The sequence below is a fragment of the Tympanuchus pallidicinctus genome, unplaced genomic scaffold (assembly GCF_026119805.1).
Source record: "Tympanuchus pallidicinctus isolate F22 unplaced genomic scaffold, pur_lepc_1.0 scaffold15, whole genome shotgun sequence".
NCBI lineage: Eukaryota > Metazoa > Chordata > Aves > Galliformes > Phasianidae > Tympanuchus > Tympanuchus pallidicinctus.
This window is the reverse complement of record NW_026294669.1, coordinates 15,659,586-15,731,674: the sequence shown is the minus strand read 5'-3', so window position 1 is coordinate 15,731,674 and position 72,089 is coordinate 15,659,586. Positions and strand designations below refer to the sequence as shown.

General features: G+C 38.7%; 1 protein-coding gene and 1 long non-coding RNA gene across 7 annotated transcripts in view; one reads left to right on the top strand and one right to left on the bottom strand.

The window, feature by feature from the left end:
* Nucleotides 1-21,647: 21,647 nt before the first annotated feature.
* Nucleotides 21,648-48,806, bottom strand: TANK (TRAF family member associated NFKB activator). Of its 6 annotated transcripts, XM_052675490.1 has the most exons (10): nt 48,086-48,506; nt 46,631-46,704; nt 44,595-44,741; nt 41,951-42,059; nt 41,006-41,118; nt 33,241-33,420; nt 31,888-31,964; nt 29,218-29,336; nt 27,156-27,739; nt 21,648-22,938 (listed from the first exon to the last, which is right to left on the bottom strand). In XM_052675490.1, exons 3-10 carry the CDS (start codon nt 44,691-44,693, stop codon nt 22,771-22,773), a joined length of 1,449 nt encoding a protein of 482 aa, XP_052531450.1. In that variant the 5' UTR covers nt 44,694-44,741; nt 46,631-46,704; nt 48,086-48,506; the 3' UTR covers nt 21,648-22,770. The 6 variants fall into 6 exon arrangements, with proteins under 6 accessions (XP_052531450.1, XP_052531449.1, XP_052531451.1 ...); XM_052675489.1 differs by lacking the exons at nt 46,631-46,704; nt 48,086-48,506 and adding an exon at nt 48,674-48,806; XM_052675491.1 differs by lacking the exon at nt 46,631-46,704 and having other exon boundaries at nt 48,078-48,506.
* Nucleotides 48,807-67,329: 18,523 nt separating this feature from the next.
* The window catches only part of LOC128076946 (uncharacterized), an 8,546-nt gene continuing 3,786 nt past the window's right edge, over nt 67,330-72,089 (top strand). Inside the window, exons 1-3 of the long non-coding RNA XR_008204737.1 lie at nt 67,330-67,459; nt 69,871-70,031; nt 71,933-72,089. The exon at nt 71,933-72,089 is cut by the window's right edge and continues 3,786 nt beyond it. This is a non-coding gene — a long non-coding RNA (uncharacterized LOC128076946). The remainder of the gene's footprint in view (nt 67,460-69,870; nt 70,032-71,932) is intronic.

Here is a 72,089-nt window from a genome sequence, read left to right as displayed (position 1 = left end):
TAATCTAGCTCCATTCTTTTTTAATGGAAGACAGCACAGTGTACTGTTAATGGTATATATGTAAGCAGTGACATTAGGGGTCTTCATCCCACCAAAGAAATATCAAAGCCAGCTCATTCAGATTTTATCCATACATTGTTTTGGTTTTGTTTCTCAAGCAAGTAAGAGAAAATGATTCTCACTGCCAATCATCACATGTGCCTACCAAGTAGTCTTTTAAAATAATCAATTCTGAATGTAAAGCCCAGGTCTTCTAAACCACTTTACATACTGACAGTATGCCAGGTGTGCAATCCTCTTCCTTACATTCCTGTAAAAAATATTTTTATATACACAAACGCTTAAGTAACCAAGAATTTTATAAATGCAAGCCTTCCTTGCTGTCTTGAAAGATAAGAATAGACTGCCTGCTGTGTGAAAATAATCACACTTCTCATTATTTGAAAGTACTCTTAATATTGCAGTTAATTTTCTAACAGCTGTTAGATTTATAGTTGTGAACTATTTACAATGTTATATGGTTTAGGCTTTTTAATTTGTATAGTACTTCTTTCAGCTCTTCCTGAACTTTTCTAGTTCTTCCTTTCATTTCCCAAACATATGATAAATTTTATTCATTTCTCACCAGTAAAATTCTAACTAGTCTTGTTATGTCCCTTGTAATTTAAAATTGGCTTCAGATAGATTTGATTGATGTGGATCATATTTATGTCACAAATGACTTAGAATAAGATAATTTTACTTTAATGCAATATTGTGGTGTAGGTAAGTTTTGTTCCTTGTTGATTCTTGGATTATATCTCACTATATAAATTGAAAAAAATAATAATATCAAGTATTTCTTATCACAGAGAAAGGAGCTATCTCACATATTTAAATGAAGTGGTATTTTTAAGGAGGAAGAATCTCCTCTGCCTAAATTTGGGCATACAGTCTCTATTGCCTTTTGAGGTATTTGTCATTTTGCCAGTTAAATAAGTGGGATGGGCATTTTTTTAATTATTTTTTATTATTTTTATTTTTTTTTTTAGAAGAAGCTAAGAATGCTAAATGCCATTTCATAAAGCTTACTAAGGAATGCTGGCTTTATTTAATTTCACAGTGACTGATATCCGTAGGAGGCGAAGGCACGTAATATTATGTAGTGTTGCACACATTTATTTCGTGCTTGCATGGAGTATATATTTATATTTCTTTAGGAAAAGATAGGCCTTCAAACATAGAAAAATACTGTATGTTTTGACATTCTCTCATGAGAGTTACAAATATTCTATATGACTCAAGCCATCTCTTAATAAAACCTTCTTAAATGTCCGAGGGATTAAACCAATATTTGGTCTTATTCATTATATTTGATCTGTTTTGGCTTTTAAAGATCAGAAATTCCAGAGTTTCATTATCAGCTCAGCTGCCAGTCCTCTTATTTTGAACCAGAAGTGCCAATACGTGCCAGAGCACAACAGAGCACACAACAGAGGTCCTGACTACAAATGGTCATTCAAATTTGTCAGTATTCTGTGTATTAGCTGGATGCTAAATTCTCCTTTAGTTAATTCTTTATCTAATTTGTGATCCTGCATTCAATAGGTATCCTATTACTATTTTACTATTATCAACTGATAGCAAGGCCTTTTTGGGTACAACATTTTCCTTTTTGGACGTTAAAACGTTGCAAGTAATGGCTACTGAACAGCTGTATATCAGACAGGCAAAACACAAAGTGTGCCATGTAAAAAAAGTGATTAACTTTATAACTGATTCTGATGAAAAAAAGATTAGATTCCAGGTACATTATTGTTTATTACCGTATGTATTAAGTATCTACGAAAGCTGCAAGCACTTATTCTGCAAATGGTGGTGGAAAATAAGGCCATGCATATTCCTACAACAAAGCTGTTCATTGTATAATTTAGTTTTCAGCTGAGTCTGAACTTACTGCAGGTGAAAATAAGATGATCCAGATCTGTCAGCACTGATATACATGTAGGTGGTTCCATTATTATAATTTGTGAAATGCTCACAAGCTGTCTTTGTGAGGGTGCTTATATAGAGTAATGTATTAAAAAGAAGCAAGATGTTCTACCTTATGATGGCATTGCAGTTGTGCAGTTTGTGTAAAGCAATCAAATGTTTCTAATATACACACAGAAAAAATTTTGAGCAGAAAAAATGAGTGTTATTGTTTTGTGATTTTGCATGTAAGGTAATATCACAAAATTGAAGAAGGAATTTCCTACTTTTGATGTGAGAGATATGTTTATAGCATATGGGACTGATAAGTATTTATAAACCAGATGCTCTTTTCATGAGCTCTGAGTTAGTTTAAGAATAATACTGATTTTCTTACGTAGAACATTAGTATAGCAAGTCTGTCCCTCTTCCTTGAATCTAGAGCTGTTGTGCCAGTACCAGTAGGTCTTCTGGACTTTTTTCCACTATTTCAAGAAGACTGCTCTGCTTCTTCCAGTCTTTTCTTAAACTGTACTTTTGGCTGTTGTTTAAATCAAATATTCAGGGATGAGTACGAACAGTAAGCTCAATTGGTGCTGAAAGTGTCTGCAAGTCTGATTAAATTGATGATCAAACAAAATAAAATTCCTACTTCAAATATCTAATTTTAATAAGCTTATTTAACATTTTAAAATATGACATGATAAAACACCAAATATAATCTAGTACCTCATAAGTAGAATTTCAGTTTTTCAGTTCCCCTTTCCCTCCACCTCATAGTTAAGAAATGTAGTAAAACAATGTTTGCATGAAGAGGTCACTCATTTTATCAAGACTGACAGATATACCCAGAAAATAAAGGACAAGGTTTGGGACTCCTGGTCTTTTCATCAAGTCATTTTGTTTCATTTACTTTATTCTTCATTATGCGAAATTGAGGGCAAAGTGTGTACTACCTGTCCCTCAAAACAAAATGCCTGCACTGAAGTGTAGTTGAAGATTTGGAAAATAAGTGTTGAAAAACAGCTTCAAATTCTATTGCCCTTTTTTCACCTACCTGAAATACGAATACCGGAACCATCAAAGTTTCCAACAAATAGCAGTTCTGCTTTTCTTTTTAGTTCTGGCCAGTGTGCCATTTTTGAAATATTCTAACAAAGAAACCACAAACCGCTAGTCACACCACAATACCAGCTTGTGTTTACATTTTCAGCTCTCCAGATCATGATCCTATTGAGTGTGCATAGAGCGAGTGCGTGTACATGCGCCCATCCACCATCAGGAGAAATGAAACTGTAAACACAAGCTGGTATTTTGGTGGGGGCACACTAATATGGCGGTTGGTAGGGTCGGAAGGTGGAGGGTGAATTATGGATCCAGAATTTCCTTGTATTTTTCTTTTTAAGTGAGGCTGCTTGTACAGTAACTGCTATTCAAACCTAAATGTTCACTTTTAGAGCAGTAGAACCCAGCCTCATTGATTTTAAGCTGTGTATTCAGTCTTGAACAAAAATGAATGAAAGCACTACTTCTTAACATACTTAAACTAGGCAATGAAATACAAACTATTTTACAGGGAGTTCTTGTATCAGAGGACAGTGGGCAAGAGTAATCTCACAGTCTTTATCATTTATGGTAAATCACCTTGTTTAGTACTACGTAAACACTAACAAAATCACTAACAATTGTAACATGGTGAGAGAAAACTGACTGCCTTTAAACTTGAAGAATCTAAGACTCGTACTTGAAAGTAAACTGTTCAAATAGGAAGCACCTGATGCATAGACAGAAGAGATATCTCTAAAATCTCTTCTATGTCATCTACTGCTTAATTTAAATATATTTGCAAGTTCCTAGTCCTTCTCTATTACTGAATTAAAGTTACAATGCTTGAAAAAATCTTTCATCTGGAGAAAATTTGTGATTGCTGTTTACAGAACAGATGTTGCCATGAGTCTGTATGGAAATCTCATTAAAAATTAAGATCTTTTTGCCACTGTCTGAATTTGATAACATTTTTGTATTGGCCATTTGTAGCTGTTTTACCCTGCTTTCTCCAAATAGAAGGAGAAAGAGGAATATTGCTGAAAGAACATTGTCATTTTGAGAGAACATAACACTTAAATGCATGATGAGGCCCTAGCTTCAAGAAACAAAACAGATGCAAGTGACAAAAGAAAGGCTGTTATCTTCAGAAGAAAAACACAGTTTCCCTTCAAAACCTAACTTTTCTGATAGCTTCTTCTAGGATGACAACATACCCTAACTTTCAGTCCTGCTATCATGTTAATGTGTCAACATCAGCATTTCTGAGCTTACTCTTTCGTAAGCTATCTGCCGTACTCTGTGCCACAGTAGAAATTTTAAAGCCTTGTGAAAGAGATGAGATTACATACTAAAGCAACTAAATTAATTAAAAAATAAATCATCTTAAAAACAGTAAAATAAGATCTTTTTTTTTTTTCAAAAGCTGTAAATGCATGTTATTAGTGACACCAGTAGTGCATAACGCCTGCCTTTATGTGACCTTTAAAACAAATTTATGTTAAAGGCATGCAAGTCTCAATACACAAAATCATATTCTCCATAGTTAGCTCTGTACGCTTCATGGAAATAACGTAGCATCATAGCTCCTAGTACATGGCTGGTTAAATACAGTGCAAAAAGCTGATTGTGTGCTATACAGGACCTGTGAAATTTGATATGTATATACTTTGAGCATTTGGGATTGCTCTCTAGAACATATTAAACATAATAAATTCCTGTATTTAAAAGCATTTTGATCTTTTGGGAACAATAATATTCAGAAGACAAAAATTCAGAATCTCATCCTGAAAATTACAATGAAGTTTTAAAGTATAAGATCAGCCTGATTAAGATAATTAGGTTAGTCTAACCTCAAGATACCTTCAGCCACACTTTTATGGACTCCATTTACTACGAGAGGTATTACAGAGGGTGACCAAAAGAGATATATTTTCATTCCTAGTACCCTCAGGCTTTTGACACAAACTCATTAATATTTTTTAAAGGTAAGCTTTAAGTTATTTGTGTGAAAATCATGTTCTGGTTTGATTTAATGGAAGCTGAGATTCTCAGTATTACCCATTACACAATATTGGGTAATTGTACAAGAAATCCTTGTTGGGTAATAATGTAGGAGTTAGCAAACTACTTGAATCTTTATAGACTAGAATTGAATGAGTTGGTAGATACCTTTGTATTAGTAAGTTTCTGGATTTTTTTGTTTGTTTGTTTGTTATGTTGCTTTGGTTTTATTTTTATATTTAGATCTTTCACTCTGTTAGTCAACATGATGTACCTATTTTGGGGGGGATTTCACCATTCTATCCATCTAGACTTGCTACCTGTTTCTGTGAATCTTTCATTCTGATCATTCTGATCTCTCTATGTGTGGTCAGGGACGCCACAGAACAGCAGCAAGGAGCTGTTTAAGCTGTTTACCTTTTTAAGACTGGCCTAATGTAAAGATAGAACATTTCTGTTCTGGCAGGGCAGAGCAATAGCAATTCATTTTGCAACCCATCAGCAATGCAGAAAGATGTTGGTGGAAGAGAGATCTGCTCGGTGCTTTTCCCAGACCTTAGGAAAAGAGCAGTTAGCTCGGCGGCATCAGAACTGATGACTCTGAATCCTGACAATGTTTCTCCTGTATCCATGTTTTCTACTTGCAGCTTTAAAGAATAACTTTTCTACAAGATCTGGTCCATCCAATCCTTAATCTCATTTGCAGCATCGTATCTTTTTCTTGGAGTTATTACAATAACATACAAATGACCATTAGACTAATGATAGAAAATACTTTAGCAACAATAATAGCTATAGCAGCATAAATATTAGTCATATAAAACCACTCTCCTGTTTCTGATGTAAATTCTTTCTTTTATATAAAGCAGAACAAAAGAAAATTGGGAACATCAATATATTTGCATGCTACGGCTGATAGAATTAGCAGAGAATTGTCAGTCTTTAATTCCTGCTAGGAAATTCACTGACGTTTAAAAGCAAATAAACAAATCAAATAAATTAATTTGAATAATAAGAAGAAAATTCCCAGATCTGATACACAATTGAATGACCGTAGTGAGGAGAAACAGTGTAGCCAAATCCCACCTGCATAAGCTTTTATCTTCTGCCAACATACTGCTATGATAATTTTGATTTATTTGTTAATAAATATTATAATAACATATAACCACATATAATAACTGTGAAATTATGTGGATTGTCTCTTTCGTATTTACTAGGCATATATTGCATGTGTTTGTATGCAGTACATAAAAAAAACACTGTTTTGAAGTCATATGTCTTTACATAATTTCAGATTTTATATTCAAATGTAGAAGTAGTAGTAAAAACATTCAGAGGATACAGATACAATGTAGTAAACAGTTTCATAATCTAAAAACTGCAGTGCTTAACACATAGCAGACACCAAAAGATTACATTCAATATTATTTGAATGGAAAATTTCTTCCACAAGAGTTATTCTTTCAAAAGACTTTTACTGACATTTCAAATAGAGTGATGTATATCTGCAAATAGTAACAAGAAAATGCTTTTAAAAATACACTGCATTGAACTTGAAATTATTTGTTTTTAAAATATTTTTTCTGGGGCCAGATTAAATCTTACATGGTAAGGCTTAGTTAAGCACCAAGTGTAGTTAGCTGGTAGACTCACATGTTGTATGCCAAGTGACTGAAAACACTTTAGGTGAAATAAGTTACTATTACTATTACTGTAATTGATTTTTCTTTGGGGAAGGAGTATGGAATGACTTGCCTTATGTTTGTTTTGAAGAAGTTCCTTCAGAATTAGATCTTATTTACAGTAAATCTAAGGCTGTGGTTCCACTGGAGCTGAAGCCAATCTAAATGTTGATTGCTGCAAACCCTACTTTTGGCCATATGTTACCACTGCTTTCCCTTGAGCTTTCTTTGCTGTGCTCTTCTCCAGCATTTCTACTGGCACCTTCATTCATCTGACTTTAAAGTGAATCTATTGCAACTCAGTGGCCTGCTGCTAACCCAGAAAAAGTGTATTTTGTAAGACTGGCTTCCCCACAGGATCAGATTAATACCAATATCAGGGAAGTGTGCAACCAGTTTGCGGAACCAAAAAAAAAAAAAAAAAAAAAAAAAAAAAGCAGCAAGATTATCTCTTTAGATATGGGATTCCTCTTCTCTCTCTCTCTCTCTTTTTTTTTTTTTTTTTTGACCAACCTAGCTGTATTGTCACACTGCAGCTATTCTGCCATGAAACAGCTCACCTCTGTGGGGAGATGGGAGAGAATGGCATCATCCAAACACTACTGCTGGTGCAAGGGTGTAGGCTGAAACACTTGGCAGAAAACAGCCTAGCAGCTCTGATTTGGAGCAGTTCAAAGTATCATGAAACCACAGCTTTACCTAATGAAATGAGATAGTTGGTCAGGTATTGATAGGGATTATTAGAAAATATTAGTTTTTATTTAAGACAGTGTGTTTATATTTAAACAGAAATGGTGTATTAAGCAGTTAAATGACTCGTTCTTATTATTCTTGGATGGCATAATGGAACAGTCTGAAATGAGACTGCTAACATTATTTAATTATTGTATGGTAATTATTGTATGTTTATTATAGTTCGTATTTTTAAATATTAAGAGTGCTGATTTCTTCCCCATCCCTGAAAATTCTGTTTCTCAGTTCAGGGTTAGACATTCTCTCAAATTCCCTAGAATTCACAAATGATAGGTGAGTTGTGTTACAGCTATGTGTTAGAGCAGTACAACCTGGCAGATTTTAAACATTTAGATCTCCCTGTCATCAAGGCTTCCTCCTCGTGTAAGAATGTCCTCTTATTGCATCAATTATTCTAAGATAAATGGTTCTTCTAAATTTATATACAAGGCTTTTTAAAAATACAATAAATAAGGCATTATTTCCAAAGTATTTACAAAATTATGAATAGTGTCAAATTAGTGTATCAAATTAGATACACAGTATTGCATCATCTTAATTATCCCAAAGTCTTGTATCTAAATAGTATTAATGAGGTTAATATCCATAAGAGGACAGATTTAGAATCTCATTGCTAAAACCGGTCAAATAATTCATAATGAATTATTCACCTTGGGTTTTTTTTTTGGTTTTTTTTTTTTTTCTTCATGAACTCTCAGTGAACAGATTGTGGTTTGCTCAGAAGAATTAATTATTCAAAGTTATTCACCAAAAAACTTAATAATTCTCGGGCTCAGTTTCTTGGTGAGCAATATATTGTGAACATCTGACTGGCCCCAGTAGCGCAGATCTTGCAAAAGTCTCCTCCCCCACCCCCACCCCCATAGTAACCCACCCTTAGAAAGCTCAGGTCTCTGAGACAAAATGTTTCTAAAACTTTTTTTTTTTCCTATCTTGTCCAGGGAACTCTCCCTCTCACTGTGACAGAGGCATACAGTAGCAGTCCTAAAACTAATGCAATATTGTCTCTGCCTTTTGGTTACCACATATTGTGTGCCGTATTACGCTTGTACTTAGTTCCCCATTTCTTGTACTTCAAGAGATGACTCACTGTCAGTTACATATGGATGATGTGGTTTAATGTGTTGAATTACACTTACAAATTTTTTTGTAGAATTATTGCTAAAAATGTTTCTGAATAGGTGTATAATATTTAGATCATTTATCTAAATCAAGTGACTTAATTTCAAAACATATTACTATTATCTAATCTATGTAATATTCAGGATAAGATTTTTTCTTCCATACAGTAGTGTTTTTCTATAGACATGCTCTTTCTCCAGCTCGCAGACAAGGAAGTTCTCTAAAATGTCTCCATTAGAACAACTACAGTTGCTGGAATAAGCCATGGAATAGCCAAACTTGTTATGGTTTTGTCAATACTGTGTGGAAAAGACGGTTCAGTCCCAGCTTATATTACTTTTCTGTATGACTTTTCTTTCTTGAGGAAACCCCACTTCCAAAGCTGACTCCCCCTCACTGAGGAGAAGCTCTGTCTTCCAAGGCAGCGGTATTCTAGATAATCTTCCTGTGACTCTTTTCTCTTCTTTTTCTTTTTCTTTTTCTTTTCTCTTTTTCCCCTGGACTTTTTCCTTTATTTTTAAATTTCATAAGTACTTTGGTCTGTAGTGTTCAATTCTTGTCCTTCAAATGCAACAAAACAGCATCACCTCTTTGCACTAGAAGACTGTATCATTAAAATGTTTGAATAGCATCAGGAAAACAAAAGTAAGGAAACAAAGTCTTTTGCTTCTGTTCCCATGAACCAAATGTCAGCAGCCTGTTGGCTCTGTGACTCTTTATTAACATCATACTTTACTGACCTGTTTTCCTCTTCATCCTCTGCTTTTCACAGCTTCTCTTTAGTAACAAGTCAGGAAAATGTACTGGTAAAAGTCCATCCAATTATCTTCTGCCCTAATGTATTGGTGTAAAATTTGAAGGATTGCTTTCTATAATACAGAAATTTATAATGAAAAGGCAGACAAAATTCTGGAATTCACTGTGAGTGATTTGTCATTCTCATCTGTTGTCCCAGGACCATACAAATGTGTTCAGTGATGAAACAGCAGATACCCAGAGGATAGAGCTGTTCAATTAACAGTAAAATCAATTAATTACACTTCTGTTTCCTATATCCTCCTATACCCTTTACTTGTTCCTGCTCCCATCCTCTCTGTGTCTCAAGTAATCCATAGATCACATCTATATATATTACAGAAAGTATTTCTGAAGGGCATCCTCTGTCCCCTTAATGGGATATTCTCAGAATATTTCTAGCTTTTCCCTTAACCTGTACTTTTGGGTTCTGTCCACATTAGAGACATTATGAGGGGAGATTTGTATTTATTTATTTATTTACTGGTTCACTAACTTCTGGCAAATAATGCTTGGAACCATTTCTTCTGTTCCTTACTATTACAGGCTTATTCTTCTACCCATCAAAGAATAATAATATAAAAAGCAATATCTTCACATCAACTTCTGAAATGTGGTTGAAATTTGCCAATAGAACTACAAATGGTTGGGCCACAGGCCACAACCTAACATCTTTTTTTTCCATACTGTCTTTGGGAAACAGTGTTACAGAAATCAGAAAGCCACCAAGCACATTTTTTCCCTAAATCTGGGCAAACAATACCTTATGAATGTCTGAGTGGCAGTGCTTGGCGAATGAAAAGAATCTTTCTACTGCTTGCAGTTATGTATACACCTCTTTCTGGTGAATGGTTCCTAGCTAACAGTCAGATGGAAACCATACCCAAAGCAGTGAGAGACATTATATTCTGAAACCCCAGGTGCTCCAGAGCTGTCCAAGCAATGCAGTTCCAATGCACTGCACACTTTGCAGTGTGCTCTTGTAATCAAGTGAACTAAGGATGAAGGCCCAAATGCTGTTTTCCTTAATCTTGATTAAGGAGATTGCTGGAGATTTTATGTTCAATGTCACTTAAGCCCATTTCTTAAACTGAGCTGTCTGAGGAGATTTATGTCATCAATAGAGCAGAAGCAAAGGAGTTGTGTGAATGCATTAAATTCTTTAATGGGAATAATAATCAGGCGCCATGACATTTGATATTAACGTTGGGATGCTGATGTGAGTAAGTAACACAAAATTTTACACCATATTTGCACTACAGCGCTTTTAGAGACCCGTTGTATTTGGTATATGTTTGTGAAGCACTGGGAAAAAGACCAGAGTGGCTCAACAAAGATGCTGAGGAAGCGTTTGCAGTCCGGAGAAAGGCATCGCAAATAATAGCTAACACAAAGGCGGCTTTCAGCTCCAGCTCAGAGCGTGTGGGATCTGTTTCTGTCTCCACTTTTCTCCAACTTCTGTGCAGTATCGATTCAGCTGCGGAACAGAGTAGCGAGGACTTGCGTTCTTAGCCTGAAGATCTTTTCTTTGTCTGACTGAGCTGCTGGGTGCCGGCTGCAGACCTGCCGTTGGGCTCGGGGAGGAAGGGCCGTTCGGAAGCCGGAGGGCAAGCGGGCTCCAGGCCCGGCGTGCCGAGGAGGCAGAAGGCGGCGGAGCGCGGCGCGATGCCTCTGCCCGCCCCGCGGGGGCTGCTGCGTTCCGCGCCGCTCTGCCCGCGGGCGCCATGGGTGTCGCGTGTGCTCGTCGGTACCCCTCCGAAACGGCTCTCCTTGTGGCTGAAACACGGCTGAAGCACCGCAACGCGAAGGTGTTTCGACTACAAATGCAGTTACTGAGAAATATAATGGAAATGAATTCGTAAGAGAGCGCACGTGAGAGCGAAAAAGGACGGCAGAAGTGTCGAGTCCTGCCGCCCGGCGAGCCGCAGCACGGCTGCGCCGAGTCGCTCCTCCAGGCACCTGCCCCGGGAGCAGCGCTCCCCGGCCTGCTGCCTCCCGCAGCCAAGCCGCCGGCGTCTTTCTTCCTGAAAATAAGGCCGGGAAGAATTCGCAGATTAAGGCAAACGTCGGCTAATCACCCCACGCCTGTCCTAGAAGAGGCAGACGGACAGACACCGAGGAAAGCGCTGGGGACAAGCTGGTGTGAAATGCAGTAGCCCTGGAGAGACTTCCCAGCTCTAGTCTGCTGTTACAAGAAAAGGATCATGTGAGGATCCTTTGAAAGGAAATGTTCTAACTAGAGCAAGCAACTGCATTAATTGGGAGGCTTGTATTCATACATGCTGAGCTAAATAAAGCAGGCTGCTTTGCTGCAGCAGGCTGGGGAAAATGTACAAAACTAATCCTTTCAATGACTTTGCCGTTGATTAGAGTATCCGTAACAAACGCGCAGCTCTAAGAGTTTCACTTAGCACGAACTTTTTTTTTTTCTTTTTCTTTTTTTTTTCCTCAGAAGCATCTTAAAGCTAAACAAACAAATAAACTGGGGGGAAGGGGAGGTATGGCCACGATTCTCGAGCTCGTAGAGCCGAAGCGACAAATTATTCCCCTTCTTACGGCATGAAGTTAACTTTCCTGATGGAGAGAAACTCGGCAAGACAACAAGCTTTGATCTTTGTGTGAAGGAGGAAAGTAATAGAGTGACAACCTCTTCAGAGCGTAATTATTCTTTGGCCGCTCAGACAAGAAGTTTCCTGTCACTGTTAAGGTTAATATTAAGGTAGCTCCGCTATACTTTCCCATATAAAAAAAAAAAAAAAATTCCTTCCCAGAATGTTATACTATTAATTGCCAATTTGCATATGTGTGCAGCTGCTGTTTTGGCTCCGATCTTCCATCCGATAAGCTTGCTGGAGGTATCACAGAGCACTTGGCAGCTTTCCTATTTGAAAAGAAAGCCTTCCTAACTACAGAACAGCTGATAGTCTATCAGTGATAGACCCTGATGGCGTGAATTACAATTACACTACTTTTCACACTAAATCTGGGTGATAGCTACTTGGAAAGAAGTTTCATCATTTTTTACCACAAACTGGAAAAAGAATTACATGGTCATGCTGTGCTTTTAAAGGCAGTTTGGTTCACTTTTGTCTATTTAACACCTAATTCCGAGGAGTCCATAGGCATCTGGAGATCTGAACGTCGCGTAATGAATTCACTGTTTAGATGGGAGATTTTTTAAATCTACCTCAAATTACATTTATTAACAAGGCGAGCGGGAAGTGTTAGAGTTGTTAGACGCTTCATTTATTAAATAATTTGTGGGTATTTTCAGTTGTCATATCCAGAGTCATGGGGGTTTACTTATTTTTTAATTAGCAATTCCAAAACAATGCTACTGCAATTTAACAATTCATCACGTAATCTGGGGCTGTTCAGTTCAGCCACTAATGCTAGATAATTCAGATTGTTATTTTGATCTGTTTATAACTCATTTTGTTGTGATAAGAGAACTGCTGCCTTGAAATGAAGAGGCACGATTTTCTATGGACCTTGTTGCGACTTAGAAGCTAACTATATCGCCTTTATCTACCTATTCCTAACAATAAACGTGCTATACCGAAGCAATAGGTATTTAAAAAATGTAAAAAAATCTCTTGTTCTCCCATTTCACAATCGGACTGTATTTCGCCTAAGTATGTTCTCATGTACGACTGCGGAGGAGGGCTGGGGGAAATGCAAGTGTCAAAGTAAATTGAATTGGAAGAGTGAGTCACCCACATTGCTGCCGAGGTCACGGTGCCTAAACTTTTTCCTTTATATGTCAGCAAGTTAATTTAGCGAGGTGCTGCCCTGATACTTAAATGTAGCTGCTCAAATATATTTAAAAGGCACGGTGGAAAGCCTGACTCCTGACGTAGCTAACCTAACAGAAAATAGACGTTGTTTTCCTTTTTTAGTTGCTTGCTTTATTAGATTTCTCACTCTCGCAGATTATCCAAAAACTACCCATTGATTGATCGCCCGTAGAGCTGCATTTGGTGTAAAGAAAAACTTCACAGCTTTATTGGCTCCCAAGAGACAAAACAAACATAACAAGATATTCGTATTAATACAAACAATGCAGCAAATGAGAAAAATCATCACATTTAAATAAGACGGTAGAGTCAGTCCAGTGTACACCCCATCCTCTGATGCACCACACATGGCAGATCAGCTCCTCACCAGCGCTCTGAGGCACGAGTCCCCACGGGAGTTACGTTATTGCTCACAGCATCTCAACACAGTGAACACAGTCAACCTAAGAAAATGCCACCAACTAAAAATTTAAGAACCCAGTTTAACGGTATTTCACTGCAAGCTTGCGGCTCTAAACAAGAAGGTTGAGATTAATCTGTTTCTTCAAAAACATTTTGAATGGTTATTTGAGCAGACTTGGACCTGGAAGCTGTTGCTCTTTTTTTAATTATTATTATTTTTTCTTTCTTTTTTTTCCTCCCTCCCCCCCCCCCCCCCCCCCGATCTCTCTACATACAACTATTCGTAACAACGCATTTATTTGGGGAAGAGAAAGCAAAAAGGTTCGAACTTTCTGCTATTCCTTCTGAAGACAAAGAAAGGAACGTGTTCCTTTAACCTTGGTAAAAGAGTTGGAGGAATTAGTTTTATTTAAAAAAAATCTTCCCCTCCCAACACCCCTCCCCCAAACACACACGCGCACACCTACACATGGCACGAACTTTCTTGAAAAGAAAGCTAATGCCCTCTTAGCTTCATCTCGGCAAAACATCTAACTTGATACATGGTTAGGAAGAAAGGGATCCGATTTAGAGGACAGCGAGTCAAGTCGGGATTACTTCCTGCAAACTATTTATTAAAAGATGCGACCTGGCTATTTATTACACAGTAGCATTTTCTCCACCGACATTTTCCTATAATAGCCCTTTTCTTCACCCTATAATGGAAAAGGCACTTAGACCCGGTGGGAAATATGGACCTTCTGGAACGCTGTGAAGGTCTTAGCATCCTTGTGGTCGTGTTACCCCCACGCAAAGTGCGAGGTAATTAATTGCTTTTCTGTCATTCTAGTAATCTCTTCTCTTTGATAACCTGGGTAAAACCAAAATGAAACTGGATTTGTTGGCCATACGATTCCCTTGCAGTCCATAAAAGATTTGACACTTCTGAGATTCGTATCACGTTCCAGGTCTTGCATCCATTTTCTACCGTATGATGGGGTTGAAAAAAAAGCAGAAACCCTCTATTTTTATGCTTGTAGCGTGTTTGGGCTCGACGAGCATTTCTTGGCAACCCCGGTATTCTCTAGGGACTAAAAAGCAAGGCACGCTTAAAAACGCTTACTGCATTTAAGGCCCATTGATGTTAATGGGCTTGTGGACTTGAATGAATGACTGCAGACTCCCTGCTAATAACGTTCACGAGGGTCTTTTTTTCACACTTGGCCATCTATACGAGCACACACCCCGCCACAGAGCATTGCCTAAAACTGGGGGTGCGCAGGGCACGCAGGGCAGTCCTCCGTGTGGGTATCGCTCGTGCGGCCTCTTTGCTGCGTGGGGCAATGACGCTTTCGGGAAGGAGCAGCATGCGCGCGTTTAAATAATAAAGCAAGCGTGTAAATTGAACTAACTTCAAACTAATTTGCAAAGCGTTCAGCATTTTGTCCTCTTCTTTTAAGAGGCGTTCACAGATTACTACACTCGTGTCCTCAAGAAGTTGCAGTTGTCATCATGAGCTACAGCGCCAAGGTATCCTTAAACAAAGTAGATTTTACAATGATCACTTCAAAAACTTTGTTAAGGGGCACGATACTATTTCATGATTAAATGGTGCCATATCTTATATTGGTTTTCCTTTCAGATTTGTGTCTCCCGAAATACATGTGCGTCTACACACACAAAATTACATATATCTATAAAGGTTCAGAGAAATGCGTGGAGAAGTATGCTGAAGGAGATTTCAGAAATGATACAAAAGAATGGAAGGACACTTTAGAGGTGGAAGAAAACCTGCTGTTCCAATTCCTCGGGCAGAAGAAAAGCTAGACAGACCTGGCAGACTGATGCTGGAAAAGGTTTATCATGCTTGGAATACTAAGGGGCTCTAAACTCCCTGAATAAGAAAATCAGATGAATCCATTTTAATTAGGGATCTTCCTGGTGCTACCGTCTTGTATCACTTGAGGCAACTGGGAATCTAAAAGTAACAAGCTTATTTGATCTGTATCAACTGCAGTTAAATGGACACATGGATGAGAACTCTATTAAAAAATCAGTGTGTGCGATTTTGGCTGCTGAGCCTCCGTGGGCTTTCACATCTTGGATGGCATGGAGCCCGAGGTTTCTCTCCAGTGCTCCCATTGAGCTTGGACCTGGCTTTTTTACGCCCCCACCCTTATGTCCAGAGTTACGTACACGTTTCTACATATTAAAAATGGAGTCTACGCTGCTCGGGTTGACAACACGAGCAGACCCATCACCGGGTCTAGCTGTGAGCCCTGGGACGTATCTCTGCAGTCAGCCGCTTCCATAGGGCCGGCTCCGCGCCTGCAGATATCCCGCACGCGACCACAGCGGTGTTTTTTTCCTACCCTCTTCCCGTTCTGTTCCTCCTCCGACAACTTCTGTAACCCCTGTCACCCAAGAAAACCCTCCAGCACTCGGCTGTTGACAAACTGGTGGGTCGGGCGGCCTTTCGCTTGATTGTCACCTCTGGAAAAAGTGCTAATGGACATTTTTAGACAGGATTCTCCCCCGACTCAGTTTCTGGTTTGCGAGCGCGGTCCGGTCACGCAAAGGCTGGGCTCCACACAAGGTCCTCACCTCCGCTCTCCGGCACGCACACTGACCCTACGGACAGTTGGCGTGGGCTTTGCGGGGCACCTGTTGCACGCAGATGTACTGACAGCCCCACGGTCCGCGATCCCAACAGCTCCTTTCATTCCCTTACCCCGTGTACGTGAGGAACCCCTGCACGGGATTTCCCCGATGGCGAGAAGGGCAGCTAATCAATACAAAAATAAATAGAACATTATTTGCCACTCTTTTTTGACGATCAATTATGAAGAAGCTTTCCGTGGAGCACATCGGTAGTGTCAGGAGGGGCGGCAGCGCAGCTGCCCGAGCTGCCGTGCTTCATCCATCATTACTTAGCAAATGAGCCGACTGGCTGGTGGGCAGGTACTGAAGCCCTGGCAGGCAAGCGGGAGAAGAGATTATTTTTGCATATCTTCCGTGAATCTCCAGGGAATTCAGTGGCGTTCCTAATCTCAAATGCTAGTAATTAAGAGGATGGCATCTTTGGGCTGGAGAATTCAGAAGAAAATCATTTTCACGGCACCTAAAGGGCTCGATGTCGCGCTTAATGACAGATGGGAAACCTTTATGAAGGCTTCGTAACCTCTTGCCCTGAGAGACTATACTTTTTGACACTGCTGGCTTGAGAGGATATAGATGTTTTTACTCGGGTGATAGTGCGGTGATTTTGTAAAGCAATGAGTGGTTTATTAAAGTATTTTAATGAACCGTGCGAGCGGCGAACACCTGACAAAGCTTGTTGTCGCTGCTGAAAGCAAAAACATAAGTATTAACTACAGAGTGCTTTTGTGTATGGAGACTTTTATATTGCACAGAAATAAGATGTAGGGAGGGAAAAAAAAAAAACAAACACAAAACAAACAAACAGACAAACAAAAAAGCAAAAAACACCTGACTTAGGAAGTAAGATTCCATGTTTCGTCTTTTTAGATCACGGCCTCAGGAATGCCACGCTGCTTCTATTAATCCCTTTATTGACTTGAGGGTCTCTGTATCCGAGTACAGTTGTATTTAAAAAGCGGTAGAGAGAAAAACGAGACTCATTCACATTCCGAGTCTGCTTTCTGTCTCACACGTATTACATTTCACCAAACAGATAGAAACAATAGAGCTTATTAAGAAAAACTTGTTTTGAATGGTAAATTAAGCATAATGAAAATACACACGTTTTTACAAGTAGTGATTTTTTCACCGACTGAATATTTAAAACCTTTTGAAAATATATACTCGTCTCTGCAAAATGGTTTTCTTTAAGCTCATTTTCACCGTATCAGCCCGCTCTATGTATCTATTTGTATTTTGTACTTCGGTCAGCTCACAAACCTTACGAAGCCCTACGCGCTGCTCGCGGGCCGGCGTTACGCAGCGGGGTGCCCTGCGAGCAGTGCCAGCGCTGCCTTCCAGCCTGAGCGGGCGGCGCGCAGCCTCCGCAATGGTGCTTGTTAGGCACAAAAGAAGTCATCATTTTATTTGGAAAAGTCTTCGACTCCAATACCTTCGGTCCGCAATGTAAATAATCGCAACGGACACAACTGTTTGTCACCGCTTTGGAAAATCGTGTGTTATCAATAGGCAAACCAAGAATCTTTTCAGGAAAAGTAAACCTGACCTACTAGAAGGTCTTTCTCTCACCCTTATGTACAAAGTATGAAAAAAAAAGGCTTTATAAATCGCAGGAAAAAACAAAAGCATGTTTTTTATCTCCATCTCCCGAAACTCTGAACTGAGAAGGGGCAGGGGAAAAAAATCTGCTTTGAGAAAAGGGTGCAGAAGTTATCTTAAATGTTGCTTTGTAGTGTAAATCCATTAAATCACTATTCTCGGTACACACCAACTTCTGTATCAGGAGTTACAAAGTCTCTCAAACGTAAAGCACTTCAGAGCTGAGTATTAAGGTGGACCGGATTTTTCTACTCCGTAGGTATCACAGCGATCTGGGAATTTTTTTTTTTTTACAGCCTGGGATGTCAGAATGGCACGGAAGCATGAAAATCTCACCATCTGTATGCTCAAGGACAATTCATCGAGAACGCTCAACGACAGACTTGGAATAACAAAACGTGAGCGCTCTTACTACCGCTCAGACCTCATTTAAATAGCACTTAACCTGCGTTGCCGTGCCGCTTACCTCGGGCCCAAACCTCCCCTGCCACTGTTCGCCTACCCGCACGAATCCTGCCATAGAACAGCCACGTGCCGTTTGGAATAACACTTGTTAAATGAAACGGGAGGTTACACGCAGACGCACATGATTTAATTTCGCCGAGTGTTGTCGTGCAGCCCACGGAAGGTTCGGGAGCTGAGCGGTGGCTTCACCTGGAGCTTAGCTAGCGCCGGGCAGTGTCCTTCTGGCTGCGTGTTCCCTATCGCTGCCAGGAGATAAGGACTTGTTTTAGTTGGAATTCTTAAAGCAGACACTACATAGTTTAGATTAACTCCTTTCAGTAGTACAGCGTCAATGTGTTATTCCCTTAACATAAAACATACAGATTATGTAAATCTGTAATAAATACTATTTTGAAGTGTATAGTAATCAGAAATCTTTCAGGGCAGGATGGAATGGAAACTGAGAAATATTGGAGAGTAAACATTCCAACGCTCATTCCTCTGCTTCTTCCTGGCAGAGCGGAGCGCAGCGCTGGCTGCCGCCGGGCTGTCAGCGCTCCGGCTTCGGGCTTAGCCCCGCGGCTCCCGGGCAGAGGGGGCTTCGCAGGAGCCGGGAGCGACGCGATCCCGTGCGGGGCTCCCCCCGCTCCGCTGCCCCCGTCACACCGCCCATGAGCGGGAGCCTGACCGCTCGGAGAGGAGGGCAGCTCTTTCTGCACCTGCTCATCATAGGGTGCGAACTAGGTGCGTGCTTGCAAGGCCAAGCAATCAGAGAGGCGAAAGGCGGCCGTGCAACTTGCTTACGACCTGTTTAGCATTCCAGACTCTAGTCCCTGTGCAGAGCCGAGGACAGCGGAACCCTGGAACCCAGCAGTAATTGGCACAGCTCTGCGTTTCCCTCGCATTTGCGGGCCTCGCCTGGCTGCGGCGGCGGATCGGCTCCGGCCGGCAGCCTCGCTCGGAGCTGCCTCTGCGCTGCGTCTGCGGCTGTACTCTGGGGGGTCACTGGGAGCGGAGCGCCGGCCGAGGAACCTTTGGGGCTGGCGGGCTCGGTAATTCCGCTTACCACGGGCGAGCTCCGCGAGCTACCACGGGTAGCAACGGGCCTGCTGGCCCTCCCCGGTGCCGCCCGCCGCTCTGTGCGCTCTCCCCTAGGATCCCTCTGGATTCCCACCTCGGCCAGCTGTGGGGCTACGCGTTGCGGAGGGGCCCGGGAGTGTTGGGCTTGCCATGCGGCCGGTGGGAAGGAGGGATCGCGGCAGGCAGGCGGAGGGAAGGAGGGAGGGAAGGAAGAAAGGAGGCCGGGCTGATTAGCATGCAACAGCGCTCGCAAGCCCGGCTCCATTGTTTTAACACCTCCCCTCTCCTCCGCGCCAATCTGTCACCGTTCAGCAGGCGAACGCTGCTGCCTCGAATGCTGCTCTTCTCAAATGAGACGGATAATTAGCTGCCCCGCACGAATGGCGCACTCTTCTCACCCCTGATTGCTATCACCTTCTTGCTCCTGGCAGTTTTGACACCTCGTAATCAGCCTGCTGCTTTTTCTCTTTTCTTTCCCTATTTCTGTTTTTTTTTTTTCCTCCCCCTTCCTTCAGTGCTGGTTGTTTTTTTTTTTTTTTTTTTTTTTAATGCAATCCCGGTTGCCATTTGGATTGAGACTCCTCTGTTGAGTTAACCTTGTATGATTGTGGGGGAAAGGGGAATTTACGGAAGGGAGGAAAGGAAATCGCCTCTTCTGTCTCATCTGCTGGATGGGAGCAGGAGCAGCTCGGCGTGATCTTCCCGTGCTTTTGTTCGGCAGGGAATAGCCCCTTCTGAGCATCTCCCGAATTAACATTAGCTCGGATGGGAAGAAGAGTCCGAGCCTCCGCTCAGTTAATGGAGTTCTCAGTTAGTGGAGAAAAGGCTGTGTATCTTCTTTTAGTTAAATTTAGCAAAACGAGGAGGAGATTTTAAAAGTAAGTTCACACGGTCTGGAAGCTCTCTCTTCCTGCCGGGTAGGTATGAAAGGCATTCAACTTCTCCCGAGGCTCTGAGAGTGAATTAACCACGTTCCATGGGAGGTGGGAGAGGGCTCTGATTGGAGTGCAAAGCAGCAGAGGGAACTTCTTCCCTTCTGATTCCAGAGAAATAAGAGATCTCAATTAATGCACTGGTGATTTCTGTGAGGTCTTAAAAAACAGAGGACTCGTGGAATCTGTCATAGGAGCGTTTTCCTATCCTCTAACAAGCAATGACAGTCTAATTACTGGAGCTACGAGCAGCTGTCGAGCTCGCCAGAGAGATAGAGCAGCTACATGTGTTGTGCCCAGCCGCCAGCACGGAGCCCTCGCAGCAGGCTGAGGCAGCCCCTCGGAAACTCCCTGATAGGAAGCACTTTGCTTCCCTGCCTTCAAGTCAGAGCCAGGAGTCAGTTCCGTGACTCCTGGCTGGGAACGGGGGCTCCCATGTCGTGTGCAGTCACCGCAGGGTGGCTTGGAGAGTGAGCCCACCCAGCAGCCCTGCATTACCCCAGGGTGCTGCAGGCTCTGAGGCAGCCAGGAGCAGCCTTGGCCAGCAGGCCTGCTGTTCTCTTTTCTCTCGAGTTCTACTTTCTTCCTTCAGATTTATTATTATTAATGAATTCACATTTCCTATTTGGATTCAACCTCCTCTGCCTGAGCTGAGTTTGTGTGAAAGGGGAAGAGAAGGGGAGGAATGCTGAACCTCCTCTGGTGTGTGTAATAAAGCAGATGTCCTTGCTGGCAACAGCAGCCTCCTCCAGGAAAGCCGTACGAGTGGGGCCTACTCAGGGACAGCACTCACCTCCCACCTCAAATCCCTCGCAACTGCTTGGTGTGAGTTTTGCTATTCCTCAAACTCAGACTGAGCCTATCTGGACCCCCTTGGGCAGGCAGTTTTAAATACCCAATATGAAGCATGTCCTTCAGATGCTGCCCTGGCAGGAACGGGAGAGGGATGGAGTGTGCTGGGTGAGTAAGTTTCAGCCAATAGTGTCCCACAGCTCAGCCCAGCAGGGCCTCGGGCTGCTGCTGGGTTCCCACCTCTGCTGATAGTGGTGCTCATGGGAAAAACGCTTCCACGCAGAGTGGTGTGTGCCAGGGGACAGATGACTATTTTCTTTAAAGGTGAATCACAGGTGATGCAGGCTTAATAATGTGAGCTTCTGAGCTAGGATTTCATGATAGAGAGGACAAGTTGGTATTGTGTGGGTTAGGCTGGAGACGTGCAAATCCCCACCTTCCCTCCCAGCGCTGGAAACTCGGCTCCTCAGCAGCCTCCTGGTTGTACTGCAAGGTACATCACAGCCACACGGGCAGTCGGGTGCTGAACGAACCCTCAGCACTGCTACCAGTGGGGGCTGAGAGCTGCTAACAGGAACAAAGTCTTTCTCCAGGTCACAACGCAGACGTGCACTGTGCACTGCTGTTTATTACAGTACACTCTGTTGACAGCCAGTCACAAACATGAGATATTTAAAATAGAGCAAATAACTGCAAAAAAATCCATTCTAAAAATTATGCAGGTATATATTTTTTCCCCACAGAAGAAGATCATCTGCAAAAAAATCTTTAAAAAGTGTTGTACTTTGCTGCTATACAAATATTAATGCTAATTTTATCAAAAATCAGGGCTAAAAATCATACTCAGTTCAAATGCCAAAAGCTCTAAGTCACTCATTATCATTAATATAAATTGTTTAGTAAAAAACCCATGACTTTTAAATTTGAACCCAATAAATCTATAAAATGTGCAAACTTTATCAAAATGCAATGTTTCAGCCAAATGCATTTAACTTCCATTGAGAAAGCCATTCTGCATATTCAGGTTAGAACCGAAGTTACTGAGATTTCTGTGCTTAGGTTTTCCTCTGGCCTGTCTAAGCCATAACAGACTTGAACAATCCTTCATAGCAGACCAGAAGAAAAGGTAAACCTTTCCATCTTTGATATTCTTACCTTTAGGGACCCTTCAGGCTTTTCTTATTCCATCCTTCATATTAATATTTTCCATGAAATAGTTTAACTAATGATTAATGCTAGAAAGGTATATTATCACAATTGTTATTTTTTATAACAAATTTTATAAAAGAAACTAGAAATGAGAGCCTACCTCTCCTTCACATTCTCTTCAATTAGAGAATCATATCACTAGATATTGAGAAGAAATCCTAGCAGTACACCAAATTTCTCTTTCAGATTAAAGACTTAATCCTGCTAATCTGCACTGATAAATATAATCATGACTTCGAGCCTATTCAGGCAAACATTAACTGGGAAAAAAAAAAAATTAACCACAATCCCAATGGCAATATTGAAGCATGACAAGCAGTAATGCGAATTACAGTACTGACTTGCAGTTTCATTTTACCTCGTCAAACGACAATGAAAAAAATGTGCTTATCTGACAACTTCAGTTAGTTCTTGTTACAAGAAGTCTCAATTCTTAAATTCTTAGCAAATCTATTCAATAATAATAATAAAAAACCACAAACAAGTGTATGCAAAAACAGTGACCCACTGAATTCTCGTATATTAAGACTGTACTTTAAAGTGGGAATTCAGATGCCGAAGAAAATCTTCCTTAGATGTTAGAGACGGTGGGAAAACTTCTCGACAGAATTCACATACTCCACGCTGATTCAGTTCAGAGTCTGTATAAGTTTGTGCCAGCAAATCATTGTCCTGTGGCTGCCAAATGAGCTAAAAGAAACAGAAAACGATTACTGCTGTAGTTTCTAATGTGAATTACATTATGCTGTGGTTTATATTTATATTAAAAATATACCCGCCTCTTTAAAATAGGTTTACTTAACATATGCCTGGCAGAGGCATTAACTGGAGAATTCTCACTTAAGAAAGACAAGCTTTTTCTTTTGAAGTCCCAGAGACATACTACCTTTGCAAATACCTGATGTTTTAACATCTATTAATGATAAATGCTGCAGTGAGCAGAATTCTGTAATATCAGTCTGATATAAATTCTTTTCTCTAACGTTGTATTTCTATTCTTTTTATGATAGAAGTCTTAGTACATAATATCCATCTTTAGTACCATTTTTTTAAACCTTAAAATAAATATTTATTGCACAAAGGCAATATGAAGTATTTCTATTCTTATTGGTATACGTCGAATTTTCAGTTTACTTGCAAAACAACTAGAGCAATGTCATGTGGTCTAAGTTACTTAATTGTTTTGACTGCCATTTAGTGTAAACATGTCTCAGGTGGTCTCAGTTTTGGGATTCTTCCTGCCATGACAGCAATGAACTCACCATGGCCATTGGAATATCCATCCATACACTCAGGCAAACTATGCAAACTATGCAAAATTTGGTTCAGGAGCTGTTGCTGCTCTTGCTACCTGAGCGAGATAGTTGAAAGCCAGCAAGTCTGTTTACAGACCATGGGGACATGAGCCTGAGTGCATGCCAGTTATATGGCTTGATAATACCCAGGATTCAGAAATTCAGTTTTCAAAGCAAAGTTAAAAATAAAATTTCACTACTTCAGCATTAGCAACAAACCCAAGATAAAATACATAGCTATGGTACGTGGCCAGGACAATTAGGTTTTGAGTAAACTGAAAATCAAATGCATGCTGCTGTGACTACAAAGTAGACAAACTGGCAGCAAATTTATATCAGATCTATGTGGGACTAGAACCTAAAAAGGGAGAGCGCCCTCCAGTTTTTTGGTTCATCTTTCTTCTCTTTTTCTTAAATCGCATGTGGAAAGGTGAGCAAGAATACTTCAGAAATTAGTTGCTTTTGAAATTCCAAAGTTCTAGCTATCCATTCTAATCCAAGAGTTTTAATTTTTAGGAAATTATCATGTCAAATACTTAGAATCTGTTGTACCCCCCCGCTCTGGTACAATGTACACGGTCACTGTACAATGAACGTGGCTTTCACAGTAGTTGATCCCTGTGTTTAAACCAGCTGCAACTTCCTGGAGTCAAGTCCTTGTGCTCTCCATATTTAAACAGTGTTTAGCTTATCAGACAGCGGTAGCAGATTTACCATCTTTCATTATGGTCAGCAATCCATATAATTAAATTGGCTAATTAGTAATTAAGTGCAATCACACCACTTCTTTTCAGCTAAAAGAGCCTACTTACTGTACATTGCTGGTGTAAATTGCATATTAAATTTTCTAGACACAGACACAGTCAAACATCCCTCCAGGAATGTGTTTAGAATTACTTGTTTTTAATACCAAATCATGTAATTTGCCATTTAAAAATATATACTATTGTAAAAATCCACTAAGGACACAATAAGATTTCCAGTCTTAGAACCACGACAGAAAGAAAAATACTCATCCAGCAAAATGCTGAAACAAGCACTTAACTTTAATTTCTTTCTCTGAGCGTTCAGCATGTGCTTAAAATGATTTTCAGTAGAGAGATTTATTTAAGCAGATGTTTAATTTTTAAAACAACATCTAGATTAAGATCAATAGACTACTGACTTGATTTGTAATCATGAACATCCTCAGAAATGTTTTTGGCTGAAACAACCCCCGCAAATTGTGAATACTGGTAAACATAATGCATCTCTGTGCAAGTCTCAATTAACAGTAGTCTGTAAAATCCTAGGTCCACTAATAGCCACGCTTATTTTAATCTGCTGCTCTTTTCAGTCACTCTATTTTTTTTTTTTTTTAAGTTACATCCAAAGAAAACAGTACTGAGTTTTCACATTTAGTATCCACAAAGAAGGAAAGAGCTAAATTTATTACAGCAACTGAGAGCAGTTCCAAGAACTTACTGTTGCCAAATCTACTGCATTTATGGGGTTTTCCATTTTATAAGTTAACATATGTAGTAAATACTTGAAAGTTTTATCTACACTAGGAAAAAAATAGTCAGGTATCTCATTCCTCCCCACTGGAGCTTTACCAGTGGTAGGGATGATGGCACTGGAACTACTCCCTAAAAAAGTCATAAAAATCCCAGGAACAAATATTATTCACAGTTGTTGTTGTTTTAATTTAGTACAATAAACAGACATGTATGCAAGTAACATTAAAAGGAACCTAGTGTTTTAATCTACATACATATTATCTATAAATCCAATTCACTAGGAATTGGAACTGAGTCCCATTCAATAGGAAAAGTACATTAAAAACTGTTTTGTAGGCAGCTAATTAAAGTTGATGGATGTTGAGAGAGAGATAGCTGTATATTTAATAAATTCTAAAGTATTACTGGCTTAGTTCAAACAAACTTTTGGATAAGATGCATTCTGATCCATATCCTGTATGTTCTATAGTGCTATGTAGATATGACTTATCAACACTGAAATAGTTTCTCATTGCCTTTTTCCCTCCAAAAGTTGCACTTATATTTTTTCCACAAAGCAAATAATTTACATTTTAAGTGGTGGTCCCAAATTAATTTCTTTATTGCAGAGATACCAATGATCGAACCAAAGCCTTACTGCTATTCAACCACAATTTTTCTCCACTTTTTGAAGCTGCATACTACCCTATCAATTTATAATCACATACCAGCTGTTTCACTGGCTGTAATATACAATGCAGGGTGCCATCTATTGAAAAATGAATACATAGACTAACTAGTAAAAGAACATGCTGGAGAGAAAATACAGATAAAGAGAAGAGTAACAAGGAATGGAGCGAATGCTTCACAGCTCTGCAGGAATTCTACTAGTAATAAAATAAGTGAATTAATTTGTTTAACTCAGGCACAGCTTTAACAGAAGATCCAATGAAAAATAAAGCACAATAAAAAGCTAAAATTAGTAAGTTAGTGTAATTGAGACCCCTTATGCTACAGACAGGTATTTAAAACATATTTAAAAACTCAGGCATATAGTTCAAAATAACAGAAACAATAAACTTTCTGTATTTTAAACTTTCACTCAAAACTGATTTGCAGTGGAAAACTGAACTTAGTCTGGGTAAGTTTTAGCAGAGGAAATCATAACTAGGAGGTAAAGCTCTTTTGCTGCATGTCATTAGGAAAAAACACAAAATTGTGTCAAAGTAAATAGTGAAAATATTCAAAATCCACCCTCTCCAAATTCCTAAACATCACTATTTGTGTAGTTTTGAGAAGCTCTCCTTTCATGAGGTCTGAGAAAAACCTCAGAAATACAATAAATAAATAAATCAATTGGAGTCTATAAAGGTCTGCAATAAATACACGAGAAATTTCAGTCGAGACAGAATGAAAGGAAGCGAAATATTCAGAGACACAACTGATAGAAGCTGCCAAACCATTATTCTGCCTTACAGTAATTGGGCCTTGCTTTCAGGAACCTCCCTGGACTTTGAGTAGTAAGGACTTAAATTCAAGCTCAAAATACCTACGGAAACGTGAATTATTTTAGTGTACTTTCATACATTTGTCAAAAGAAATAATTACTCTTTCCTACTTGACTGCTTAAACTGTGACAAACATATTTTTGTTGTGGACAGTAGGAATAGGGTTCTGTTTATAACTCAGATAAAGATAAAAAGTAGATCATTTTTTTTCCACAGTGTACGTTTATGTTTAGTTTTCTAATTAATTCTTCATACTCTCTGATGTACACCTGAAACAATTAAAACAATTACATGCCCTATTCATCTAAGATAAAGAGTAGAAAGAAAGAAAGTGATCTAGGTGACAGCTTAGGATTAATGAAAGCTTTGAAACAAATATAGAAGCAGTTAATATCTACACAAACTGAAATTTGGGTGATATTTATTTAAAGTCTTGTCCTATTTCCCTGGAAAAGCGCCTTGTACACATATTTCAGCATCAGTGAGAAGAACTGGCAAAATGTATTGTCTTAAACAGAAGACTGGTGAGATATCTCAGAGAATATGTTAAGTGTCAAAGACCTTAGCAATACGGTTGATCACATCATTACCTTCTTTCAAAGTCTACAGTATTTAGAGAAAGATACCTGATGAGGACCTCTGACGGTTGTTCCAGGAGCTTCTAAAGAAGGAAAAATCACTTCAGGCGCACCTTGGCTTGCGTGCTTAGATATAAACGTGAAAGCAGTGTCTGCTGTTTTCAAGCATGTTTTGTCACGAGTATTTTCTATGGGCGTGTTTGCATGATTTGGAGGGTTTGTTTTGTCAACAGTAGTTAAGCTTTGTAAAGCTGAGGTCACGAGATCAACTCCATGAGCTTCAAATGAGTTAGGTTCCAATTTACTGAGGTTAACAGCACGGTCTCTGTGCTCCCGGTTAAAATGATGATCTTGAAGCATGTTTTCAGCTATACCAGAGCAAGGAACTGTTACTTTTTCCTGAGTGCTCTGCAAGAAAGCAGAGTCATTGTCTGTAGGTGGAAACTTGACATTAAATTTAGAAAGTGATTCTACAGAGTTGTTGTCCTCATCTTGGCCCACTCCTCTTGGTGTGATAGATGTGATGCATGATGCACCTCTATTTATATCCTGCATAACCCGAGGCTTAAAAAGCTCTTCTGCTTGTTCATCAGTTTTATCAGTACACTGTATTGGCATGGAAAACTGTATTTCTGTGAAGAAAGAATGAGGAGAACATTAAGAAAAATATCATTATAAAAGGTGTGATATTTTTTCTCCACAAGATTTTTGATTTTCCTTCTTGGCTTTTTAACCTTTGTTTCGTCTCTTTGAAATTGGTTCAAGGTGTATTTCTCTTCCATAACCATTTGCTCTGACTCCAAAAATATCAGAACAGAAATAAAAGAAAATAATTGTTTTATTAATTAGATTTCTCTTACATTTTTGGCTACAAACACTTCCATTTAATTGTAACCTATGTCATCCCATACGCTTAACATATACCTGCATGTTCTGACAGAAATAAAAGTTGGAACCAAAAATATTTCACACAGCACCAAGAACATTCTAGGCCCCATGAACAAGATTTGAGAAGGCACTCAGGTACCAAACTCCCAGCAAATTCCAAATTAAGAAAATATTTAAACTGAGCAGCTATTCAGAAGAGGGATCGTATTTCCCTGTGCTTCAAGAACCTCATGTTCATTTTTGGCACTTTGTACATTCATTGTACAAAGATCTTCTGATAGCAGTCAGATACCATAGCAAATGTGAGCTGCAGAAGTGATAGAAGTCACACAGATTAAATCTATATGATGTAAAACTTTCTGCACAGATGAGTTAGGCATATTTTTAAATAAAATAAATGAATTCGGGAATAAACTGCCAAGCACCCACTTCTCAAACAAAGTTTAGTAGAATGTAACACTACAGTTTCAACTTGGCCCTCTGAAGCTACAGGCTTCAAAGACAAACTTAAATTAGAAGCAAATGCTGGAATTAATGTGTTTGCTTCAATGATGTAAATTTGGCAAGTGGTTTTTGAAATCACTGAAGAATCTGACCTTACTATCAAGCAAAGCTAGAAAGAATACCCACAATAGCCTTTATTATGTTAAATATAAGCATTAGCAAACTGGATGTCCAGGATCTCTTCCATCAGCTGTATAAATCAAGTCTGTCTTTTGTTTTCAGGGAAGAGTTAAGCTCTTGTCTGATATAACTAAACACCATGTAAAAGTCTGAATGAGGAAGTCTAGAAAATCAGTACTCCGAGTGTCCTCGGTTCAGAAGTTTTCCTCTAACAAATATGAGGCCACAGACATTTGAAACAGACATCTTTTGAACTGACAGCTAAATTAAAAGCAAGCAAGTTCTGTATTTCACACGGTACGATGGGATATCACATGCAGTAAGTGCCTGCCTCTCACTCCAAGGGACAAAACAATTCTAAGAGTTACTGATGTGACGACTGTCTTCATAGCATGTGATTTGGAGCATTCGTCATAGAATGCCAAAACTGGCGATGCGTTTTCTTGGTGAAATACTGAGCACCATGTGAACAGACTTGAAAAAGGCAGATGGTAAACAGTGGAAGTACTTCTATGTATGTGTAATTTACAGTATTTTCAAATATAAAGCAAAGCTTTCAAACAGTTGAATCACAATAAGAGCTTAAGTATGATATTACCAGTTTCAGGTTCTGGCTTTATTTTAAATTTACTCAGTTGGTCTGTTTGTTCTCTGGCTAGCATACATATTCGATGACACTCTTCTTTCATCTCCTGAAAAATAGTCTCCAGATTCTCCCTAGAAGATTGAAATTGTAAATTAGACCCTCAATCAATTCAGCTTGTTGTGACCTTTATTGTAGTCACACCCACAAAGAGAAAAACAATAGTGTATGCTACTTTACTTGGATACCTTGTTCTTCAACATATGTATACACATTTCTGTTCTCAGAAAAAAAGCAAGCGGAAAAAGGAAAAACAATATAGTCAAGGAGCTGTTTAGTCATAATATATACACACATTCAAGTTTAGGGCCTGACTCTGCAAGGACCCTGAGACAAACCAGCCTTTACATTTCTTTTCCAGCTTCCTCAGGTATCAGTGGGACAGCTTGTGCAAGACACTGCTTATATTCCATTCTAAGCAAAATAGGGCACTGCTGCTGCTATGAACACTAATTTTTTTTTTATTTTTTATTTTTTTTTTGTGGTCTTCAGACTTTACAGGACAAGGAACACACAAGCATTTGTTACTGCTCCTTCCTTCTCTGTCTACCTCACATCTTGGAGCTGTGCTAGTAAACTTATTCCTCTGCTTTATAAAACATGGCTCAACTCCTTTTTTTTTTTTTTTTAAGGAGTATTTTTTATTACATCTTTTCCAGATTATATGATTATCCAAAATTTAGTTATCTGCACTAAGACTGATAGACATTGCTCTTCATGCTGATTTGAGATTTTTTTTACCCTAAGGCACTAGACATCACATTATGCATAAATTTCCATTGAGAAATTTTGATACATTTGCTGAATACTTTATATTTCTAAGCATAATAGCACAGATATTATAAAATTGACTTTAATGATGAAAAAGTTAAGTTTATGTGTATCTTTGTCTCAAAAAAAGCTCAGAGGGGTCGTTTTTCTTTATCTCCATACATTGGTTTCCTTTCTATTGCTATTCATACAGCAATCAGGACTGTCATGAGTTGTGCTCTTACTCCCCCTGCGCTTCTCTTTTTGAATACAAATGTCTACCTGGACCTCATTTCAAAAAAGAAACTCCTAGAGAAGAAGCTAAAGTTCTGACCATTTTTCAAGTGTTTCAATAAATAAGAAATGGGAAAATTCTCTTAATACGTTTTTAATTGGAGCATTAAAATATACGTATGATTAGATGAACCAATCTTCATTTGCTAGACATGTGATAGCATAATTTTTCTACAGAAAAAATGTTATACTAGAATCACAGGATCTTTTGAGTTGGAAAAGATGTTTAAGTCATCTCATCCAACTCTCCTGCAGCGAGCACAGACACCTACAGCTCCATCAGGTGCTCAGAGCCTGGTCCTGCCTGACCTCTCAGAGGATGGGCATCCACCACCCTCTGAGCAACCTGTGCCAGTGCCTCACCACTCTTATCATAAAAGACTTCTTCCTTATATCCAACCAAAATGTCCCATTTTAGTTTAAAATCATTTCCTCCTGTTCTATCACAACAATAGTCTGTCACCCTCCTTCTTACAGCTCCCTCCTTAGAAAGGACGCTCTCATGTCTCCCTGGATCTTTCTCTTCTCCAGGCTGAACAGCCCCAGCTCTCTCAGCCTGTCCTCATCGGGGAGATGTTCCATCCCTTGGATCATTTTTGTGGCCCTCTGGATGCACTTTAACAGCTCTGCATCTCCCCTGTACTGAGGACTCCACATCTGGACACATGCTCCAAGTGAGGTCTCACCAGCGCAGAGTAAGGGAGTTATTTGAGAGTGAGAGAGGGGACAGGCAGAAGTTTTTATTCTTTAAATATACACAAATAAGGACATTAAGTCTTTACCACAGACTTATTTCCCTTTTCTTATTGTACAGCAGTAATGATTTAGTCTAAAGATCCATCTGGTTCACCTAGTCTATGTCAGAGCATGGCCAAAATCAGACGCTTAAATAAGAGTAATAAGACAGCAAGAGTTCACAATACTTTTTTCCCTAATTCTCTCCAATCCTCTTCAAGAATATTTGACTTGACATTTGCAAAGGTTGTAAGAAGCGGTGTTATTGTCTACCTGGTGAAAAGTGCAAACCTAAGAGCATGGTCAATATCTTTCTCAAAACACTGGCTGAAGGAGGAATGTTTGCTTAGGAAATATACTGCTTTTGGTCCCTTGGTCATTGTCAGGGCTGGATGCTTTCAGTTTACAGATAAACTGGTTTCAACCCCTCTCATTTAGGACAAGAATTATTTCTTCACGCTATCAGACCTCCTCCTGTCAGTGCAGCAGGCTACTCTGCTGTGCTGCCATCAGTTAATCCATTACAGTTGTATGTTCCTGTTTTGAAGAAAGCTAATGCAAGGGAGTTAATGCTAATCCAAAACCCAGCATTAAAGTCCACTGTAATATCCTGCAGAGTTTAACCTGCTGCTGAACTCAGCAGCTATTCTTCTTCTCGGCTTATCTGTACATACTTGTAAAGCTCTTTTGTGATTCTACATGGCTTTTTTTCCTTCCAACTTCAGCCCTGCTGCTCCCCAGTACTTTTTAAGGTACTGTGCAGAAAGGATGGAAAATGAGAGGTCATAATTAGTAGCAGAAAAGACAATTGTAAGTAAGTTGCAGAAATAATGCAGAAGTATTTACCTTTCAGGCAAAGGTGAAATACCAGAAATCCCTATAGATAATTCAGGCTTATCTGGAACAACTTTCTTACTTTTCACCTTGAAGTAAAACACGAAATTATGGATCACAGGTTAGCATATTCATTTTGCTCTTCGGCCTGATATGATTAAAAATGCCGCAGTACCCTTCATTCAGTCCTTCCGGAAGCACTCAAAACATTCACAAAACAACAAAAGAATTTTTTTACTATTTTGTGAAATCCCTATTTTTAGTTCAGCTTTTAGCAACTCAGTGCGGCATTCCTCTGCTCATACTTCCTAAAAGGAAACTTTTTCTATGAAATTCTAAGAATCTTCCTTCGCTGTAAGTCTGTTTCAATCATATATAAGATTCAGATTATGTATTATGTATAAGCTCGTTAATGAGGAACCCAGAAATTCCAGCTCTTAGAAAAAAAAGTAATCAATTTATTCACAAAAACAATCAATGAAGACATCAAAAGCGAATACGGCAAGAGTTCTCTCGGGTTTTCCGATGTTCTTAGCTTTGACTACCACCTTGTGGTTCGTTCTAGTATTACATTGCTTTAAGTCAATGCCAGGTATTAAAATATTCTACAATAAACGGCCATTAAGCTCAGTTCCACTAAATCTACATTACCAGATGACCTGGATATGTTCATATGTGCTCCACACCAGACTCATAATATGATCATATGTCTGTCAAACTAGCTGGTTTCAGTGATACATTGCTTATAACCACTGACCAGTAGCCTACCTGGTGGTAAAGCGCAACTGTGGCTCCTACTGGCATATTTGAGCTGCTTTATTCCTAACAGCATTGGTTACAAATGTCTGCTGTAAGACAAAAACGCTTGGAAAGTCTGATAGCAACAAGTTCTGTGTTGCTGTGCTCATTCTCTTACCTATATTCAATTTAAATTAGCTGGCTAAAAGGCACTTACAAGATTACATTTATACCAGCGACTGCAGTATAGCTATCCCCTAACTGTATTTCACCCTAGATGCTATTCTGTAACAAAAATAGAGTGGGGTAAAAGCAAAAAAAAATCAACTCAATCTTGATGAAAACTCCCAAGTGAAGATTATAAAACTGAAATGCTGATCTCCAGTTTTTGCAAATGCTAGTATAATGATGACAGAATGTAAAAATAACTAACATAAAATCAACCAATGTATTGAATAGTTCAGAGTTTCTACGTGCTTTATGTGCTTTAACAATTTCCTAGTAATGATATAATGTTGAAATTTAAAATCACTTTCTTAGAATAATTAGCATAAACATGTTTGAAAAGAGTGGTATTTTACAGAAGATTGGTTTTTCATTTTATCTCCACTGGGTTTCTTATCTTACCTCTATTTTGTATGTTGGCATCTGTGTACCCTTTTGGACGTCATTTAATTCTTTCAATTTGTTTTTCAGAGTTCGTATTTTATCTTCTTGGTTGGAAATAATGGACATAAGCTTCCTTTCCTTTTGACTGTTTCTGTCCTCCAGTTGCTTCAACTTCATGCTCTCATTTTCTAACTGTTCCTAAAAAAACAATTTAAGAAATTCCAGTGTATTCACTAGAACTGAGGTGTGTGGAATTTCACTATTCAGCGGTCCAAAAAAACCTAAATTGAGCTTCTCCAACTTAAGTCAGGGACACTTATTTACTACAGTACTAATTTTGAACTGATAGTAAGGACCTTCTACTGCTAAACACAGATATATCTGATCATATATGATTAGTCAAAACAATTGAATTTTCTGAATTTATGACAGTCATATTAATGTTTTTAGTCATTTTACTGCTGAGTGTGCCCCTGAGAAATCCCAGATCGTGCAGATAAGAGAGAATTTGGATATCAGAAGGAGGTTCTTCACTGAGAAGGCAGTTGGGCCCTGGAATATGCTTCCCAGAGAAGTGGTTATGGCACTGAGCTTTCTGGAGTTCAAAAAGCATCTGAACAACACTCTCAGAGATATCAGATTTTTGTGTGGTCCTGTGTGGAGCCAGGAGTTGGACTCAGGATCCTTATGAACCCCTTCCAACATGGGATATGCTATGGAAGAGTCTGGGGAAAGGAGGAATTCCTTTCTGTTGAGGAGAATCTGGCCAAAGAATGCCTATGGAAACTTGAAGCACACAAATCCATGAGCTCCAATGGGATGCACCCACAAGCACCGATGGAGCTGGCAGAAGTGGTTGCCAAGCCACTCTCTATCATCTTGGAGAAGTCATGGTGAAATGGAGATATGCCTGCGAACTAAAGGAAAGCTGATGTCGCTCTTGTCCTCAAAAAGAGCAAGAACGAACAGGGAAACTACAAGCCAGTCAACCTCACCTCCATCTGTGGGAAGGTGATGGAATAGTTTATTCTGGATGTCATCTCCAAGCAAGTGGAAGAAAAATTGGTTATCAAGAACAGTCAATATGAATTCATTAGGGGGAAATCATGCTTTACCAATCTGGTAGCCTTCTATGATGTCATGACTGGCTGAGTAGATGGGAGGAAAGCAGTGGATGTTTGCGTAGTTGGACTTCAGCAAGACTTTTGACATGGTCTCCCATTACATCCTTGCAGGTAAGCCTTGGAAGTGTGGGATAGATGATTTGACAGAGATGTGGATTAAGAACTGGCTGGCCAGCAGGGCTCAGAGGGCTGAGATCAGTGGCACAGAGTATACTTGGAAGCCTGTAGCTAATGGTGTTTCCCAGCAGTTGGTACTGGGTCTGGTCTTTTTCAACATCTTCATCGATGATATTATAATAGGTCATCAATAGTCTGTAAAAAGGTCATGGAATGTGAAGAGGAAAGAAGAAAATAAAAAGAACACTGTTCTTTTGAGAAGAATGTTTTTTTTACAAATGGGATCTAAATAGATTGATGTTGTCTGTTTGGAGATTAGATAGGTAAAGGTTAACCTAAACTATAAGATATTGAGATATTATCAGCGAGATAACCAAAATGAGACAATAGGAGCCATGATGGATCCATAGCTGGTCTATGCACACACACTGCGTGGTCAAGAATGGGTGCGTACACATACAGCTGAAACAATAGTTACGTGCCAAGTAGCTATTCTACCTACCTAAATTAAGTCGGAAAAATAGCATTGAAGGCAGTTTTTTCTTAAGTATCAGTTGTGACTTTATACAGTAAACTTAAGGTCAGAGTTTCAATGCAATTCTGGAACTTGCTGGAATCCCAGAGATTCGGATTAAACTTCTTCTTAGGAGGTTCAAAACACTGTCTAAAAATAGGTTGTTCTTATCCTAGAAAAAATCCTCTCTCACAACCATTTGCAGATATTACAAATCCATTCATTCAAACACCTTTGAAGTGACAAGATATTTCTGCTCTTTAGGTATTACAAACTTCCTAATTTCTAAGGCTTAGGGACCTTTCCCTCTGCACTTTGCACTTTACAGGACAGATCAAACACTTTCAGTAGTCTTCTAATGTAGAATCTGTACTCTGTATCATTGTAGGTAAGAACCCAGGGAAGTGTGTGAATCAAATAGCAGCAAAGGAGGAAAAAATGAGAAAGATTTCTGTTCTGAAAAGAACAAGGTGTCTGAAGATTTTAGGCCAACGAATCCTAAATAACATAAATTTCTATAATTGATGCTGCAGCAGCTACATTTAATTTTTTCAAGAGGCATGAGAACATTAAAGGCATGAAAAGTAAAGAACATGTAAAGGAAATATCTGATGAATGAGAAATCAATCAATTCATCAATTTGGGAAAAAATAGCTTCTATTAAGCAGAGATGGAGGCACACATAAAAGTATTTTCAAGAGATCTGAAAATACTTCGAAGAAAATTAAAGCAGAGACAAAAACTGGACATTGTTTTACAATTACATACTTTCCCATGTTATTTAAAGACTATAAAAGTCTGAAAAGCATTATGCAGCATGAGAATAAAAATAAAATCATAGCAGCTACAAAGAAGACTTCAGTATTGTTCTGTGTATGAAAGAAACGTGAAAGCATATAGCAGCTCAACTCATGACCTATTTACTGAATACATCAAGCCACAGTTAAATATGAACAGGGCTACACTGTTATTCTTCTACCTGAATAATACAGACTACATCAGAAATAGTTACCAGAAGGTACCAGGGAGTGCTCTGATCATCTAAGACAAAACAAAACAAACATGAGGAATGGTACGAGGAACTGATTTTTGCTGTTCCAGTAACTGAAGGGCAGTAACATTCCATGGTGCAAGTTCACAAACACCAAGCCACACAGAGCCACTGAGTTCCCAAATATTCCCTGCTCAAATTCAATTTCCATTAAAACAAACATACAACAACAACAACAAAAATAAACAGCACACAGCTACTCTGGTATTCTTCTTTGAAAATAAGCTGCTTGGAAACCCAAACGCCTTGGAAAAAGCTTATGTCAAACACAACAGTTGCCCTTAAACAACTCTATCTTAATGACAGCAAATTAATTCTTTCACTGAGCCTGTGATATAGCATTGATCAGCACACAGCATTTATCCATTTGAAACTAAGCTTCAAAAAATATGCACTTTTAAAAACTTCTGGACAGCCAGTAGCTTTCTTCCACCTTCTCCTGCAGGCAGCAGGGACAAGATTTAAGAGATGAAAAAAAGTTATGTGGGAATCAATGTTGGAAGAGCTTTTCCAACAAGTTTCAATGAAGATATATCAGATTTAAGTACCATTTTTGTGCAACTTTGGAATATCATCCTAGGAAAAAGACTGGAAATTGCTTTTGGGGATCTCGTAGTAATACAAGCCTTCACAGCTTGATCATCTTACAGTTTCTAATACTGTCAGAGTTTGGATTTTGCAAACAATGTGGTAACATTAACCTAAAACTTAATGCACTTTATAATGTCATGACAGGCATGCCACATAGGTGGCACCTGCTCAGTTAAGTACTTGGCTGCACAACATATCTTTTAAGAATGCTTGCATTAGCACACAGCAAAGAGGTTATTTCTGTATTATGAAAAGGTTAACTCTTCAAACAATGACACTTGTTTTGGGGAGGTTTATCTCACAGAACATTCAAGTTGGAAGGGACCTCAAAAGGTTCTCCAAATCAACCTACTAATCAAAGCAGCAGTCATAATGTTTGACCAGGTCTTGAATTCCTCCAAGGATGGAGATGGAAAAATCTTTCTTGACAACCTTTCCTGTCTGTCCTCACGGTTAAAAATTTTCCCTTTTATTCAGTTTGAACCTTTCACATTTCAAATGCCTATTGTCTCTAGCCCTCTTGCCATGCACAATTGTGAAGATAACCTCTATGGAGAGCTATCAGCTTTCTCTAAAGCCACTTCTTCTCCATGCTGAACAAGCCTATGTTCTGCATGGGGTTTCTCAATCCCCTGACTTCTCCTGTGGGCTCCTTGCTGAACTCCATTGTTTCATCGTCCTTCCTGCATGGGAGGCATCCACACTGGATATGGTATTCCAGATGCAGTCTACTGAACGCTGAATAAAGGGGCTACTCACTTCCCTGAGGTTTGCTAGCTGTGCTCTCAGGAAGCTGCTGCCTTTTTTGCTGCTGGGGCTCATTGCTGGCTCATGCTCATCTTACTGTCTAACAAGATCCCAGATCCTTTCCAGCAGAGTTGCTCCACAGCACAGCCCTCAAATTGTACTGCTGCAAAGACTGGTCCCTTTACTTTTCCCCTGAAGTGTGCTATAATGGCCTTCCCTTTGTCCTTCCCCCCCCCCCCCCCCACCCCGACGAGTTCCTAGGATAAATAAACTTTTACATGATTTTAATGGAAAATGTTACTCAGCTTACAAACTACTGTAAGGGATTTCAGGGAACATTTCCGGTAATGACTTTCAACAGCTTAGCCACATCCATTATTTTGGGGCAGATAAAGAAATAGGCTATACCATAATTTCTTAAATCACAAAGAAAGATCTAATTAACGTTACAAAATGCATCCTATTACTAAGCTAAATGCATAGACTTGTTAGCTACCATGAAAATCTTAAAGCACAGCTTTCTATGCAATAAAGACAGAAAACAGTGACACCAGAGAAGCTGACACTGATTCTACAAGATGGATGTAGTAGCTGCTCTTAGATATCTAAGTCATTTTATTCCCACAATTCTGAGCACAAAGAAGACTGCCATACATTGTCATTCTTTTTACTATGCTAACAGCCCGCAAGACAAACATTTACTGCAGAATAAAAAATTACGTATATTATGTGCATCAGTCATTCCTGATACACAATTGCTTCCATCTTTTTGTGGCACAGGAAATTCTGATCATCATGCTCCATGTAGCATTCAACACTAATGCTTCTGTCCAAGCACACATGAGAGTGTCTTCTTGCCACAGGTACTGACTTTAGCTTCCTGGTTTATGGACATTGATGACTGACTACTAAAAATAGCACATAGAAGAAGCTTTACTTGACACTGGTTAATTGACATGTCTCCTGGATAACTTTGATGCAGTTACTAGAGACACATTCTTCCTTCTTAATAATGTTGAACCAGGCAGTACCTAAAAACAGCCTCAGAAAAACCAGCAATTCAGGTCCCTTTGGCCTCCTCAAGCAGGGATCTGAAGAAAATGTGGTAATTTTGTATGTAGTCTGGTACTGACCACCAAGCCTGACTCAGTGAAGATGAATGAGAACAAGGAAAACATTTTATGACACCCTGGCAACAATATTTGACAACAGCAGATAAAATGGACAAGTCTGGCCAAGTTTTTGAAGCTGGAAGACAGAAAAGCAAATCCCTACATCATTTTGAACTTCCGAAATGTAAGGCCTGGCCATACACCTATCACAATCAATCCAGCACTTCTATTAACTGTGCTGGAAGACAGATCACAGTTTTGCAGAGAAACTATATTGGACTTGGCAGAAGACAGTTTCAATGGGTTTGGGTAAACCTAATTTACTATTCTGACTTGAACATTTTGCAAGCCTAAAAATTTCACTGGAAAAGTAGAATAAAGGACTTAATACAATAGAGGACAGTATTTATAGATATCATTTATTTGGTTTAGAGCAAAACGTGGATAGAATATAGTTAGAAAAACATAGGCTTTCAAATAAAATATATAAACGTACAAATTTGAATACCTAAAAAAGGCCAACAATTTTGAATTGAGTTAGATTGTATCTAATTAGTTGAATACAACTGAATCAGTGGTAAGACGATTACTGTTTTTTGTCTAACAGAAGTCAAAAGATGATGTCTTGAGAAGAGTGCAGTAAAGGCGATGTCTTGAGAAGAGTGCAGTAAAGGAGAAGGCGTTCCTGATGCATCCCTTAATAAATCCCCAGATTTTCATATCCACACTTCCCATGTTTTTATTAACTTAATAGATTTATCTCCCAAGAAGTTTCGCAGTTTTCCCTTGAAACATGAAATTCTACTGGTTGACTGCTAACCCCATGAATAATTCTCTCTCTCTCTCTCTCTCTCTCTCTCTCTCTCCTTTTTTTTTTTTTTTGTCAACCTGGCCTGTAATAATAATTATTATTTGTACTTCATTTGTTCAGGAAGACAGGGATTGTGCCTGATGTAAGTGCACATGGACTACATATATATAGTTTACTTTACATGGAGTTTTATCAGAAATCTTACCATTAGTGGCACAAAAGAACCAAAATCCAGATGAACTGGCTGAGAGGCAACCACAATAACTGACTAAACCAGAATGCAGGCAAATACAGATAACATATTCCATTAAGAAAACAGCATCTGAAACAATGACTCCTGGCTCTCATGCACTGTACTGTATAGATGGCATAATTTTGCAGTGTTTTCCCATATGAGAAGAGTAGATAACAGCTCACATTTTCAGCCATTATACAACTAAGCTGCTAAGTGAAGCTACTGCCTTGGAGTGCTCAGAAACAAGAACACGGAATATTCGGCTTGCTCACATCTTCATATGCAACTGTAAAGCTGAATATATCCAATTCAAGACAGAAATGCAAAAATATGCAAAGGTGTTCCATCAAAGAATTAACCCTTCAACTGCACTGCACTACAAATAAATGTGGAGTTTAGGAAAGAAAGTTCAGGAAATGTAAAGTTTAGAAAAGTTTGTGATTATATATTTTTCTATGTAAAATCTGTAAAGACTCCTTTTTATTTAAAAAGTAATGCATAGAAATCTTTGAAAATAACAAATTTAAAACGTTAGCAAAGGCTTAGTTTTAAAGAAGGTTCCTTCAAGATAATTAAATAAACATCAGTAATCTACTGCAATTATTAATTAGCATAAATTAATTAATTTCTGATTTGAAAACTGCATTTCTGTGAATTTAGCATAGCATGTTTGTTCATAGCGATGGCTTAGGAAACAAATTCTGAAATTAACTGTTTTTAAATCCAGGACATGATAGTCATAGGTCTTTTTAATGTTGTCTTACAGGGTCTCTGTTAGGAAGCTTCATACTCTAAACCAAGAGATTTCAGCATTACATAGCAGCTCTCAAAAACACAACAGAATGACTTAGAATAAGAACAATGTGACTTTGTGCATCTCTGTCCCTGTCTTTACTGAACATACAAAACCCACCCACCATTTACTGCCTATTCTACAGAACTGATTTATTCTTATTCCTGTTACTTTAAACAGGCTGTACTGAAAACTTCCATGTTATTTCAGTGAATAGAGAAGAAGAGACGCTGTATTAAAATCGTCTGCTTAAAATTAGACAAATCATCAGTGTCTCCAGAGCAATGGGGAGTTTATTTACCACTCCATCACTTCTTGAGTGCAGATTCTCCACTTCTTGAGAAAAAAACACACAGACTGGCTGCAATCTGAAAACTCTTCTGAGAGAATGAGAAAACACCTTCTTGACGACTGGTTTGGGCAGATACAGAAGAAGTAAGCAAGTTCCTACTTTCTAATCAAAACTAAATCAAAATCAAATTCTAAGGAGCTGGAGCAAACGACAACTACACTGGGAAGTTTCAAAGACAGATGCTCAGTTCAACTAACAAGGCTACAGGGCACAATGCTCACACACTTAAGGATCTTGTATTGGAAGAACAGTTCTAAGACACCTGTCCTTAGGTTCTCACAGTATAATCACAGAACAAACGTAGTCTTACACTCAGCATGCAGCAGATGACCATACCTTTAAGAGCCTTTCTCTTCGCTTTGCTACATTCAGTTTTTCAGAGAGCTGGCTAAAAGATAAGTTGGAGGTTTCAGTGTCTTCATGCCTCAGAATGTAGGGATGCACATTACCTTAAAACAAAAAGCAGCTGATCGTCACTGTATCTTCCCACAGACAGTTTCTAAGTACAAGCAAAAATTAAGATTTGCTAGGCTTATATTAACTTCTTTATTTTCTTTCTAAAAATCTTCATATTAAACAAGCAAAATAAACCCAATTGTGCGCTTTTACAGACAATGTGAGACTAATCTAGCCATAAGAAGTGTACAGGTATTTTTAAAAATAAAAGCCAACCGCTTTGCTAGAATTTATGAAAACCAGAAGTGTTAGGCTAGTGTGAACAAATATTAAATGAGCATGGCAGACAAACACATGGTTACAGTGACTCTTTTCTATTATTTTTGTAATACAGTAAAACAGTAGAAAATTATCAATCAGTGACTATTTGATTTGAAAGAGAATTATGTGCTTATAAACCCTTTAGTTATCCAATAAAATCAGCGTTACAAGACCTCCTGATGTAAAAGACATCTAACTACAGCATTCACATCTAGAACAACCCATGGGCTAAACTTATTAGCAGACAGCCGTACAGTTAATACGCAACTGTTTTAATCTAGTGAATGATTTGAACCCATATTTTCATAACTTCTTTTTTTTTAGTTCAGTGTGAGCAGGTTCTACATAAAAAGAAAATCTCACAATTTCTTGAAGAGGATACAGAAGTGTTGCATTTTATAAATAGATTTTGAAACGGCACATTTGCGTTAACTCTCACGTTCACAGAAAAGCATGATAGTGCTTTGAAAGATGTATATTGTGAAAGCTGAAGCCACAAAGTCAAAACTATTCATCAATGCAGCACAGCATAAGAAGAAATAATGTGCAGACTGGAGTACATACCTCTATTAGCATTCAGAGCAGCTAACTGTGAATTCAGTTTTGCAATAATGCTGTTTTGAAGCTCTATCTGTTCCTGCTGTTCACATATTTGCTGCATGTAGTTCTCTGTCTGCAAATACAATTTAATTAGCATTAATCTTGTTTTGTTTTGACTAGGGGTCTCCTATTTAGCATATAAAAAACAGCTCTGACTTTTAAAGATGACTGTAGTTGCGGACCTCTGCATGAGAAACCAACTACAGCCATCTTGGGCAAGTCTGTACTTTTGAAACTTTGCTGATTAGAAAAGATACAGTAGTAAATAAGAACTAATTTTCAGTAACTGTTTCAACTACAGCACTTATAAAGGACAAGATGGTTTCAGTCTAGGAGTGTTCATTCACAGCCACAGAACACAGCAGGCTTAAAGTTAGAAATATTTTATTTATTTCTTCAAAATGCTGGTCAGTTAGCTTACCCATAGAAAGATATAACTTTCTTTCTCTGTCTTTTCTAACAAGCAAACAACATTACTTATCCCATACAATGGATCCTTTGTAAGTAACAAACTGCCTACCTACACAGCTCCTGTGATGTACAGTTATTTTTCTAATCCGAACAAAGGGAGGGAAAGCAAGCAAAGAAGTGGCCAATCAGCTCTATTCATTATCTAATCAGAGTTATGCTATCACCAGGCCATAAAGATCCTAATAACCAGACATACAGAACCTAATAAAGCCACTCACATTTCAATGAAGTGTATGAATGTTGTTAGACGGCCAGTTAACTGAACAAATGGTGGCAGGAAGATGCTACTACTCAAAAACTACTATTTAGTTAGCACAGCCCTAATGTTGCAGTTACAGTAGCACTAAAAAGAAGTGAGAAAACTTGTGAAATCACAGCAAGAAAGCTTACAAGGTTGCACTAAATTAAGAATATGCCTATTACTGAACAGATCAACACCCAGCACAAAAGCAGGTACATTTTCACTTCTATTTATAATGAATCCATACTGATTTCTAATTCTCTAATCTCAGTCACATTTGAATTTCACACTCCTCTACTGCTCAATGTGCTTGTCTGCAGAGTAGGCAGGAATAAACCTAGAAGCAAAATTTATTTTAAAAGGTTGGGTAGTAGTTGTACTATGAGAGTTTATATTAAAAAAAAAAAAAAAAGTGATCAAAGAGCAGCACTCTCCAGCAGCTACAAGAGACCTCATGAAGCAGAAAAATCACTGAGAACCAAATTGAAAATGTACAACAGCAATGTCTTGTCAACACTTCTGTACAGAGCACAGACATGACAGCTAAAACAGACAGAAGAGAAGATGCTTTTGACAGCCAGTGTGCACAAATTATTCCTTGAGTCAGATGGCAGCAACAAGTTACCAACTAGAAGATCTGCATGACAACCAACCATCCATCTGTATCAAACACCATCTGGCCGAGATGACTCTGGCTTCTGTGTGCTTGACATGGCTCCCAGCTCTAGAGACTGGCAAAACAAGTGGCCTATTGGTAACTTAAGTAGTAAACTGTTAACAACAGAATGGTGGACAATCCAACAATGTGTGAAGGCCACACAATGAACAGAAGAATTTACTAGAACAAGGCACTGTATGAAGATGATTCAAAACCCATGAGTTTGGCTTAAAAAAAAAAAAAAAAAAAAAAAAAAAAAAAAACTGAAAATGAATCCAAAACAAAAATACTCCAATTCTTCCTGAAAAGATACTTCAATTCTCTTCTGAAGTTATGGAATCCAACTACTGAAAGTTTGACTAAAGCAAAAATTTGGCCTAGTTGGTAATTCTTTATGAAAGGCTTTTGGTTTTTATTTCAGAACCAGAGAAAACATGAAGGGAAATACTGCAAACATTTGGTTGTCTTAACACTGATGAGCTCATACACTTGCCTACCTTTCTTCTATGGACTTGAGAAAGGCTATTGCCTGACCTTGTATTCAGTGTTTTGTTTCTAGGGCAGAAATTTCTCTCGCTGACATTTTAGATGGCCTAGAAGTATTACCTTGATTGCTTTTCCTTAAAGTAATTAATTTTTCATCTTTATTTGAAACAGCAAAAGTGGTAAAAATTCAGAGGTGCTCCTTACAAATTAGAATGCCTCTAGAATCTGTTTCCTTAACTTCATAATTAAAGAACAATTGTATAGTTTTGTCTTTTTTTTTTTTTTTTAATAAAACCAATGCACATTCTAATAGTTTTCAAGTAAGTTTGCTGTAAATGTTGAAAGAAAGCTCCATTGTTCTAATAGCTTGCCAGTGCTTAATACACTGGAGTCTTTAACCTATTCACAATAACAACTCAAAAAATCACTTTTGAGTAAAGCAAATTAAACTTCAAAATGTACTTCATTAAAGATGGGTAACATGCATATACTTCACTGCAGTTTACATTAATCCTTCTTCAAAACAGAAAATTCTCACCTTTAATGTTTCAGGGAGAAAAAAAGTTGAAATTCACTGATTCCATTCACACCTTAATGAGCTGCTCTGCAGCTTAGTGGCCTGGTCTCATAACTGCTCTTCTCAACTCCAGTGCACTCAAGTGAGTAGCTGAAGTGAAACCGAAATCTATATGTTCCACAATCCTCGACTGAAAGAACTGCTTTACAAACACAAGTGAAAACCCACCACATACTTTTTGCTGTAGTTCTTTCACAGCATGGTCTCTATCCATGCATGCTTGTCGATAGGCTTCATAAGCTTTGTTAAGTTGTTCTCCAATGTTTTTGTCCATAACTCCCAATGTTGTTTCATCACTGAAAGGATGGTCAAGTCAAGAGATCTGAAAAGTAATCAGAAGGGAGAGAAAGCCAAGAAAAAGAAGTATATAACTAAAAATATACATAACATCATTCTTTTTATTATCAGCTTCAAGTAATATGTGCAGTAATCTTGAGCATTAACTCACAAAACAGACAGAACTACAGCTCTGCTCATCTCAACATTTTAATTCTATGTATAGGGGTATCTACCCCTATATATCTATAGGGGTATGTTCAATCATAAGCTAAGTAAAAACAGGTTAACAATGAATCAAATTCTGGACATACAGAATTTAAAATTGAGGCAAATCACCAGTTACCTGATTTTACAACATTTCAGACAGCTTAATGTTTACTCAATTGTAAAATAACAGGAACCATTTAAACAAGCCAGAACAGAATGCAGCTTTTTGCATTAAACATTTTAAAGATAAGAATTCAATAACATTAGGTCACATCAGCCTATCTTACTCTTTGCCACACTTGAAAATGGCAACACATTCAACACCAAAAGTTGAATAAAACAAATTTTATCTAAAAAAACAAACAAAAAAAAAAACCCAACAGTATTCCCAACCAGTAAAAATTAGCAAGAATTTTTTCCACATTATTATCAACTTCTTATACTTAGAGAGCAATTTTATTAGCAGCTCCTGAAACTAAACCTGCTGGTCACTGAGGCATAACAGAACAATACTGACTGGTTACAGACTTCAATTTCAAGACAGAATGAACTTTGGAAACACAGATGCTTTGCTTCCATAATCACAGATGACATAAATTTTAAGATTTCAGATTAAAATTTATGATAGGGTAAGTACAGTAGAGGATAGATGAGTGAAGTCACAAATAAAAGCAAAAAAGGGCCAATATTATGAAAACAAATAAGCAAAAAAGAGCAATCTACAGCTCCTCTCCTAGTTAAATATTAGCATGGTTACCTCACAGTACAAAGAATGGACAGCCACTATCATCTATCACTGTCTTCTGGGTTCATGCAAAAACCACAGACACTCTTAGAGATAGTGGAGCTGCCAAGAAAATAAAGCAAGAAGGGTACGAGCATAACCTATCTAAGACCCTGCTCAAAATCCTAAAGGACTACAGCTTTAAGTTTTGTTCATTTTTTCTTGCTCTTGGATATCTTTAATGCAGAAAAGAGGTTTGATTTTCCTAAAAGATTCAGCTGTCTGCTGCATAGATGTTGTACCTTTTTGTCCTGTTAGCTTTACTGCAAAGATGTGTGCATATTGCAAAAGCAACTGTATCCCAATTGTATCTCAGGATGGCTGCACTTTATTAATAGCAAAGTGAATTCTTTAACAGGGCCTTTTGATACAAGAAGTATTACAACAGTGAATGGGCTTCAATCCAGAGTACCCACAGTTCATAGAAAATGAAGGCATTCATTTCATTCATGGAAATTCAAATTTCAGTTTGGAAAAAACAATGCTTAAAAACAATGCTTAAAACTGATACGTAACTTCCAGCCTTCTACTGACTGATTGACTGAATTGATGGAGGCTGGCAACATTAACAAACATTCTTACTCTTATCTAACCTACAGTAGCAGGAGACAGAATTGTAGCAATACACCCAATTTTCTGTTTGGTAGATAATAATAATAAAAAAACAACAGTTGTTTGTAGTCCAACTCTATGGAAAAAGGCCCATGAATCTCAACTTACAGGTAGCTACCTAAAAGCCAGGCTCCATGTAAGAAAAGAGGAATAGAAATAGTCCATGATGATATTTTAAAATGGAATTGCCACAGAGGAATTGGTCCTGTATACCCTATACCCTGGACATTAGCTTCTGCTTCTACTCCTCCCTTCTCTTTCTGCAAGCACAAGTGGCTTTACTGTAAAATGTATCAGCAATCCAATCCAGCTTAAAGCTAAACACTTACAGGTGTTTTGGCTGTGCTATTTTAATTCAGGTCAGCTTCATGGACCACTTCAAATTGCATGATAACACAAATACCTGTGTCAGTAGAAGGATGCCAACATAAGGAAGGAAACATCAGCAAAAGGCAGACAGAATTCCTGTTTTCATTCATAGCAATGACTTCAAAATTGTAACATAAAATCCTGGTTACGTAATAGCGATAAAAGCCTGCACAGACACAGAACATGATACTCCACCTTCTCTCACATCAGGTCATGCATTTTTGCCATCTATTTGTACCGTGTCAGCATTTCTATGCTGTATGGTTGAGCCGTGCCAGTGAACTAGCACCCTGCTGCCTCTAAACAAACAAACAGGATGAGGCTGCTGGAGCACCACTACCAACACAAGGAGGCAGTGGGAACATGAGATGAGCTGTGGGTAGGATTGCTGCAGTCTGGAGTCTAGATTTACACTGGATTAAACTGCTCGGCAGTCACATCCCAAGTTGTCTGGAATAAATAGATAATGTGAGAAGCAGTAATATCCAGAAATCCTGAAAATTTGAAAAACTGGATCTTTTTTCTGCTTCTCCTTCATATGCATCAATATCTATCAGGAAAATTGCCAGTTGTTCCTTGTAATTTTCTCTGTTCCTTTCAACCAGTTAGGAAGAAAAAAGTCACCAAAATATCCTCTCTATTTTAACCAATCTTAGTTATGTTGCATCCACTGAACAACTGGAACACATTCAACTCAAAGCTGACAACCCTGATCACCAACATTCTAGATTCATTAGATCCTGAAGACCCTGGGCTGGATGTGGCTTTGGGCAGCCTGGTCTGGTGGCTGGCGACCCTGCACATGGCAGGGGGATGAAACTCGATGATCATTATGGCCCTTTTCAACCCAGGCCATTCTGTGATTCTTTCGCCACCAATCTTTTGGAGTCAGAGCAGAAGCAGCAATACAGAAAGCTCTGTTTATTCTACCAATGACAGACTTAGGGAGATTAACACCAGAGTCTGTCTGATAAGGGAGTCCTGTAAAAGCAAGCAGCTGGGTGTTGGGCTCCATGGCAATGAGAACATGAATTCCATCTCTGAGTAACGTCTTGAACACTGGAAAACAACTGGGTAGTGAAAATGGCGTAAGACAAACCTGTGTGTAAACAAACTCAGGGAAACCTACAGAAGCTCTTAAAATCCTTGCTTCCAGCAAAACATTCGCTCATACAGGTGGAGAAAGACAGCAGCTGTAATATGAATTTTCCAACGCCAAAAAACCTTGACACAAAGATCAGCAACATTCTGCTGCACACATCTGAAACCGCAGCAGCACAGTGCTGCACACACACTGAGTTTCCACTGTGCCTCAGAAAACACCTTCCATTCTGAAAAATAAGGTTTTAGCTAATTAGCTAATTAGCTAATTTAGCTAGTACACATAGGCTTTCATTCATAACGTACTTGCCTACCTCTCATAGGTTCACATAACAACACAGATGCCATCCAGACACAAGTAATTCTCTATGTACTTCTGCTTTCAAAACAGTTTTTTTCAATGGAAATATTTATAAAAGTTACACTGCCATCGTCTTAGGAACTGGAAACCTGTCGAGGCGATCCCTTGGCAGCCACTGCGCGTACAGCTCGGAGCGGCGGCGGCTCTCCCGGGCTCGGGGGGCGACGCCGGTTAGCGGTGAGCTGGGCCGCCCCAGCCGCCCTCGGCCGCCACCCGGCTCAGCCGCACGCTTCCGTCCGCCCCTCCGCTCGCCGCCCCGCTACTTCCGCGGCCTTCTCGGCAGCGCCGGGGGCGGATGAGGCCGCCCGGGCCCTTCCGAGGGCGCCGAGAACCGCTCGGCGCGGCTCCGTCCCGCTTCTGACCAAGGCGGAGCGCCGCCGGGAGGAACCGGCGTTCCCAGGGGCGGGCGGCGGAAGCGCGGAGGGGGCGAGGGCAGGGCTGGGGCGGAAGGCCTGCGGCCGGGCGCCACGACACGCGCCCCGGTCCCGAGACCGAGCGCCCGCCGTTCCCCCCCGCGGCTTTGGAAACGACTCAGACTTACGAGCGCCTCGAGGAACCCGCGGCCGCTCCCGACACGGGGCTCTGGGTCCCGCCGGAGCGCCTTAACCCAGGAACCAGAACTCACTTCCTGTTGTGCCTCTCCCCGCCCGCCCGTCCGCCATGTGACGGCTCCGCGTGCGGGGCGGCTGCCGGTCGGGGGCAACTGCAGGCCTGGCCTCGGCGCCTCCCCGCCGGTCTCGCGCTCCGCCTGGCGGCTCTGGGCGCCCCTCGGCTGCCCCGCCGTGCTGCTGGGCTTCTCTCTTCCGAGCGGGACTGTGCTCTATGCTCGTGGCTAGCGGCTTCCAAGCTATTTCTGTTTCAGGTTTTCTATGAATGTGTTATTTGTAAAGAGAGGTACTTATGTTCATAACATAATTAAACTTTCCTTTTTCACTCTACTTTTGCTTTTTACTTTTGAAACTTAACGAAGTGGCATTTTTTTTCCTGCGTTTGATTCATGTAGGCAACGTTGTGTATTCTTAGGAATATATGGGAAAATACATTTAATAATTTTATTTTTGCTGCTGTTACAAGCCCTTTTTTCTTCAGATCACACGTGGGAATCATTTTTCTTTGAGTTATGAGAGTCGATGGGAGAAAATGTAGAGTTCTTTACATATGCTTAGCACAGGGCTCTGGCCATGAAGCCAGCGGTAGGGAAGCAGCCTGGATTTTGTGTTGGCCTCAGCTGTGCCTGAGCCCCAGGGCTGCGTACATAAAGGCTGTGGTGCTTTTTATTCTGGGGCATCTCTTTGCCTGCTGATGGATCAGAACCTGCTGTACTGACTCTCATGTTCTAGATGAGGCCTTGTGTGTGAGCACTGAAGCCCAAACATAGCCACTGGTACAGCTGTACGTCTTGGAAGATTATTTCCATTATAATTTATTTTTCCTGCTGAGTCTTTTGAGCTGTTTTGGCCTTTGTTAAGAGAAATAGACTTGTAGGCAGGTAGTTTAACGAGCTAATACATGCATTTCCTACTCAGCCACTTTCAAGAATTTGGGGTTTAGTTCTGATGAACCACTGGGATTCCAAGTGGGTTTGCTTTGTTAACGTGTTTCCAAGAAAGGTGGATTAATTTCGTCCTTCCGAAGCCTTTAGCTTAACAAGCTGCTTGAGGTGTCCGACTTTGGGTTTCATTTAACCAGGTCTTTGATTAAAAAAAAGAAGAGAGAAGGGAAGAAAAATGAAACTATTGTTTCTTCTAAATCTCTACGTTTCTTAATTTATTCAGTCTTCCCAAGTAGTTCTGCACTTATAATGGGTATCTCCTTTAGTAACTGAAAAAAATATTTTTTCTCTGTGTGAAGTCAATGTATGGAAATATAATTTAAATGACGCTATGTTTTAAAAGGGTCAACATGTAGAAAAATATGAGTAGGTTATCTGATAGTGAGAAGTATCAGCTAAGATTATGGGCATGTGAACTTGAGCAGAGACCTAACATACATGCCATCTGTGAGACATGGCCATTGTATGTGATGGTGGTTCAGTAGCAAACCAAAGTTTGTTAATTAAATTCTAGAAATGTACTTGATGTAATTTTGCTGTGAAGGTCTCAAACCTGTCAGCAAAGCTGACAACTATCTACAAACAGAGCTTTGCTTTTCCAAGTGAAATGCATTATTCTCTTCATACTGTAATACTGTATTAGAAATATCACAATAAAATACAAGAGAAGCTGTCTTCCCTTGAGCTTTTTTTTTTTTTTTTTTTTTTTTTTTTTTTTTTTTTTTTTTTTTTTTAAATTTACAATTTACAATTCCTGGCCACCACAAGAAAATGTATGTTACAAACTTCACAGTAGCAGTAGCCTGTGCTGACCTTAGAGATTTCCTACACTTTGAATAAGTTGTTAAATAGAAGAAAGGACTGTCTGAGAAAATAACATACAATCTCTATTTGGTAGCTAACTTGATGTCTAAGTTTGACCTTTTAAAAGAAGATCAGCTTCTGCTTTACAACCAATTGTTTATGTCCTTTTCTTCCTCATCCTGTTTTCTTTTTCTGTTTCTCACCTTCTTCCTCATTCTCTGTATTTCTCTCCCAACAGCTATTTCAATAATGAATTTCTGTAGTCCTCACATTGGCCTTTGCCATTTTTATGTCATTATTAAGGCAGGGTTGCTTTTTTAGGTGTAAATATATATAAGTGGGAAGAGTAAGGCTATTTCAGTATAGTTGATAAGAGCTGAAGATTTTAGTAATCTGCTAATCTTAAAAGACTGTTGCAAGTGACTGATCTGGAGCCTGGGAGTGACAGGAAAGAGGTCTGTGTCTGTACTGTTTCACGTCACTGTCTTCAGACTCAGAATCTTCTTTCGACTAAATATATTTAGAAACATCACTAATATTATTGTAATTGGTAATTAGCAAATTGATTTTTTTTCAGAGTGAAAATTTAAGAGTTTGCACTAACCAAGTCAAGCAGTCCATACTAATATCTCACATTATCTGTGTTGTTTAGTTTCTGATGTTACCAGAAAGGAACATGTATTTTATGTAGTTTTTACCCTGGGATAACACGGGGTGAGCAGTGTATTGATTTGGTGCTTAAACTGTGATAAGGCATGGAGAGGAATGGACTGCCGAAGGTGGACTTGCCAAAATGCTGTATTTCAGCATCGGGTTAAATCGGATTCCTTCGTGCAGTTTTAAGCTTATTATTAGTTTTAAGCTAATTGACTTCTGCCAACTGTCGGAAAGGTTCCAATGTTTCTAGAACGCCCTTCTTGTAGGCACTGGCGGAGGCGCTAGGGGGCTCACGTCAGATGTTTAAACCTTTCCCAGCGCTGCTGCGTTCGGGCTCCGTAAGGCTGTGCGGCACAGCGCGAGCTGCCTGCGGGGCCTGCGTGCCCCTCTGGTGTGACTCCATTTAGTGACATGAAGAGCCCGTTGTGCTATTGGAGTACCTTGGGTCAGGAAGGAAGAGCTGTGGATTAATTTAGAATGAATTTTGTTTCATTGTAGGAAAGTGAGAGTGGATTTTGCTTTTTGTTTTACCAACAGCTAAATTAGTTAGCTGGTGAGCCTGTGGAAACCTAATGATGTGCAGTGCAAATAAGATTGCCTATGGGTAGCAACAGACAAAACCTGGCTTCCAGAAACTGAAGAATATTTATTCAAACAAGCAAACCAAGTGCAATACTAGCAATTGAAAAGCAATGTTAGTACAATTATAAAATTTGCAACTCATCTTGTACTTTTTCTATGAGTTAGGTTGTTGAAGTTGATAAGTATAACTTACCTGTTCTATTTACAAAATGTAGGAATCAAAGGTTTGAATCTCCTTATAAAGTCTTCAAGAGAATTTTCTTTTTTCTCTCTCTTTCTTTCTTTCTCTCTCTCTTTCTTTCGTTCTTTTATTTTTCGTAAGAGTAAAGGCAGTTTTTTTGTTATCTGAAGGAGTGTCAACAGGATTATGAAATACAGTTCCGTGTTTCAGCACTGGTTATGACTAATATTAGCAGGGAACTTCCACTGAGAAATACCCAACTGGAGAACTTCCTGAGTGCAGCCTGCAAGCAGGCAGCCATCCTGTGATATAGTGTGAGCTGCAGCAGCCTGCGAGCTGCCTTTGGGCCGTGCTTGGCTTCCATGTGCGATTCCAGCTGTTTCTGGAGGCTCGCTGTTCTGAGCAAGCGTTACCTTGCATGTAAAGGGAGCAGTGCAACCTATGTGTTTGGAAACAGCTATACACAGTAATTACTGTAGCAAACGTGTATCTTTAAACTGGATTTTAAGAGCCAGTAATGATAATGGCAACAGTAGAAAGTAGCAACCACTTTGTCAACATAATGCTATCAACGTAGGGAGAATGCTATCAGTGTAATAGAGAATGTAACTTGTGGTACGTCCAGAAAGAGTGCAACAAGATGGAACCTTAAATACATCTTCCAAGAGAATAGCACAAAGCCAATCCACTGATCCTCAGTTAAGATCCAAAGGAAATTAATTATGCAGAGCCTTAAGCCCAGATTAGTTTTGAAAGATCTTTTTTTCTTTTTTTTTTTTTTTTTTTTTTTTTTTTCCCATGAAGGCAAATACTCAGGGGCTTTTATACCTAAAAGTTAATTTCTCAGGCCTGCCAGTGTAAAGAACTAAGGTGTTTTGATATCAACTACACTACATAGTCCTTCTCCCTAAGTTCCTTGTTAAAATTCAGTAAATCTCACGGCTGTTTTAGACAGAGCTACATTATATTCAGCATCTAATTTAAGAAAACAAGGCTGATACAAGGAGCTTTTGCACTTTTGGCTGAACGTTTGATTCCAAGCCATTTATCAGGCTGCCAGTGTGGAGTGAGAATGGAGGAAGGAGAGAATAAAGAGAAGTATTTGAAATAAAGCATTTAGTTTGTGGGGTTTTTTGACCTCCTTCCCTCTCCTGCAAAAAGGTGGAGTTATGTAGTGCAGCAAGATTATTGCTTCCATGGTATTACTTTTGTTTCTGCAGTCTGGGGAAAAGGAAGAGACAGGTGCTAATGCAAAGTCATTAGGTTTAATGGACTTGTGTTAGTGTACCTGTGGAACTTCTTGTCAAAGCTGTTCAGGATGTGAAAACGTTGGATGTGTTCAAGGGGAGACTGGTCAAGTAAATACTGGAGAGATTCACTGAGGGAAACTAAAGAGACAGGCAGCATCAATCTCAGGAAGTTCTCTGACCTGAAAATAGCTGGCAGCTGGGAGAAGACTCTGAGGAAACATTACATATGCTTGCCCTGTTCTTATTCTTCCCAGGGCATTGATTTTTAGCCACTGCTGAAGAGAAGATGGGACTGAACCAATGTGGCATATGTTCTTATGTTAATGACTTCATGCTGATACAAACATGTAGGAATTTTTCTGCGTTAAATGATCTTCTGTAAAAGAGAGCATACTGTAGGATAGAGAACATTGTAACTGCAGCAGTTCCAAAAGATATTGCAATGTCCATTCTGAATGTATATTTTTTATTATTTCAGAATATTCAATTGAAAAATGAAACATTTTGAAACTTTTGTAGATGGTGTAACATTATAATGGGATGGAAAGCAGTACAATAATAGCAGGGTGGGAAAGTCTTTGGCTGCAGCAAACAAGAATGAGGCTAAGTGCTACAGAGCTGAAATGGAAGAAATGAGCTGCTTACCTTTGGAAGGCCTCAGGTAGGCAGAGATCTCCAGCAAGAGATGCTCTCGCCTCCACTGCCCACCCTTAAATGAGGTCTGGGAAGAAGTGGATCCTGGCTCCACCCCTTCTGGTCACTCAATGCATTGCATGCACCTGAGCTGCCCCGGATTGGCCCTGCCTTCCAACCAAGTGCTCCATCACTGGTTCAGGCTGTGGTTTAGCATTTCTGCTACAGATGATGATCAGTGAATTATAGCAGGTTTCTAAAGATGCTTTCCATAGTTTTTCTTTGTGCTTACAGTTACACTATAATAATACACTATAACTAACAGTAACTAACAGATCAACTCCATAAAAAGTGAAAAGTTTGGTGAAATCAAATGGTGAAAGTTTTCCCCATTATTTAAATGGTGATGACATCTAAAATTTTGATGCTGCTTATTTAATCCAGGACCTTTGAACAGAATCTCCGGACTGTTTTCAGTGGTGAGTGGAGACAGGACAAGGGGAAACGGCTGGAAACTGCAGCACAGGAAGTTCTGCACAAATATGCGCAAGAACTTCTTTACAGTGAGGTGACGGAGCACTGGAACAGGCTGCCCAGGGAGGTGGTGGAGTCTCCTTCTCTGGAGATGTTCAAGACCTGCCTGGATGCCGACCTGTGCGACCTGCTGTAGGGAACCTGTTTTGGCAGGGGGGTTGGACTCGATGATCTCTGGAGGTCCCTTCCAACCCCTACAATTCTGTGATTCTGTGATTTTTCCTAGTTTTCTTTAGATTTAGATCTTTGTGGATCTAATCAACTATACATAAAATCCATACATAACATCCATAGCATATCCATAGCATAAACATTCCAAGCTTCCTCCTAAAGAAAAATTTGTAGGGAAAGCTACTAAAATGCTTTGATTTGTTTTCTTTTTCTTTTTAGTTAATTAATTAATTATTTATTATTATTTTTAAGGAAAATACATGTCCACTTCAGTAATTATTTTTGTAGGATGATATAGCAACTGAAAATATACATATAACTTCCCTAATGCAGTTGGTTGGTGTACTTTTAATATTGCTTGATTGAATGATATTGTGGAATTCAAAAAGAAATATTTCTGTTTCTGTGCACACTGAAAAATATTTTGGAGTGATTCATCTCTTCAGTCTTTCTCCTGTTGATGCAGTTGTTCCAGGTCCTCCTGTTTTATTTTAAATTGTTTTATAAATGAAAAAATAGATCTGTGACTTCAACAGCACGCCTTTCTTCTTCGCTCACTCTCATCCTCTGAGAATTTAGTGATCTGAGCTTGACTACCCAGAGTGTGCAAGACAAAATAAGGTGCTCAGGTGAGGGTTCCTGTAAATCTTACTGTGTACCACTGCACTGAAATTCTATCAACAGGGGAAACAAAAAGGTATGAACAGTTATCAAATAATCATTCCTCTCAAGTTTTAACTAAAATTTGTTGATATCCTCATGCACCAAAGATAAATCGTCATGCTGAATTTCTGTGGTAAATCTTTCTCAACTTCAAGAAGAGAAAGCTTCAAGTTATATCTTGCATAGGTTAGGTGTGCTGGCACTGCACTTATTTGAACACAGCCTCATCTGTAAAGCTAAGAAAACTAAATATCAAACAAAAATGCAGACCAGCTTCGTGCAAATGATTATTCTCACTGTGCTGTAAACAGGAATGGAGAGAAGAAGATCTGAAAAAAAGAAGAAATATATTCCCAGTTACAACACAGAAAATGTATCACTAGTAATAAGTGGCTTTCTGAAATAGTTATGCCACTTAAATATTTATTCCTGGTGAAGCAGGGATAGAAGTACATGATCAATGAGTTTGGGCCTTTTTGTATAATCAGTGGTAAAATGAAAGCACACACACACGCTCACTTACTTTGTCTGGCACAGCTTCAGTCTTCTTATTCACCAGCTGCTAAGTCATTTTCATATCCGTAGCTGCTTCCTCTGAGTGAAAACACACCTGCTCTTCTCACATTGTTTCCATTTATTGTTGGCTTCCTGGAAGCAAAAGATTTAAAAGAATTTTGGCTTGTATTGGAGATCTGAATAATCACAGCAAGACTCAAAACTGCCACACTCTAAAAGTGATTATACGTTAATGTATCTGCATCAATTAACAATTTCCATCAGTATATTTACACTGAAGGCTTAGAATTACATTTTGCAATTGGCATTTGTGCTCACATTATTTTCTGCCTATGCCATTTGGAAATACACTTATTTGGCTAGGTTTTGACTGTTGCTACAGTGTTCGTATATACCTGCCAATGCTTTTAGATAGCATTGTAATTAGCTTATTGTGTATTAAATCACATGAAAGAACTGTGCACAGAACTGGGGGTTCATTCCCTGCAACAGTGACTAACAGCTCGGTTTTTTGATCACAGAAGGGAGAACACTCAGGTAAAGAGAATGCTATAGAAAGGCAGCTTTAATATGAGGAATAAAACCAAGAAAGATGGATGATAGTGACAGATTTCAGGTTAGTTTATAATAAGAAAATGAAGCACCAGAGACCTCCTTCCCAGCTTGGCTTGACTTTGCATACAGCCGAGATGACAGCTCTCTCTAAAGCCCGCTTTTAAGAAGATATGACTTACACTGGAGCTTGGAACTTACAGAAGTAATCTTAAATTTCTTCTCCAAATTCTTCAGAGACCATGGACCATTTTCCAGCCTACCTACTCCTACTCACATATCTGAGTGCACCAGTCACTATTCCGTTTCTGCCTGTTACCACTTACTGTGACAAACACAGTAACCCAATGGTTACTGTGCCAGCCTTGAAACTGGCAGCACAACTTCCAAATCCCGAGTGCTGATCATTTTCTAACAGAGATAGTCTTTTATAGAGACATTAATTCATCTTCACAAGGCTCTATAAATCTAGCTCTTCCTTGGCACGTAGTAGAGTAGTTAAAGACAGGAATCACAAAAGGAAATTAGGGTTTTGGTACCAGCTGCTACAGCCTCCAGTATGTAACTTCCTTCCTACACAGTGTATGGGGCTAACTGAAAAGCAATGCCTTAAGTAGAGCTGCTGTCTCTGTAGCTCTGAGTCCTTTCTGGTTGTGTCTCTTGAATATGAAAATTTGATTTTGCATGGAGTAGCTGAGGCAGACCGCAGAGACTGTAATTCTCCAGTCCCAAGGGGTTCAAGCCTCCATTCTAACAATGCTTGCATGCTTTATGGCATGATGTGCAGTAGGGTATTCCCACTTTGCTGCTTTTGACAACCAATTTTACTGACTGATTTTCTATTTTACCAGTGCCTAGAACCAGCCCTCTGAAGATACCATCCTTGCCAAAGGCAGAATCAGCTTTACCTAAACCATTCCTAACATATGTTTGCCTGTTTTGAAGATCTATATTGGTGATAAAGATTTCACAGCCTCCCAAGGGACCTTCTGTTCTTCCTTACAGATTTTTTTTCTAAACCTCTAATTATTCTTCAGTTGAACCACACTTTCCACAATGTACAATGAACAAACCGGACAATATGCTCCAGCTGAGACTTTCCACCATAGTTTCCAACAAATGTATGCTGACTGTCTTATACCCTTAAAACAGGACAAAAGCTTAAGCTATTATACAGACTTGTTCAATTATTTGTTCCAGTATTTTTCTCTGAATGGAAGTAAAGCAGAACACTATGTAATTCTCTGGTTTCTTCTGTTCCCCCTACTTAGAAATAAACATGATGTCTGCCTTTCTTTCTTTTAGAAGCTCATCTGTTCTCCACAAGTTCTCAAAGACAATTGCTACTGGCTCCAAAATGTATTTACTCTGTTATCTCTGAGAATCCTGAGAGGAATTTCCTCAAGCCCAGTTCATTTGAAAAGAGTCATCAAAATCATAATTCTAACCTGAATTCTTCTGTCGTTGTCACTGACACAAACTTTATCCTGCTGACTGAGGCTGACCCTTCTGCTGAAGAAAGTAAAGCAAGTATCAGCCTTTTCCATAGCACCTTTGATAGTTTTTTTTTCTTTCTCTTCAAAGAAGGAATCCAGAGCACTCTTTCATTTGTCTTTGTCTTAGTACAGAGATATTAACAGAATACAGTTTGTTTTTTTTCTAACCTCATAGTTTTATTCTTTTACATTCCCCAGTAATTTGACTATAGGAATATAAAGTAGAAACTTTGATGACTTAAAGATTGTTAAAAAGTACTTAGATGTTGCTGTATTTTATTTTTTTTTTAGCTTGTTGATATTTTTTAAGCACATTTCTGATTTTGTGATGTGGAATGATTTGTGTTATTTCCACAGTCTGTAAAGGAGATGCAAAATCTCTGGAGATCCTTGTTTCATTTATGCATTTATTTGTTCCAAAGTTTTCAGTGGTGTCTATATACTGCATTTAGGCTCATAAGTGTCTGTGTAGATATAGTTCTGACTGATCTGCCAGAAGTCACACTGCATGAACATTTGTGCTAGGGCTGGGTTTGAAGCACAGAAATGGCTTGCTCACATCAGTGGCTTCTGATTCCTGCCTAGTTTATGATCTGATTAAAGCAGGATTATTTGGTTATTATCTCAATTATGTAGATTTATTTTATGCTAGCAAATTGCCTTACTTACCAGTTCTTCTTTGTGTGCCCTTCGTTGTCCTTGTTTATTTCTACATTGTCTTTAAAAAAAAAAAAGAAAGAAAGAAAGAAAGAAAAAAAGTTTCAGTATGTATTTTTCCCATCTGGTTAGTCCAGCACTCTTCTTAATTAGTAAAATGCCATCCTGTCAGATTCTCTCCTGCCAGGGAGTCATTCAGCTACCAAATCACTTCTTCACCTCCATCATATATTTTAACATTTGAAAACAGCAAAGCTGTAAGATATCACATTTTCCCTTACAACAGGAAAAGCAAAACCAGCCACAGCAATGCTAATTAAGTGTAGCTTAGGATTAATTTGAATTTTAACCAGGCCTCATGAGACTTCAGAGAATGTCACAAAATATATAATAATGCTTCTTTTCAGTTAATATTCATTTACTTGAGAACAATAAAAAGCAACAGAAATAGGCACAACCTGTTCTGTACTCTTTCCCCACGTTTGTGTTCTGCCCAGATTGCTTTCCCAATGCATCATTCTGAAGGCCAGCCCTTCTCATGTCTAGGCAGTATCAGATGGGATCAAGTATCACTGTGCTTGCCTTCTCTGGACTTAAACTTCTTTTTTCATTATAAAGTCATTTGAAGAAAATATGTTGGCTATTTAATCATAAGCCTTATATCTGAGTTCATCAGTTTTGTTACAAAAGCATCATCACTTGCTTCTCTTCCATAATGCTAAATGGAATGCTGTGTATTTTAAAATTACTGTGTGATTCAGTTACTTCTGAAACAAATCTTCCCATATTGATAGACATATTTAAATCAGACAATGCCATAATGCTGATTATAGATATCAAAGCTATTAAGTGCTAAAAATAAGTGTTCTTAAAAAATAAAATAAAAAAAAAGGGAACAGTCTGGAGGAGAAATCTGAAGTACATCTGTATTAGGAATATATGTACTTGAATAGGAGAAAGCACAGGAAATAATGCAAAGTTATAAAACATTATGAATTTTTTTTTGTAGAATTTGCTAAAGAGAAATTTATTAGGAAAGCATTCTGTATATCCATATCATTTAATAGTGGCTATAGCTTTTTCTGCCTTTGCTTATATTTTTGTGACTACTATAGGATATATATGTATAAAAATTGGTTTATTTTAAATTCTGTAGGAATTCTATAAGTATTAAAAAAAGCAATTGTACCATCTGAGTATTTCTCTTAAAATTCTGACTTCTGCTGTATTCTGACTTCCTGCTGTCTGGCAGGTGTGCTCAGGCCAGTTAAAAAAAATAGATTAGAAGCAGCAAGGGTGAATTAATTTACTCAGAGAGTGTTCTGTGCATAGAACTCAGCTCCATGGGTGCCAACTGCTGCTGGAGATATCTCCAAATCAATGAGGGCATTCTTCTGCAAGAGAAGTAGAAGTAAGCAGAGAGAAGCAGGTTGCGGAGCACCAGGCAGCACCGGTTCTGCAGAGGTGACCGTTTCAAGGTGCGAGAAACTGGGCAAGCTCACTGTGTGGACATGGCAAGTTGTAGGTTTTCCCACTATTAGTCCCACGGAGGATAAAAGCAATTTAATTTTTTTATTCTGTGCTATAGCCCGTGAATTTTTTTTTTAATTTTAATTGAACAATATGAATTCTCTTTGAATCAATGTCCATAGTGTGCTGCCACGCTTAAATGTTATGCAGACATGTTACAAAATGTAATGGCAGTTCACTATGATGCTTATTTATACTTCAACCCCAGCTAAAGGAACTGAAGATGCCTGGGCACCATACTGGTCACTGAGCATAGCTTGCAACACTCTCAGTTCATCCATGTAAGGTATAAATATCTCAGCCAGCAGGCAGAGACCCTGCCCGTATTTCTGGGTATCCTGAAGCTCTCCCTGGAGTTCTTGCAAGGTTCTGGATCCATTCCAAGAAGTGGATATAGAAAAGCCAGTATTTCAGAACATGGAAACAACTCCTCCCTTTCTCTCAACTGGTCTTTATTAATCGCTGTCTCTTTGGACAGCATTTTGCTTCTCTAAGTGTTTGTCAGATTTGTGCCCCAGGCATGCATACTTGAGGAATACTGCTTTATTTGGATATTGAATAACATGATGCATCTCATTAGTAATAAGCTTTTTTTTTCTTTTTTTTTTTTTCTGACAGAACACCAGACTTATTGAAGATGACTGTTGAGTTCATTCAGTGTCTAAACAGGTCCTCACTGCAAATCCCAATCTACTTGAGCAGATGTATAATAAAATGCCATGGGCAATACTATATTATAGTGTTAGTAATAATGATAATAAACAGTGATATTGAATTTCTTGTCCTCTTTTATATTAAAAGAAATGAGAGCACCATGTCTCACATTGCAGGAAAAAATCAGTAGTTGACAAGAGGTTAAGACTGCTATACAGCACAGTGAAAGAGTTACAGAGAAATATCAGACACCATTTATTTCATCAGCAATAGCAGTGTTACGTTACATTATAAATACAGCTTTCACTTCTATTTATACATCTGGCAGCCAATGCCAATGCATAAAGCATCTTAGGAGTGGTTCTCCATACTGGGAACTTTTTTGCCAAAGAAGCTGAGGAGAGCTAGGTAAAGTTTTCTTTTGTCTCAGTCAGATGCTGCCCACCTTTCAGCAGGCATTGGAATTTCTGTTTATTCTTTCTCCCTCTGAATCTGTTCCATTCCTCTAGACCCTCTTGTCTTCATCCTATGCTACCTGCCTTATTTCTAAGTTTCCCAGTTTTTGCTCTTCCTTTGTCCACACTCCATCAATTTTCTCTAACTCATATAATCCTTTGTATTCTGCTTCTTACACTCCAGAGGATGAATTTGATTTTTCAACTAGCAACATGGGAGGGACTTCTCTTACTCCTGTTGTCAGCTTTGTGTTATTTCTAAAGAGTAACTGCTTAGGTAAAAAATTTGCCAGGATGCAGGCTTGCTTATGAATGTAAGAATTACAAAAAGCACTGATTTGTGGAAAACTAAGAGAAGCTCCTGGAAAACAGAAAGGACCACCTGGATTCTGCCTTGCATAGTGCTTTGTTTTTGTTTAAATCTGTATGTTCCAAAATGGCTGACTTGAAGGCAAATATCTCTCTCCATTCTTTGGATATCTGAAGGCTCTACAAACATCAACCTGATAGAAAGTGTAGTGAATATGCAGTGATTACGTTACCAGATTTGTTTATTTTGTCAGATTTACTTCTCTTTATCTCCATCCCTATTCCACTTTGATGTCTTAATGTTTCTGGCATTAAACTAACATAAAATTACCAAAACCAACAAACAAAGCGGCTTAGCTAAGACTGATTGAATGCTTCTGGGAAAACAAGAACTAACTTGAACTTAAAAAAAAATAATTTAAAAATATGGCACTTACCTGAAGCTTATCCAGCTCTTTTGGGATTTTTCCCATCTGTGCTGATGTGCTAATAGTTACCCTATTAGTTTTCTTTTTACTCTTGCTAAAGCTTGAAGATGAATGTACATATATTGCAAGTTAGCATATCTCAGCTACCAGTAAAAAATTTGAAATGCTGTCAAATACTAAAGGTGTTTTGTGAAATCTATTAAAAATTCTGCCCTCTTATGACCTTGATTTTCATATATTTTATATGTGCTTATAATAGAACAGCATGATTCATTAAACACATAACTTGACATTTGGGTTTTCCGTATGTTTTTGAAAGTCTAAAATGAAAGTGATCCTACCTCAACAGTTTTTTTTATAGTGTACTTTGAACAGAACATTACAGATTTGATTGCTCCTTGATTGCTCACAAAATTTCACGTTTGCAGAATCATAGAATCATAGAAAGGTTTGGATTGGAAGGGATCTTCAAGATCATCTAGTTCCAACCCCCTGCTATAGGCAGGGACACCTCCCTCCAGACCAGGTTGCTCAAGGGCCCATCCAGCAACCCAGCTGCTGAACAACTCTCTTTGGTAATCTACCAAAGTGGATTTCAACACCTTGTGTCATGCATTGAGGCAAAAGTGAATTTCCAAATGAAATCCAGAATTACTTAATGGTAAGTAATAATAAGCCCTGTAAGTTGTGTCTCTGGAAATTATTCTCAAATTAATGATCAATACAGTTTTGTAACTTCCATTGTTTTTCTTCTATTCTTAATTTCATAGGTCAATCCCTTCCCATTCACAATCTCATAACTTTCTTTTGGCAGTTCAAGCAACAAAAGAAAGTGTACAGTTGGTGTAAGTGTGGGTATCTATCAAGAAAGAATATCAAGATTGGAATTAGGAGGGTCAAATCTTAACTAGCACTGAAACTGAAAGAGATGTGAACAGAAAAATGAAGCAGAACAAAACAAAAAAACCACCTAAATAATGTGGGTACATTGGCAACATGAGGAAGATCTTGGAAAATGCTGCCCCTTGGTGAATGAAGCTGGTGATGCAATAATAAATGATGTGGAAAAAGAATGAGTGCTGAAAGCAATGGTGTCCTTATTTCAGTCTTTAGTAGTAAAGCTGTCTCACAGTTCTTGTCTCTACTTCTAGAAATAAAGTTTGGGGGATAAAATTACCAAGCATACTGAGTACTGAGTCAGAATTAGCTAGAGCAAACTGGATGCATGTATGTCCTTAGGACAGGTGGGATTCATCCAATAGTGTTAGAGGAGCTGGTGTCAGTGTAAGGCCTCTCTTTAGCTTAAAAGTTTACATAAAGTGCCTGATGATTAGTAAGAAGAAAAAGATTATGTCCATATTCCGAAATGGCAAGCAGTGGAAAGTGGTGAATTACAGACTTGTGGTCCTATTGAAAGTACAGGAACAAGTGTTTATAAACATGTCATTTCTGGAGAGATAGGATGATTTATTCTAAAGTATAGATTTTCATAAGTTTTTATTATTACCTTCACACAAATAGGTGTATGCACTTTATTTTCTTCCTGTGCTGATTGACTGCCACACTGAGTCTTTTTCATGGAACACTGATAGCCAGTTGCTGCAAACTGAGGACTATCATATAAGCATCAGTTGGTTATAGCTTGCCCTTGGAACTATTGATTCAACACCTAGCATTGCTCATTTGCATGGTCCAGAATAAAGACAAACAAATTCCCCTTTAGTCAACTCTTGTGAGGCCCCATCTGCAGTACTGCATCCAGGCTTGAGTCCCCCAGTACAGGAAGGACATGGAGCTCTTGGATCAGAGGGTCTAGAGGAGGGCCACTAAGATGATCAGAGGGCTGAAGCACTTCTCCTGTGAGGAAAGGTTGAGGAAACTGGGCTTGTTTAGCTTGGAGAAGAGAAGGCTCCAGGAGACCTCATGGTGGCCTTCCAGTACTTGAAGGGAGCATATAAACAGGAGGGGGAACATCTGTTTATGAGGGTGGACAGTGATAGGACAAAGGGGAATGGTTTTAAACTGAGACAGGAGAGGTTTAGGTCAGATATTAGGAGGAAGTTTTTCACACAGAGGGTGGTGACACGCTGCAAAGGTTACCCAAGGAGGCTGTAGATGCCTGTATGGGAACTGCTGAGTCACGGCCTGAACCTCTGATCACCTGAGACGAGCCATGAGTCAGCCAGAGGAGCACAGGTGAAGGCAATTCACCTGTGCTGCTGGAAGGGGAGGAGCCAGGCTGCACTCCTCCTAGACCTATTTAAGAGCTGGCTGCCAGTGGGAAAGGTTTCTCTTCTGGAGATCCCTTCTTTTAGTGCTTTCTGCAGGTAAGCCTTCCATTTATTCTCATTATCCTAGTCTATTTTGTCTAACTCTCTTGTGATTATTACATCTTAATATACATTGATTATACGATGCCCCATCCCTGGAGGCATTCAAGGCTAGGCTGGATGTGGCTCTGGGCAGCCTGGTCTGGTGGTTGGTGACCCTGCACACAGCAGGAGGGTTGAAACTAGATGATCATTTCAATGCAGACCATTGCATGATTCTATGATTCTATGAAATTCATTTTGTAATTTGGCTTGGTATTTACAAAGCACAGTTAGCAAGGAGAGTAAATAGGTTCTATTTCAGTTAAAAAAAGAATAATCCTTTTTTTCTCTTCTTTAGAGGTGCTAAACATTACTTACTTTTCTCCTTCCCTGCATTCCTTTTTTACCAGCCTCTGACTGCTACAGCAGCATCTTCCCCAAAGCACATAGTTCCCTACAGTTTACGTAGAAGTTCTCTATTCCAGCTACTCTTGTAATTTAATAAGCAAATGTTGACTGGTACAGTCTCTGCTTTAACATGGCTTGATGCCACTGCTCTCTGTGTTTATATCCAGTGTTCAAATACTGATGAAGGTAAACTCTTCTTCTGGGCATGTGGTGAAAGAAAGATCTGCAGTTTAATCATAGGGAAATCAAACCATTCTGAACATTCTGGTCACTGATTCTCATTGACTATTTGGCTCTCTCAAAAACTGACAGTTTCCCTATCATCACTATCATCTGACTTTCACCCGTGTTTCTAGCAGGGAAACCATGCAGATAACTTTCTAATCTGCTCAGGCATTTTCCTGCACTGGTGAAATCTACTAAAAAAACTCCTGATGAAAACAGTGCTGCATGAAACTGTCCAAGTTAGAATGACTGACTTTACAGGATAGGAAACTTCCCTGCGATGTGAATTTCTTACTGCCTAATTAAGGTGCTTTTGAAAACATTCCCTTGATGTTCATCAAGACTCAGAGTCATCTGCTGAATATATCTTTAAAGAGAATTCTAAACATCAAGTTGTAATTTCTGCACAATCCTTCAATTCATCAGTTTTTATTTTGACGTTAGAGAACCTTTTTCTTATTGCAAATACATTTGTATGCAAGTTATGATGCAGTCTCTTACTGATTATTTGTGACATACGCTTGGATACTGCTATTATATATGCACTCATATCTGAAGCCAAATCAATTATTTAGAAGTTACAGGACATGTGACATTAACTGAGATATGAAATAGTCCATTTGTATTAAAGTGTTCTATGCAGTGATTTTTTAGTAGTTGTTATTTATAAGGCTAAGCTAAACATAAAGAAAGGGTACTTAATTTAGGAAGTTGTGAGCAATACACATATATATTTCTTCTAAAAGAGAAAAACATGCAGATCACAAAGCATATGGTTGTCTCTCCTCATCTGTCATTCACTAGATTCTGCCAGTGATGTTAAAACTTTGTATATTTTTTTTTCCCCAGTTTCAATTAATAAGACATTTTGTACCTTTGAATAAGCATGAAGGGTGTTTTGTAGCTACATCTGGATCTTCTATCTTAGTGTACTCTGACCTATCAATATTCCTGAGAGGGGCCACCTCTTTTTGTGTTTGAAATTGTATTGCTCTCATGGATCTTACCCTCTGGAGCTTTTGTTCAGAGCAATACCTGTTTTTGGATGAAAAATGAGTATTAGGAAAGTAGAGCTTCCCTTCAATATGATTGCTACAACTGGAAGTAGAAAAAAAACATACACTGTGCTCAATGTAATGACAACCTCTGGATAACTGGTTATTTATTGACCACAAGACTGAAAGTTTGTTGGGAAGGATAAAGGGAGCTGACAGGTTTGAGTTCAGTAAATATGGCCAACAGAGTTCTGCTGTTCAAAGTCCGTTACTGTATTGTATCATCACGGATTAATATAGAAATACTAATGCTATCTTTGTTTTCCTTTATCTGTTTTTCCCCCGTGATCTAATGCTGTGGTTTAGGTTCAGTGAATATTTGAAATGTTATTAGCATCCCACAGGTATTTTTTAAGTACAAGTAAACAGAAGATGGATGGTTATAGTGCAAAATCAGATGTTGTATGGATGTATGATGAGAGGAACTTCTGTAGGAAGATGTGTGATAGAAATGACCTATAATCCAAACCTATTTGCACAAAGGCAATAATTTATAGAGAAAGGCTCAATTTTAGATGATGAGTTTTGGGTTGTTTCAAATGTAATAAATAGAAATATCTCTGCAATGGCATGCTGCAGCTTAAGATGTCACGTGGTAGCCTCCTGTGAGAGAGGAAGAAAATGTCATAACTATCCCACAGCATTCAGTTGTGGTAACTCACTAAGGAATGTTTCTCGAATATTCAGTGAGGGTTAAGAATGTTCAGAAGAAGCTGGATGACCAGAAGTATTGCCAGAAACTGAGGAGTTCTGATTCCTAACACTTTTTGCAAAATCCTTTACAGGCACTTAGGCATTAAGGATTTTAAATTCCAGCAAGTTTTTGCTAGTTCTTACTACAGCTTTTTTTTCTGATTTTTTCAATGCCAACTATCCATAAAATTACTTAGAAGCCTGTTACTAATTCTAGAACTGGCCTAATAGAATTAATAGTACTAATGCATTTTCGTTGTTCTATTACTGCTGAAATCTGTGTACGGTGTTTTCCAGGCATAAAATTATAAACCTTTGTATTCTTTGGGACTCTACTGCTATCATTTGTTCTATCAGATATAAAATTCTCAGTCACTTTTCCAGTTCAGAAACTCTTAAGTTTCAGAATGGTAGATGGGCGTTTCTTAAGCCTTAATATGAGAAGTAATAAACAGTAAGTACAACACATGCTGACAGGTTGCTTTTTTTTTTTTTTTTTTTTAAGAAATGACAGTTGAAATATTTAACAGGATTTGTTCATCTGCATCTCCACAGGTCACAGATGCCATTGCCTTTTTTGTTATTATCATTTTTTTCAATATGGTTATCAGAACTGCTTTTTTGTCCATTTGTTCTGTATTCATGTGTTTGAAACACTTTTAATATCTCTCAAAGTCTACTGCAATCATTTAAAACACTTATATCGAAAACATTCTCCTTCATGTTTAAAAAAATAGAAATAAAGTATTACATTAAATAAATAAAGCTTAATTAAATAAAGGCAGCTTATGCAGTCTTATGCCTTTCCTCTTTGTAATTCTTATGCCTTTCCTCTTTGTAATTCTTATGCCTTTCTTCTTTGTAATTCTGTTCTGACTTCACAGTTATCCTCTGCCCTTCAGATTTCAGAGGCATACGGGCTGGAAATGAAGAATGGAAATGATCATGCCAACCCTCAGATTTTGTCCCATTGGGGTGGGGATCTTAACCAAACAAAACTAGCCAAAAGGGTAAGATACAGTGAAGAAAAAGGATGCATATCTGTAGCCTTATACTAATCTCAGAACAGTTTAAACTGGAAGAAGCCTCTGGAGATCTTTTAGCCCAACCATGCACTCAGAGATGGGTCAACTTCAAAGTTAAATCAGATTCCTGAGGACCTCATCCTGCTGAGTTTCCAGAAAAAGGAAATTCTGTGATTCTTTCTGGGCAGCTTGTTCCAGTTCTAAATGAGTTCTCCTCACCTACCAGCTGTTCCCTTGCTAATGCAGCCTTCATTGCCACAAGTTGCTCACAGAGATGGCAAGTCTTTTTCTACACATGTTCTACCTAACCTGCTGGTCTGCTATTCTTCTCCTCTATTCCAAATTCTACCATTATTTCTCCATAATATGTTCTTTTTAAAAAAATTATTATCCTTGTAAGGGGTTTTCTGCAGTTTTGTAAATACAAACACCACATATGTGCTCTCTCTGTTACAAAACTTTCAGTTCTGTCAGTGGGGTTGTGAAGGACTGCAAGACCCATGAATTTTATTTTTCCATGGCGAGCCCTCCAAAAGCAGCTGATCCAGAGCAGTTCAGCTACCTTCCTGCTCCCTGAGGAGGAAATGGGAGCCTCCAAGTTCTCATGAAAAAAATATATAGAAGTTCAGCAGGCATAAAATTTATTTTTAATTTGGGATATAAGATCTAATTCATTAGATTCTAGAAATAATCTGTGGCTTCCTTTCTCACAATCTTTCTTGTATATATTTTGTGTAAGTAACTTCTGAAAGCGTTTTGGAAATTAACCTACATAGGGAATATAATAGCATACTACTAAACCATTCAGAATAGATTTACTTATAGATAGTCAAATAGGCACAATGAAAACCTTATAGGAATAAGAAAGTTCAATGCTGCAGTAGTAGAAAAGGAGCAGAAAGGCTATTGAACTAATTGTAGAATAAGTTATTAAAAGAACTGCTATGGTGACAGATGGAAATAAACACTGCTGCATGAATAATAATCATGTTTTTCCCTAACCAAAGATCAACTCTAGACATTCTGTCTGAATTAATTTTCCTTTAAATTAAGAGAAAAATAAGCTGAAAACAAAAGAATTAATGAAAACCTTACATATGTTCCTTCGTAATACATTGTATTATGTTTCCCTCAAAAATGAAAATTGCCTTTATATATGAAACATTTAGAAAGCTACATGTATGTGACACAAAAACAAGAGAGAAATAATATACATCGTTTTATCAGTAAGAATCCTAACTAAAATTGCAGCAAAAAAGAATCCTTAAACAACATATTAAAAAAAGCTTGTCCAAATGTGGGTTATTCACAAGAAATTAATCCCAAGAAACAGAAGTGTGTTCCATATAGAGATTATGATCATTTAAAATAGAAGCCTACAGTGATACCTTTATGTGTACCAGTGCTCCCAGTACACAATCTGTATAAAAACTTGGCCCTGATTTATTCTTTTTCTCTCTGCAGAAGAGGAATTATGATTTTCAGAGCAGCTAGCGTGTGCTGTCATAACGGAAAGGGGAGCAGAAGTAGTAGTAATCCTATGAATAAATTCAGGGAGCAAATCTGTACTTTGTACATGGGTGTAATTCACATTGCCTCTGAAAAGAGTTCTGCAGAAGTGATGAGTACAAGATTAGTTGGGTGGTTCTTCAAATCTCTGTGTCAGCCCTTCTGTTTTTCAGCTGCCATGCTTTATGTGTTGCTTATTGTAGGCTCTTATGCTGTAACCTTTTCTGGGTTGGAACGTTTTCATGTTGCATTTTGTGAAGCACTAAGCATATTCTTTGGCCTAAATAAATAATGAGTTCTAAAATAGAAACATATCCCTCAGACTCCAACCATCAGAGACACGCACCAATCTTGTTTGCATTACTACATGGTTCAATGCTGATTTGTTGTATTGTTATGTCTTAAAACCTGTGAGGTTAAACACCTGAAACTATTTTAGTGTCTGATTCAAGCAAAGTTAGTCCTGTTGTGAAAAGCAGGTATTTCATGTATGCTGAGGTCTGAAACAATTCTGGGTGTTTGCTAAGTAATTAGCGTGCTTTTTCCTAAGTGTAGCATATGGCAGGCAAACTTGTAAACATTACCCTAAGATACCCTTTTTATTGCCGAGTTCTGAACTGTAATTCTATATACATATAATATTTTAATAATAGCTATTACAATGGCATTGATATTTTAACATTACCTGGGACAGTGACAAGAGTTTGAATTTGCTTAGAAAAATTGTCATGAATGTTCAGCTGCACCTTTCAAAGCCGTACCAGCTTTGATTGTGCCTTCAGCCACGTTTAAATCAGACAAAGGATTTTTCTGGAAGCACAACCCATACCAGAGCTTCCCCAGTCAGACTGCCTCAGGATGGGGATCTCACATGGCTTCACTTCCAGTTGCAGAACAGAGAGTGAAGATCTCTTCAGAAGCACGACTGAAGAGGTCATGTATGAGGAATGAAAGTGGGAACTGAAACCAGAGTGTGTAACTGACCCTCAAGAGAGATTTAGCACTGTGCTGCCTGCCCTCTGCCTGGGCGCTAAACTGAGTGAATAAGGTATTGAATGGGTATAAGTTGCTTATTCATTTTGCGCAGCTTTTCTGCTTCAGTACAAGGCTAATGCACGAAGCAGGCTGGAAGTCTCAGGCTGCTTTTCTGCACTGCAAGATACAATACTGACGTTGTTACTCTGTAGCTCTTACTCAGTGGGCTTTCCTGAAGAAGAGAGCAAACTGTTTTCAAGGAGATTCAGCTTGGTAGTCCAGCAGTTTTGTGGGTGATATTAATAGATAGAAGTGCTGGACATGTGATTTACAGAAACCAAAGACTTAAATAGTCATACTGGCAACACAGGCTTCTGATAAATAAGCCTCTGCTTTGCTTTTCTTTACTTTGCCTTTTTTTCTTCCATATATTGGAAGTTGTCATTACTGTCCAGCACTAGAATTAACATCCCATGTGATCCTGTAAAAATATTTTTTTCTTCCTCCTGTTCCCCTTCTCCCTCTTTTCCTTTGCCTGATGCTTCCTGCTTAAGATCTCAATTTAATTTAAGTAGATAATTAATCAGTACCAGATAATTCTTCCTGCCTGTTCTGCAATGCTCTTTGTTTACAACATGCACAAATGATGAATAATGCCACCATCTTTCAGTGAGTAGCAGACTTCTATTTTGTATACTTACTACAAATCAACATTTATCCAGATTTCATTTTAAAATGAAACATATACTTCTGTGTATCTACTATACAAAGTAAAAAGGGAAAACTCCTGCACCTGTGGTAACTGTAGAACATAAAATGTTCTGGCTTGGCTCCAGACACTGTGAGCACTTCCTTGACTACAGAGGGGAGATCAGTTTTCTTCTGAAGAATGGATTTCCCTCCACAGGGAAAAATCCAAAATTATAATCTCCCATCAAACTGTAACTTAAGTAACGCATGCATTTTCGAGATAGTTGGGATGATATAATAGGAAAAGTTTGAGCTGTAAGTAATAAATCAGTTCTGGGGGGTTGTTTTGTTTATTTTCTATGTCTATGAGAGGAAACTTGAGAGATGAAAGAAGCCAGCTGATCGCATCGGCTTGGTGACCACTGAGATAAGATCCCTTGACATCATACAAAAATTCTTGACACCCACTTAGTTCCACATTTCTGCAATGCATTAAGCATCCTGTTGCTGCTTTCTGCATAATATAAATTACATGTCCACAAAGGCACCATGACTTGAATGATCTATTTGTAATTAAAGTATAATTATAATGCATTTTCCTCACCTCCCACATATTTATTTTTACCACTTTTCTTGTTCTGACTCATAGAAGACATGGAGGGAAGTGCTGAGGCCCCATCTATTGAGCAGTACCTCTGAAAACTACAGTAGTCCCACTTAAGAAGAGTTGCTTAAGAATCTGTGTCCTGAGGACCCACTGCAGTTCTCCCTTCTTCCAGAGAAATACTCTAACCCTTAGTCAGGTCCTTGTTTATGTATTTCTTTACTGGCTCCCAGAAACTTGCAGTAGGCTCAAGTCTTCCCCAAAACCTTCTGGTATACAGTCTATTTCTAGCTACTTATAACTGTTAGTGATGTAACAAGCATCTTCCTCATTGTGGATTTTCGTAACTACTGGAAAAAAATCCCAAACAGCAGTCATTTCTTAGAATTAAACAAGAGAAAAAGTGTATCATTTTCTCCTAAACTGAGTGGAATCTTTTTTTGAGAGGCTAAAATGAGCCGTGAATCGAGGCAAGGATTAATAATTTGACTGTCTGTAGATTTTTTGACTTAGATATGCTTTTGTCAGTCCTATGAACTCTGGTTTAGTCGTGAGCCCTCAAAATATTCTGGCGGGCTCTAACTCTTTGAAAATGACTTAATCTAGAAATGAGTTTGTCTAATTCAGAAATCAATTAAATAGGTACTGATTCTGGCATCATATCTCTTTGTGACTTCCAGACACCCAACCTTGAGAAATGTCTGTTTATGTTTGAAGTCAGCATGCTCTGGACTGAGTGGGCACTCTTTCTCCTGACTTTACCCAGCTTCTTCTTCAGATGTACTTGGTTCAAATGTGACAAATGCTATCCTCATGAAAAATAGAGGAGAAATCATT

What these genes read in the sequence shown, in the direction of transcription:
- TANK (XM_052675489.1), bottom strand. Translation starts at nt 44,693, where the DNA reads ATGGACAAAAACATTGGAGAACAACTTAACAAAGCTTATGAAGCCTAT. An exon ending in TGAAAGAACTACAGCAAAAA is followed by an intron (nt 42,060 to 44,594) that starts GTATGTGGTGGG and finishes TTGTATTTGCAG; the next exon opens with ACAGAGAACTACATGCAGCA. An exon ending in TGCTCTGAATGCTAATAGAG is followed by an intron (nt 41,119 to 41,950) that starts GTATGTACTCCA and finishes TTTTGTTTTAAG; the next exon opens with GTAATGTGCATCCCTACATT.